Source organism: Pongo pygmaeus, chromosome 1, assembly GCF_028885625.2.
Source record: "Pongo pygmaeus isolate AG05252 chromosome 1, NHGRI_mPonPyg2-v2.0_pri, whole genome shotgun sequence".
Taxonomy (NCBI): Eukaryota; Metazoa; Chordata; class Mammalia; order Primates; family Hominidae; genus Pongo; species Pongo pygmaeus.
The window spans coordinates 97,351,060-97,422,717 of record NC_072373.2 but is presented as its reverse complement, the minus strand read 5'-3'; the positions used below and the strand labels follow the sequence as shown (position 1 = coordinate 97,422,717).

Here is a 71,658-nt window from a genome sequence, read left to right as displayed (position 1 = left end):
TGCTGCATAGTTTCCTTGTGGAGAGTTCATATCAGCAAGAGCACAGAGGACTGGGCGTATGTGGAAGTGAGGGCTGCAGGTGGAGATGGTGTTCTTCTTGGAGGTGGAATGCAGAACCGGAATCTGGAACCCAGAATATTACATTCTTAGTGTTGCTAGGCTTGGGAAGAGGAAGTGGGGGAGGTCTGGCCTGGAGGGGAAAATTAAGGGGCTGATTAAAGTGAGGCTGACCCTGAAAAATGAACAGTATTCCATCCACATAAGACAGAAAGCTCAGGAGACGTTATTAGTCATGGTCCCCACCCAATGACAGTGACTTGTCCACCATGGAGATGCTGGCCGCGGTGATGGAGTGGAAATGAACCCCAGGCCAGGCCCCCACCCAGCTCCACCCTGAGCAGCTGCATGTGGTTGAGCAGGTCCTTTAACTTCTTTGGGCCTGCCTCTTTAAACTATCAGTAAAATTGTCATGAGGATTAAATGAGGTGAGGGATTTGAAAAATGCTTTGGAAAGTACATTAAGGTATTCCTATCATTTCTCGGGCCATCCTACCCCTTCCTCCGGTAATGGCAGTGGTGAGCCCTTGCATGGCCTCTTGTTGGGCAGCGTCCTGAGGTCGATCTTTGGGGTAGAGGGCTAGAGGTGGACCAGCTTCCCAGAGGCCCTGCCTTTCCCCATCCCAGGGCCTAGGAGGCTAAATGGAGGACCAGGGTTCCTTCCTCCCACCTAGATAAGGCCCTGAGTAGGATTGCTGGATTTAGCAAATAAAAATAGAGCCTGCCCAGTGAAATTTGAATTTCATATAAACTACCAGTAATTTTTGAGTATGTTTCCTGCAATATTTGGAATATACTTATACTTTTAAAATATTCTGTTATCTGAGATTCAAATTTAACTGAATGTCCTGTATTTTATGTGGCCAGCCTACCACAGGGACCAATTCTATCCCACATTCTGTAACCACCACGAATACTCCTCAGCACCCCAACTCCCGATGGGCAGATGGGGACAGCACCGCTGTGTGCTGGGGCACCATTCACATCATCTTCTACCTGTGCCCCAGAGAAGCCTCACAGAACACTTCATGAACTGTCCCTCTGGAATAGGAAGGACACTTGCACTGTGTATTGAGGAAGGGGGATGAGTGGTACCTGGGGCTAGGCATTGAATCATCCAGATCTGAATTCAAATCCCATCTCTGCTGTTTACTACCTGTTTAATCTTTCTCAGCCTCACTTTTTTCATCTGCAAAATGGTAACAACGACATTTTCCCTAGAGGGGCTATGAAGATGAAATGAAATAATAAGCATGACGGGTGGTCCTGGTGCTAGCCTCACAGTGAGTGCTCAAGAAATGGCAGCAATTTGCAGCAAAAAGGATGTTCACATTTTTGTCAGAATTGCCCCGAACCCCATCCTCTCCCTCTTCCTCTTTTTTCTTCAGTATTTCTTATAACTGTCTGTCTGCAAACAGCTCCTTCAATTTGTACTATATTTAAAAGATCTTGAATCCCTGAGTTTGAGCAAACACCTTTGGTGGGTTAAATCAGCTCAGGTGCAGAGACTTGGAATGCTGAACATATATGGTGGGTGGCTTTCATCAAAACAGGTCAGCAAAGCAAGTCCCTGGAGGAAGTGCAGGTGGGAGAAGTGGGTGAGGAATTCCCTGGGAGGTGGTAATCAAGACCACACCAAGTGCCCGGGGCAGGTTGGGGGCCCTATAAAGGCTCCTGGAGTGGCTCTGCCTGTGGACTAGGGCTCAGCCTCCTCTCCTGGGGTCCAGCTGGCTGCCTCTGGTAAGTGGGAACTCATCTGTTCTCCTGGGATTTGTGGGGCGCTTTCCTTCTCCTTTAACTCTTTTGAGCCGTTAGGCCAAGATCCTCTTCCATCCTTGGGTAATCAGGGAAGTGACACAAGTCTTCTGACAATTGCAGAAATGACACACTAATCGGTACTTAGAAAGTTTATTTTTTTATCCTTTTCTTTTTTTTTAAGTTTTATTATTATTATACTTTAAGTTTTAGGGTGCATGTGCACAATGTGCAGGTTAGTTACATATGTATACATGTGCCATGCTGGTGTGCTACACCCATTAACTTGTCTTTTAGCATTAGGTATATCTCCTAATGCTATCCCTCCCTCCTCCCGCCACCCCGCAACAGTCCCCGGAGTGTGATGTTCCCCTTCCTGTGTCCATGTGTTCTCATTGTTCAATTCCCATCTATGAGTGAGAACATGCGGTGTTTGGTTTTTTGTCCTTGCGATAGTTTACTGAGAATGATGATTTCCAATTTCATCCATGTCCCTACAAAGGACATGAACTCATCATTTTTTATGGCTGCATAGTATTGCATGTGTATATGTGCCACATTTTCTTAATCCAGTCTATCATTGTTGGACATTTGGGTTGGTTCCAAGTCTTTGTTATTGTGAATAGTGCCGCCATAAACATACGTGTGCATGTGTCTTTATAGCAGCATGATTTATAGTCCTTTGGGTATATACCCAGTAATGGGATGGCTGGGTCAAATTCTGCACCATTGCTTAGTATGACTTATTTTCTGATCGTGGGTTTGACTCCCCAGCAAGAAGATTTTTATTGTTGAAGAAGGAGATATTTAGAGCTATAGAGTTTTGCAGCAATTCCGAGTCCTGTTTAAAGGTTTCTTACACCCTATTCTGCATTTTGCTTACCAGTAAGCTTTAAACTTTTCTTCCAGGTATATGCAAACAGGTATATTGAACATTTTATTCAATCCTATGCAGCTCCCATGCTTCCCTATTCTGATTGCCACCTCTTTACTTCCTGAGGCCTGCACTTCCCACCTATAATCATTAACTTAGACCATAAGGATCACTGCCTACAAAGATAGCCAGAGACACTCTTCAGAGCTGGGAAGGCTTCAGGGAACTTCCTGACCAGCATCCTTCTAATAAAGTTGCTGAGGCCCAGAGAAGGCAGGTTGCCCATGCAGTTAATGGCAGGATGGATGTAGAACCAATGCCTGAGCCTTCTTGGCTAGTGCTCTTTCCTTTGAACATCTTCCTGTCATCCTTTGGCTCCAGTGATCTATTTGGCTGGCCCTCAAGCTTCCCAGTTCTTTGTAGAGGGCTGGAACCATATCCTATAGCCACATAGGACTTGCCTTAGTCTCCCATGGTGAGTCAGGGGTGGAGCAGGGATTAGAGATCAGGCCTCTGCATTCTTGTACACCCCTTCTCCAGCCCCATCACACACACACACACTCACACACACACCATGATGCTTCCCTATAAGACAGAGACTGTTCTTGTTCTCTCCTCATGCCCCTACATCCTTGCCCATTCTCATTGTCTGCATTATCAAAGGGAGCCAGTTGACATTGTCCAGACATGTCAGCTAAGATGGCATGCTTTGACTGTGTAAAATGTCTGGGCTACTTTTTAACCATCAGACACCCTTCTCATGGTGTCCCTGCCCGGTTTCCTTTAGGCTCACCCGTTCCTAGAGCAATGTCTTCCCAGCAGCAGCAGCAGCAGCAGCAGCAGTGCCCACCCCAGAGGGCCCAGCAGCAGCAAGTGAAGCAGTCTTGTCAGCCGCCCCCTATTAAATGTCAAGAGACATGTGCACCCAAAACCAAGGATCCATGTGCTCCCCAGGTCAAGAAGCAATGCCCACCGAAGGGCACCATCATTCCAGCCCAGCAGAAGTGTCCCTCAACCCAGCAAGCCTCCAAGAGTAAACAGAAGTAAGGATGGACTGGATATTACCATCATCCACCATCCTGGCTACCAGATGGAACTTTCTCTTCTTCCTTCTCCTCTTCCCTCCAGCTCTTGAGCCTACCCTCCTCTCACATCTCCTCCTGCCCAAGATGTAAGGAAGCATTGTAAGGATTTCTTCCCATCATACCCTTCCCCACACATACCACCTTGGCTTCTTCTATATCCCACCCTGATGCTCTCCCAGATGGGTGTGAGAGAGACCTCATTCTCTGCAGGCTCCAGCATGGCCACAGCTAAGGCCCATCCATTTCCCAAAGTGAGGAAAGTGTCCTATCATTGTTGGACATTCGGGTTGGTTCCAAGTCTTTGTTGGGTTCTTCTGGGGTTCCACCCTGACAAGTAGGGTCACAGAGGCTGGTGCACAGTTTCTGCCTCATTCCTCTCCATGATGCCCCCTGCTCTGGGCTTCTCTCCTGTTTTCCCCAATAAATATGTGCTTCATGTAATAAATGTGTCTGCTTCCTGGGCTAATTGTCCGCTCCCAGTCCCATTCTGTGATTCATTCGTTCATTCAGAGGGAATATTTTAGGGAAGTGAAGGTGCAAGTACACACACTCCCAGGAGTTCAGGAAGTCACTCTTATGGACACAGTTACTCTCTGGTAACCAACAATGGGAAACATATCCAGACGTATCTCAGGTAAAGAAGGACAGAAAACAAGTCCAGCAACTCATTGGCAAAAGTCTAATAGAGTCTTGCATAACTAATCCCATCTAGGGAATATCAAAAGGGAGGAAAATTTAGCTCCTACCATTAGAAGCCCAGCCCACCTGATGAATGCAATTTTTTCCTCTTGGAAGTTGTCATTCTGAAAAAGCACACAAAGCATACATAAATGACCTGAGTCCTGCAAAACATTTCTACAAACATGTGCAACTGACTTTTTCATGTATTTGCTAATGTTTTTGTTCATTCATTAACTCATGCCCATTCACTTACTTATTCATACTCACTCATCTGATATTTGGCAAGTTCTAGAATTACCTTAGTTTTCCACTCTGCCATGCTGGATTTCCAGAGCTATCCAGAGTCAATTTATCCTGTGTCTCAGTGTACTGTTTGGAAGGCAGTCATTTTCTTACACAGGGAAATATTGTTCCAGGGATGGCCACATACAGAGAGTTTGTACAAAGTATACAGGGCCTGGTTTTGTCAGTTAGTACGACTTTACACAGCTTATGAAAGAAATCTGTTTTTACAACTGGCTTCCTGACCTCCTAACCCTCCTAACCTGTGTGAGACCAGCTGCCTATATTGGAAAGAAGCGGCAAACCTCCCAGATATAAAGAAAGATAAGTATTTGAAGAAGAGACCCTGAGTAGGAAGAAGCAGCTGAACAGAGTCCAATTTTCTCCCCTTGAGCTTTATTCTTTTCCTGGGATTTAGTCACTCAATTTCAGTTGCCATCATCAAGCATAAATTGCTTTCTCACTTAACACACTAGCCTAAAAGGGAACAAATAACCACATTTTCTACTTTGCCTTAAAACAGCAATCCATGGCTGATATTTCCAAGTTGTAGTTACTTAAAACTTAGTGGGTACCGACTTTAACCAGGAAAGCCAAAGTATTGTAAACACAATTAAGATTCATTCTAGCCCTAAGAATTCATTGACAGCCTTTCTGTGCCCCAATCCCTGCGTCCTAAAATAACTCCCCTCTGTCAAGTAGAAAGGCCAGTCTGTCTTATTCCCCTTCCTGGCTTCCTTCCATCTAAGCCCTATCCAGTTTCTTGGACACACTGTTTTTCAGAGTTTTCATGTCATTTTCATGTCTCCCAAGAAGGCCTTGGCAAGTCTTCCCACAGACTTTTGAGTACCAGGCTGATAGATTTGCATAGCCTTCAGCTAATTGGACAGATAGGGTTGATTGAAACAATGAATGCTTCTGCTGTGATATGTGTCTCAGGTTATTAACTCAGTGAGGAAGGGGAGACACCCATGTTTTCCACACCAATGGCCAAGGACAAAGTCCTGTCTCTGCATGAGTAGGTGGGCATCCATTCCCCCTTATGAAGAAATTCTTTTATGTAATTCTACCCTTCAGAAGTTCACAAAGCAACATTGGCTTATGTCAAAATCCCAGCCATAATTAAACACATAAAAGTTAAATTATGAGCCTTTAAAGCACAGGAGTCTTGTTTACCTCACTATCCCCAAATATGCAATGACTAGCTTTTCAAAAGTACAGAAGAAAGAACTGCTTCTGAGTGGAATAGGATGGCCTGTGGCAAGCCAGCAGCCTAGTGTACATCTAGACCAAATTACAAACTATCTGCACCCACCCACAAACTATCTGGACCCTAAAACTCCAGAGATAGGAGAGCCTCAGAGAGGTGAGCCAACAAATGTTTACCTGGGATAATCTGTGGATTCTGGGCAAGAGCAGAAGAATGAAAACCAAAGCTTTCTACTGTGGAGGACCATTGCTAGGGACAGAGAGACCAGAGAATTTATGAATGCTCTGGGGGGCGGTCTTTAAGCAAGTGGTTGATATTCCACCTGGAATATGTAATGAATTCTAGGAATGGTCAGGTCAGGATATTAAATACCTAAGCAGAAAGTCTTTGAAATGTAGAGTGGAGTTTTTAGTAGGTTTATGAAACAATGAATGGAGTTTGCAACCTGCCAGATGGAGGGCCTCTGGCAAACACACCAGATAGAGAGTTAAAAACTGAAAGGCCAGGGGTAATTCTAGTCTGTTGGATAGAAGTCAAAATCATGGCCATCGCTGGGGAGAGTACCGACTGGAAGGGGATATGACGAAGGTGTCTGAGATTCTGGAAAAGTTATCAGCCTAGTGGGTGGCAGTTACCTGGGTTCATACATATATCAAAACATACACTCAACTGATTTGTGCATTTTTCTTTTTGTTAGTTTAACCTCAATAAAATAGAAATATCATTACAATAGTATCAATTATCTTAAGTTTAATGAAAGATATAACGTTTATACTAAAAATATAAAACATTATTGAAATAAACAAAGAGAGAACTCACAAATTTGGAGATGTTTCATGTTCATGTATTAGAAGATTATTTTGTAGCGATGTCAATTATCCTTAATTTCATCTAAGATATGCAAATTAGAATGAAAATGTGATACTCCTACACAATGCAACATATTGGCTAAAACTAAAAAGACAATACCAGGTGTTGGTGAGAATATGGATAAGCAGGGACTCTTATAAACTGCTGATGGTAGTGTAAATTGGACAACTATTTCAGAGAACTATTGGGCAGTATTTCTAAAGTTGATCATATGCATCCCCATCCCAGCAATTTCACTCTTTATTGTATACACAACAGAAATGTGTACATAGAATTGCTAAAACACATATATGAAAACAGCTATAGTAGCAGTATTTGTAACAACCCCAATTAAAAATATTCCAAATATCCATTAAAAGTAGGATGGATAAATTAATTGTGAATTTTCATACAATGGCATACCACAACACAATGAGATTAGACAAGCTCTACACCATAACATGGATGAATCTTTCAAACACAGTCTTGAGAGAAAGAAAGCAGATATTAAAAGCACATATTGTATAATTCCATTTATTTTTATAAAGTCAGTATGACTGGACGGTTAGCTTTACAGGGATCTGGCAAAGTTTTGTGTCTTTATCTGGGAACTGATTAGACAGATGTGGTCACACAAATTCATTGAGCTGTGTACATTTTCCTGTATAATAATTATGTTTCCTTTTCTTAAAAAAGAGTTATATAAAGTTATATAAAGAGTTATAAAAAAGAGTTATATAAATTTAAAAAGTACTTAGGCAATATTTAAGCCTGATTGGCTTAAACAATTATTTTTCTCACTATTTGTGTGCATACTTTAACCTTTTTCTACCCCATTGTATCTTCAAAGCCCATCTGCAACATATCAACAAAATTAAAATGTATCTGTTCTTCTGAGGAAAGGAGAATATACTTACAAAACCTCCAAACACTGCCAGGGGAGAAGGGATCTCTCAATACACTATCCTCCCAGTATTCCTCCTTCTCACCATTTTATTACCTAGAAAATTCTCTCTACCCCAGAAACAGAACAATGCCACACCAGATCTATCTGTCACAAACACCCAGCGGCTCAAATTCCCTGCCACCTCCTGTTCTGGCCAGGAGGCCCTCAGAGACAAATTGAGCAGGCCTGGGCATCTGCATTGGAGTTGTTGTGACATTCCATTTCCTTTTGCAAAAGGGGCAGGGGCTCTCAGACTGAACAGAGTGAATCCCAGCTTCTCCATTTCCTGGTTGTGTGATTGCATCCTGTCACTTAGATCCAAAGCCTGTTTTCTCATATGTGAAAAGCTGTCAGGGTCTAACAATTATTTGCAGCATTTTGGGGAGGATTGGTGATAATATCTAGAAAGTGGCTGCATACAGCATATGGTCATTAAATGATTGATTTATTTTCGTCTACAACTGGGGAAGATGGCTATCAAAGCATGAGCTAAGGATACTCCTCTGCCTAGAAGTAGAAGGTGGCCATATGGAAGTCTTTTTACTCTAGCTCAGGAGTCTATGCTAATAAGTAAGTGTTATCTGTTTCCCAGCCTGGGAAGGCTCCAGGCTAGAAAAAAGGAGACTTAGATTCTAGTTTTGGATCTGCTATTGAATAAATCTGTGACCTAGAACAAGTTCCTTAAAGTCAGTCCTTTATCCATAAAATGAGAGGTTGCGTTGGATGACTTAAAATTAGGTCGATCTATGAATTCTTTTGAGTTTTTGCATATGTATGGGTCCTGTTCCCTACCCCACCCTCTCTAACCCCATCAGGGTGGATCCTGTGGTTTCCTAATAAGCAGAGTACATACATGTGTTTGGGGCATGAGCGGAGCTCAAAAAATAAGAGAGTAAGTAAATGAATGAATGAAGATCAGATTCCATGAACCATTTCACGCTATGGTAACTAGAACATTTAAAAACAAGTGGCAACTAATGAGTTTAAGGTAATATTGAAAATAAACAAAAGAATTTTCAACCCAGAATTTCATTCCAGCCAAACTAAGCTTCATAAGTCAAGGAGAAATAAAATACTTCACAGACAAGCAAATGCTGAGAGATTTTGTCACCACCAGGCCTGCCCTAAAAGAGCTCCTGAAGGAAGCACTAAACATGGAAAGGCACAACCGGTACCAGCGGCTGCAAAATCATGCTAAAATGTAAAGACCATCGAGACTAGGAAGAAACTGCATCAACTAATGAGCAAAATAACCAGCTAACATCATAATGACAGGATCAAATTCACACACAACAATATTAACTTTAAATGTAAATGGACTAAATGCTCCAATTAAAAGACACAGACTGGCAAATTGGATAGAGTCAAGACCCATCAGTGTGCTGTATTCAGGAAACCCATCTCATGTGCAGAGACACACATAGGCTCAAAATAAAAGGATGGAGGAAGATCTACCAAGCAAATGGAAAACAAAAAAAGGCAGGGGTTGCAATCCTAGTCTCTGATAAAACAGACTTTAAACCAACAAAGATCAAAAGAGACAAAGAGGGTCATTACATAATGGTAAAGGGATCAATTCAACAAGAAGAGCTAACTATCCTAAATATATATGCACCCAATACAGGAGCACCCAGATTCATAAAGCAAGTCCTTAGTGACCTACAAAGAGACTTAGACTCCCACACAATAATAATGGGAGATTTTCACACCCCACTGTCAACATTAGACAGATCAATGAGACAGAAAGTCAACAAGGATACCCAGGAATTGAACTCAGCTCTGCACCAAGCAGACCTAATAGACATCTACAGAACTCTCCACACCAAATCAACAGAATATACATTTTTTTCAGCACCACACCATACCTATTCCAAAATTGACCACATAGTTGGAAGTAAAGCTCTACTCAGCAAATGTAAAAGAACAGAAATTATAACAAACTTCTCTAAGACCACAGTGAAATCAAACTAGAAATCAGGATTAAGAAACTCACTCAAAACCGCTCAACTACATGGAAACTGTAGAACCTGCTCCTGAATGACTACTGGGTACATAACGAAGTGAAGGCAGAAATAAAGATGTTCTTTGAAACCAATGAGAACAAAGACACAACGTACCAGAATCTCTGGGACACATTCAAAGCAGTGTGTAGAGGGAAATTTATAGCACTAAATGCCCACAAGAGAAAGCAGGAAAGATCTAAAATTGACACCCTAACATCACAATTAAAAGAACTAGAAAAGCAAGAGCAAACACATTCAAAAGCTAGCAGAAGGCAAGAAATAACTAAAATCAGAGCAGAACTGAAGGAAATAGAGACACAAAAAACCCTTCAAAAAATTAATGAATCCACGAGCTGGTTTTTTGAAAGGATCAACAAAATTGATAGACCGCTAGCAAGACTAATAAAGAAAAAAAGAGAGAAGAATCAAATAGACGCAATAAAAAATGATAAAGGGGATATCACCACCAATCCCACAGAAATACAAACTACCATCAGAGAATACTACAAACACCTCTACGCAAATAAACTAGAAAATCTAAAAGAAATGGATAAATTCCTCGAAACATACACTCTCCCAAGACTAAATCAGGAAGAAGTTGAATCTCTGAATAGACCAAAAACAGGAGCTGAAATTGTGGCAATAATCAATAGCTTACCAACCAAAAAGAGTCCAGGACCAGATGGATTCACAGCCAAATTCTACCAGAGGCACAAGGAGGAACTGGTACCATTCCTTCTGAAACTATTCCAATCAATAGAAAAAGAAGGAATCCTCCCTAACTCATTCTATCAGGCCAGCATCATCCTGATACCAAAGCCGGGCAGAGACACAACCAAAAAGGAGAATTTTAGACCAATATCCTTGATGAACATTGATGCAAAAATCCTCAATAAAATACTGGCAAACTGAATCCAGCAGCACATCAAAAAGCTTATCCATCATGATCAAGTGGGCTGCATCCCTGGGATGCAAGGCAGGTTCAATATACACAAATCAATAAATGTAATCCAGCATATAAACAGAACCAAAGACAAAAACCACTTGATTATCTCAATAGATGCAGAAAAGGCCTTTGACAAAATTCAACAACACTTCATGCTAAAAACTCTCAATAAATTAGGTATTGATGGGATGTATCTCAAAATAATAAGAGCTATCTATGACAAACCCACAGCCAATATCATATTGAATGGGCAAAAACTGGAAGCATTCCCTTTGAAAACTGGCACAAGACAGGGATGCCCTCTCTCACCACTCCTATTCAACATAGTGCTGGAAGTTCTGGCCAGGGCAATTAGGCAGGAGAAGGAAATAAAGGGATTCAATTAGGAAAAGAGGAAATCAAATTGTCCCTGTTTGCAGACGACATGATTGTATATCTAGAAAACCCCATTGTCTCAGCCCAAAATCTCCTTAAGCTGATAAGCAACTTCAGCAAAGTCTCAGGATACAAAATCAATGTACAAAAATCACAAGCCTTCTTATATACCAATAACAGACAAACAGAGAGCCAAATCATGAGTGAACTCCCATTCACAATTGCTTCAAAGAGAATAAAATACTTAGGAATTCAACTTACAAGGGATGTGAAAGACCTCTTCAAGGAGAACTACAAACCACTGCTCAGTGAAATAAAAGAGGATACACACAAATGGAAGAACATTCCACGCTCATGGGTAGGAAGAATCAATATCATGAAAATGGTCATACTGCCCAAGGTAATTTATAGATTCAATGCCATCCCCATCAAGCTACCAATGACTTTCTTCACACAATTGGAAAAAACTACTTTAAAGTTCATATGGAACCAAAAAAGAGCCCGTATCGCCAAGTCAATCCTAAGCCAAAAGAACAAAGCTGGAGGCATCACACTACCTGACTTCAAACTATACTACAAGGCTACAGTAACCAAAACAGCTTGGTACTGGTACCAAAACAGAGATCTAGACCAATGGAACAGAACAGAGCCCTCAGAAATAATGCCACATATCTACAACTATCTGATCTTTGACAAACCTGACAAAAACAAGCAATGGGGAAAGGATTCCCTATTTAATAAATGGTGCTGGGAAAACTGGCTAGCCATATGTAGAAAGCTGAAACTGGATCCCTTCCTTACACCTTACACAAAAATTAATTCAAGATGGATTAAAGACTCAAACGTTAGACCTAAAACCATAAAAACCCTAGAAGAAAACCTAGGCATTACCATTCAGGACATAGGCATGGGCAAGGACTTCATGTCTAAAACACCAAAAGCAATGGCAACAAAAGCCAAAATTGACAAATGGGATCTAATTAAACTAAAGAGCTTGTGCACAGCAAAAGAAACTACCATCAGAGTGAACAGGCAACCTACAAAATGGGAGAAAATTTTCGCAACCTACTCATCTGACAAAGGGCTAATATCCAGACTCTACAATGAACTCAAACAAATTTACAAGAAAAAAGCAAACAACCCCATCAAAAAGTGGGCGAAGGATATGAACAGATACTTCTGAAAAGAAGACATTCATGCAGCCAAAAGACACATGAAAAAATGCTCATCATCACTGGCCATCAGAGAAATGCAAATCAAAACAACAATGAGATACCTTCTCACACCAGTTAGAATGGCGATCATTAAAAAGTCAGGAAACAACCCGTGCTGGAGAGGATGTGGAGAAATAGGAACACTTTTACACTGTTGGTGGAACTGTAAACTAGTTCAACCCTTGTGGAAGTCAGTGTGGCAATTCCTCAGGGATCTAGAACTAGAAATACCATTTGACCCAGCCATCCCATTACTGGGTATATACCCAAAGGATTATAAATCATGCTGCTATAAAGACACATGCACACGTATGTTTATTGTGGCACTATTCACAACAGCAAAGACTTGGAACCAACCCAAATGTCCAACAATGATAGACTGGATTAAGAAAATGTGGCACATATACACCATGGAATACTATGCAGCCATAAAAAAGGATGAGTTCATGTCCTTTGTAGGGACATGGATGAAATTGGAAATCATCATTCTCAGTAAACTATCGCAAGGACAAAAAACCAAACACCGCATGTTCTCACTCATAGATGGGAATTGAACAATGAGAACACATGGACACAGGAAGGGGAACATCACACTCCGGGGACTGTTGTGGGGTGAGGGTAGTGGGGAGGGATAGCATTAGGAGATATACCTAATGCTAAATGGCGAGTTAATGGGTGTAGCACACCAGCATGGCACATGTATACATATGTAACTAACCTGCACATTGTGCACATGTACCCTAAAACTTAAAGTATAGTAATAAAAAATAAATAAATAAATAAAAAATAAAAAATAAGATTTATCTGATATAGATTGGCAGAGGAGGATGGAAGGGCAGTGACGGAGATCAGGATATGCCACCCTAAAATGTCCCACTTGGCACAAGGATTATTTTGAGCTGAAGGCGGTTGAGGGTCAACAGGGACATCAACAGTTTTCTGCCTTCCGCTTATCTGCCTAAAGGCAGAGCACAAATTTATCCCCTCTCCTGTGCAGGATGAGAGGACCAATTCTTATTACTAGAGATGGAGAACCGACATTGAGATGAGTCTGCATGAACAAACCTTACTAAAGTAGCCCTTATATTCCAGAAGTTTCCCCATATAATCCCTAGTCATCTTCCACAATTTATTCTCTCTTGGAGCCCAAACTCTTTTTCTTTCATAGGAAGAATATACAGGCTCTCAAGCCTAACCACTTCTTTGGGTTTTCATTTCTTTTCTGTGAAGCACCTATGCATGTAAAAATATTGACATCAATATAAATCATATGCCTTTTCTCCTATTAATCTGTCTTTTGTCAGTCAAAATTGCAGGCCCCCATTACTGAACCTAAGAGGATAGACAAAAAGTTTTTTTCTTCTCAGCAGCAGTATACTTTTTTGGTACTTTGTGCCTCCAAAGGTCATAATTTGGCCCTGCCAGAAGGTTCTGGAGGTAGGAAGCATGAGCCTTTAACCCACCAAAAGGTCTCCATACCATGTGCATGATGATGTCCAAGAAGGTGGCAGGGGATCATCTCCTAGCCCCAGAACCAGCCTGCCATGCCAGCTTGAGTTAGCGCTTTGATGATTCCCTGCTTGGAAGGGTGACGTTCAAGGGTGTGTGTACTTTGCCTTCCTCAGATGGGACTTAATTACTTCCCAAGGCTCCCAGTATCCTCAGGCCAAACACCCACATTCATCAGCATCTAGTTGCATCAACATCAATATCTGCCCAGGTATCTTAGCACCCACCTGCACCTCCTTCCACCTATTCATAGGACTGGGACCCTCCAGTTGGATTCAGGTCCTAGAAGTTGAGATATTCTGGCAGAGTAGTGATTTTTCAATCCTGGTTTTATCTGATAATTAAAAAACAATCAACTGATTAAATGAAACTTTGGAATGGCACCTAGACATGAATATTTTTTTAAAGACACCAGATGATGTCAACTGCAATCAAGGTAGAAAAGCCCTTGTGTTTAGAGTCTACTGTTTGCCAACTTGTTTGATTTTAAAAACCACCTGATGCACTTTAGAAATACAGATCCCCTGGTCCTTCTCTTAGCTACTTCTATTTCACTGGAAGGAGCATCCTAAGTGATGCTTATGCTTAGGTCAGTTGAGGAAACCCTCCTCAGTGATGGGGTTTGGATCCCAGAAACTCAAAGAATGTTGTCTACTTCCCTACTAGACTTCATAAAGCTGGGATTTCATGCTTGATATTTGACTGTCATTCAGCAAATATGTGTTAAACGAATGACTGACTGGCTACTTCAAAAATGAAGGAAATGATTAGATTTTTCTAAGTCATGGAAGATTAATTTCTAATAACAGGTGTAGTTCAGACCCTAAGGAGAAGAAATGCACTTGACATCTATGATCCATCTACTATGTTCTAGTCACTACAGTAGTTGTTTTGCATATGTAATCTCATTTAATAATAGGTCTGAAAACAAATTTTACGGGTAAGATACACTGAGATTCATAAAGCCTTCACAGCTATGGTACTGGATTTACATCTTGGCTCTGCCACATTATTTGCCATGTAAACTTGAACAAGTGATTTATTCTTTGTGCTTCAGCTTCCACATCTATAGACTACGTTTAATGACCTGGTCCTTGCACTTCTATTGTAAGAATTAGTGTCAAGTACCTAGAACAAGGTCTGACACTTTGCAGAAGCTAATGAAATGGTAGATATTTTTATTATTAGAAAACTTTCCTGTTATCACACACATAGCTAGTAAGCAGTAGAGTCAGGATTGGAATCCAGGACTTCATGTTTCCAAACCTGTAATCTGTGGAGATCACTCTGCACTCTGCAAAAGGTGCTTTCAGAGGTGGACCAGGGACAAAGCAGGCATAGCTGAGCCAACAGAAGGGACCGGCAACTACACAAAGCAGCCACTTCCAATGGGGTTTAGATTCTCTGCAGAAAATTTTTAGCCATGAACTTGTTCCTTTGCCCCCCTCTACAGACCAGGAGGCAATGATTGATAGGAGGGATAGCACGTCAGTCTGAATCATCCCAGATTCCAATACTTTTCATTTTAAAATATGTCTGTGTCTTTTGATCATCCATACCCAGAGAAGCTCTACTTCTAGTGGAAGATAGGCAATCGATCAGCTCAGATGTGTGAGACTGTAGGGATCCAGTCAGTGTCTCTTCTAAGAGTCATCCTCTGATTTATAGAGTGTTCCACTAGTCTTGAGAAACAATGCAACAAAGTTCTCAAGGGACTGTACCCTGGCACATCAGACCTTCATGACATGTTGGGAGAGTCACTCAACATTTTTCTGCCTCAGTTTCCTTATCTAAGGTATGTCCAGGTTTTTGTATAATGTCCAATAATTTTAGCCACCTCCCATGCCCCAACTCCTATAAAACATGAACTGTGCAGTCATTGTCACTGTTCAATAGCTCAAGATATAATTTGGTAAACATGTAAACCTGAAATCGCATGTAAAAAAATGAGGGGAGATAAAGCAATCACAAAGGCCAAGAATGTTGCTCCACTGAAGAAGTATGCCCTGTCCTTGGGCGCTCTCTCCCTGTTCTCTCTCTCTCTCACACACACACACACACAAACACACACACACACACAAACACACACACACACACACAGAGTGAGAAGGAAAAAAGGAAACTCACAGTCAAAAGGAAAAAGTTTCAACTGATTTCAAGTGGAAGGAGAGGAAAGAATGAGACAAACTAGCAAGAATTATTACGTTAGACGTATTTAGTTCATTCATCTTAAAGTGTTAGAAGCATCATTACATTTAATCTTTATAGCAACTTTGTGAAGTAGAATTTAAAGTTCTCCTTTTAAAGATAAGGACAGTAGCATGCAGAAAGGTTAGGCAACTTGCTCAAGGTCATCCAACTGATAAGGGCATAGCAAGGCTTTGAAACAACTGGGCCAGACATTAAGCCTGGGTCCTTTTATTTCTATATCCCTCAAGCAAGAGAAGCCAGGTTTAATTTTTTAATCCATCCCTTCAAGGACCAGAAATAAAAAGAGTGAGGGTGAGGGGCATGCTCTGTTCTTACAGAGATGAGAAAGGAATGGGAATTGAGCATCCCAGGTTTGGGTCTGATTCTGTCACTTAAGAGGCTGTGAAGCCTGGAGCGAGTTCCTTCCCCCACCACAGCAGTTCATTCCCTCTCTATAGGATGAAGAGCTGAGTAGAGTTTCTTTGGTGCTATGATTTCATGTCCTCCCTCCACCTCTGCGCCCACATTTGCAAACTTAACTTTTCCTCCCTGCTGAGCCAAAGTGTTCAGGAGGCTCCTAACACCTGGGATCTGGTGTTTCTCCTTTTCCTGCCCTTTCTCAGATGAAGACCTTGTGTGTTATAGAGACTTTTTAAAAATTATCATGGCCTGAATTGAGCAGCTGACACTCTGGAGGTCTCCCTAGCTTCTCAAGGTGATCAGAGAAAGGGAGGGGGGTAAACCTGTTAATACTGCATGTTTCTAAATGTTACCATGCTTTAAATATGCAATCGCCACAGGGAAAGGCCTGGAGTTCAAATTCTGCATGACCTTCTTTGCAGGGTCTGGGCTTTAGGGAAGTGGGGTGGGGGGAGAGAGTAACTATGCTGGGAAAAGCCTGATCACTGATTAGACTTAGGGCCATCAATCTTCCTTGCTCTGGGAATGACTGATGAACCTGAGGCACTGCTCAGAGTCAATGGAAGTTCCAGGGACAAATGAGAGCCAGTTTTCGATGTCAGAAGAGCAGCAGCTCCTGTGTCCTAGGTGGGGCTTCTGTGCAAGGCCGAGAAATCTGGGGAGCTGTACTTACTGTCGGAAGCCACCCAGTTTCCCCTTGTCTTTATGTGGGAGTTTGTGGGGCCTGATTCAACAGCTAACCCAACCCCAGTGGCAGAGAAACAAAGTTTCTTCCAAGGGAAGATTAACGATTAACACAAGTCACTGTGGAAGCTTCAAATACACAGGGAGAAGAATGTCAGAGACCAAGAGAAAGTTCCAGAGTCTGGAGCCTAAGCAGGCTTGCGTGGGGTGAAGGAAGCACATGTTGAGGCAGGCAGGACTGTCCAGTAAGGAGCTGATAACCAGGGAGAAGGAAATTCCTTTGCATCTAGGGCTAAGGTCCAGGGAGGGCATGAGAACACACCAGCTTCAGAGGTGGCTTCAGATCATCCAGGGCCTGAGACAAGCTGGGTGACACCAGAGGACAGACAACCAGGCAGCAGTTTCCTGCAGGGCTGAGAATCCCACCAGACATAGCAACAGGTTCCAGCAGCCCCTGCTGTCAGGGCTCCTGGGTGGGGACTTGGTGAAGAAGGGGACCTGGGCACAAACCTAGAGGAGAGCTAAGTGAGGCAAGAGGCTTGGAGCTCAGGTGTCCTGGTGGGGCTGGCACCAGCCTGGAGCAAGGTGGTGCATTAAACTGTTTGACAATGAAGCAGGTGGGTGGGGAGGGCAGCAGGTACACTCTGTACCGGAGCTTCTAGGCAGGTTTCAAAGTAGACTCTGAGCCTGTCTTTACAAATAACACCATTCAGTCATTCATTCATTCAGTCAGCCAGCCACCCAGCCAGGCAGTCAGTCAGTCTATAAATGCTAGTCACCAAGCAGCTTCTGCACGCCAGGCACTGTGTGAGGATGGAGATGGTTAGGGACCAATGGCTGCGTGGACACAGTGGGAGGCTGACCTTGGCCTCAAGTTCACTGGCTGTGGAGCCAGCAGGTACTCCACAAACATTTAGTTGTGTGTTTGGGTAAAGGAGGGGTTAGATGAGGAGAAGGAACCATCTGCACACCTGAGTTTTAAGGATAATTTGGATTTTCCAAAGGCCACACCTAGTAACAGTTTGTGTTTTGAGTGTAGCTCTGAATCAGGGACCTCAGTTTTACAGGAATTGCCTATGGAAGGACTGAGGGAACCCCTGTTCTTGTGTTCCCAGGAAAGAGAAGTTACTTGGCAGGGCAGAATCTGACCATTGTGGAGTGAAGGCAAGCATGTGCAGGCGCTCAGGGGCTGATCACCTACTGCCTCCCCCAGGGCCTTCACCTCAGCTGTGTCACAATGTCACTCTGAGAGCTCCCCTAGAGTGAAAGCAACTCAGGATCGAAGCAGACATTTTAGTTTTGGCTTTTAGTTTTGGCTTTTCCCTTCCTCCCTCCGACCCTGGTGCCCTGAGTAATGATAAACTGAATCTTATTTCCACCTATTCTAATTCATGCCCTTCTTACTTTAGCAGAGCTAGAAACACCCACTGTTTAGAGCCACTCAAATATTAAGCATCTTTATTTCTACTTAAAGGGATTTATCTTAGCACCGATTAAGGCTTACCCACAAGGCAAGGCTCTTTCTGTGTCCTCACACTGCCACTCCTAAAACTTTCCGGAACTACAAGTGACCCAGGTCTCAGTCAGGAAGGGCTCCCCTTTCCACCTCTAATCAATTTTCTGCCTGGGCTTGATTTCCTCCATAGACATTAGGGAGTCACAAGGAATTAAAACAAAGGAGAACACAGGATTTCTGTGTAAAATTCCTTTCTTCCTAGGGTTTGTTTTTTTGACCTTGGTGAGTTATTTCACCTCTGGTGGCCTCAGATTCCCCAATCACCCCTTGAGGAGTGTGAACTAAAGGCTCTCTGAGATCCATAATCTCAGTGGCTCTCAACTGTGCTCTGTCTCTTACCCTGGGGAGTTCATGGTCTGTAGGGGGAAAGTGGGCTTCCTCATCAGAGAGCTCCTAGAATGACAGGCATGATGGGCATATGTTAGGCTCCCCACTGAGATTTGTTGAATAAATGAGGAAACAAACACTGTGGTGGGGACACCGTTGCTTTGAGCAGGAACAGCTCTGACCCTCAGAAAGCCCCCAGGAGATACAGACCCAGAAGGAGGAGGAAAATCTTGCAGCCAGCAGGATCTCTAGGTATTGGAGCTGGAGCTGGAAGTGGGCAAAAGTTGAGAAGGATTCAGCATTGAGGATCCCATGGATGGGCTGCGGGGAGGCAGGTAGAAAAGGCTTTTGGGTTTTCAGGAGGTGGGCAGTCTAGCCTGATTAGAAAGGAGGAAAAGGCCAGGGCCAGATATCTGGGTGGAGTGGAGGGAAAAAGTGATCCCAGAAGAGGGATTAGCCTCTGAAAGTCCCTGAAGTAGGAGAAGGGTAAAGGTGTGGTTGGTGAAGGAAAGCAGGTTTTCCCAGATTAGTAACCAGTCATGGGGAGGAAGATGAGGGTGGGGGAGTCATAAGTAAATTATACTGAATGTGTGTAGTTTAATGGAACTGGGAATAAGAGGGGGAAATGGATGGAAGGGTCTTGGACTCTGAGACAAGGGGTCTATAATCAGTCCATTTCATTATTTCTAGCTTCCACCTTCACCAAGGCAGACAAGGACTGCCCGCCTCAGCTCCTCTGTTCCCTCTCCCTTTCCCACCTATTCATGTGTGCAAAAGTGCCCTGTCCCACAGAACATGGGGAACAACCATCTCAATGACAAGGACAGCAGGTGGCAAGGCCTCAATAGGACTCAGATCTCCCCCCAGGGTTAACTCATGAAACCCTCCAGGAAGCCTGCTGCTCACCCATCCCTCAAGGCAAGCCCTGCACCTGGGTCTGAGGATGAGGGTGGCAGTGAAAATTAGGCCGGTGACATCATTTTCAGCCAGCCAGTGCCAAAAAATATCAGGTGGTGTTCATCAAAAAAGCTGAGCCAACCGGTGATGAGGATGGTAGTGTGAGTCATGTGTGACAGGTGAGGAATGAAAACAGAGCACCCGAGAGCTTCTATTTCCTTGAGGCAGGGCTCATTCATCTTATAAAAGCCAGCTGGCCATTGCCTTCACACCAAACCCAAGGGACCACACAGCCCATTCTGCTCCGTATACCAGGTAAGTCTCTGATCGCAACAAACTGGCAATTCTAGTTTACTCTTTCATTATTAGAAATTAGCTAAAGGCAAATATGTGTGAGAAGGTTAATCCAGGGTTTCAATGGGAGATAGAGAATAGTGGAATATCTTTATTTAAGTTAAATTACAGTCTGGATTTGAAAGGACCTTAGAGATGGTTAGGGCTCCCACCTCAGTAGATAGTCATTGAACTGGGAGTTCTGGAGAAGACTGTTCAAATGCCCATGGGAAGTTCATAGCAGAACTAGGGCTCAGGCCCAGAGCACTCTCAGTAACACTGCAATTTCCCCCTGACAAGATATTTATAGAAATTTTAATTTATTAGATGGATCTCTACTGAGCATTTATTCCATTTAAGGCAGTATGCTAGGCACTTTGGACAAATCAATGCCTAACGTACTTACTTAACAAACATAAAACCTAGCAGGAAGGTAATACATATATATAAATAAATAAAATGCAAAGTAGATAGTAATTGGCATGAGGGAGATGGACAGGGAAGGGCTGTGCACTTTTGGGAAACCTTGCTCAAGGAGACCCTCCTAGGGGTGTCAAGTGATGTGAGCTATGATGGAGGAGTATTTGGACAAGCAGAGATGGGAAGAAAAGCATTTGGAAGGGACTGTGTAAGCACAGACCAGAAGCAAAACCATAGGGGCTTAGATGAATATAAAGCCATCCTATAAGTCACAGGCTTTCTACATGGTACTAGGAGAGGATAGACTGCAGTGGTCTGATGCCACTTTCCAAAAGACCTAATATGCAGGCCTCATGTCCCTCAGAAGCCAGCTTTCGTAGGGCATTTTTCCAGAACAGATATAAGGTGCCTTGGGTAGGAAGGGAGCCAAGAAGGGAACTCCAATAAAATGGAGCAGAAGAAATTGCCTTTTAGCTCCTCCTCTTAAAAGGGCGTGAAAATTATCCAAGCTTATTTCATTTTTAAATCTAATGGGGGGGCTAGGGGAGATGAAAGGCTTTCTCTTCTAAAGGGTCCTGAAATAAAATCTGTTTGGCATTGAAGTTGTATCCATCTTTCTTTAATTGAATCACTGTGTCAGCTTTCTGTCTCTAGAAAAAAACACCTTTGAAGCATGAATTCTCAGCAGCAGAAGCAGCCCTGCACCCCACCCCCTCAGCCTCAGCAGCAGCAAGTGAAACAACCTTGCCAGCCTCCACCCCAGGAAATATGCATCCCCAAAACCAAGGAGCCCTGCCACCCCAAGGTGCCTGAGCCCTGCCACCCCAAAGTGCCTGAACCCTGCCAGCCCAAGGTTCCAGAGCCCTGCCAGCCCAAGGTGCCTGAGCCCTGCCCTTCAACGGTCACTCCAGCACCAGCCCAGCAGAAGACCAAGCAGAAGTAATGTGGTCCACAGCCATGCCCTTGAGGAGCTGGCCACTGGATACTGAACACCCTAATCCCTTCTGCTTATGAATCCCATTTGCCTATTGACCCTGCAGTTAGCATGCTGTCACTGTGAATCATAATCGCTCCTTTGCATCTCTAAAAAGATGTCCCTTACCCTCACTCTGGAGGGCTCCTGAGCCTCTGCGTAAGGCTGAACGTCTCACTAACTGAGCTAGTCTTCTTGTTGCTCAGGGTGTATTTGAGGATGGATTTGGGGAGGGATCAAGTGAACCATCCCTGGTCTTCCCTCAATAAATAACTTTTAACTCCACATCTGGCTGTGTGTCACTGGTTGATTCAACCTCTGTTGCTTTCTCAGCGTGAAGCAGGAACTAACACTGTGAAGGCTGGTTGTGAGGTCTGTAGTCAGAAGGTGCCCAATCCTGACACTGAGAATGTGTGTGAATGTGTATGGCTACTGTACACACAGGACACTCCTGGGCTGGCAATGGGAGTGTGTTCAGGGCCACCCACCCAATCTGTTACTTTGGGTAGGCAGAGCTAGAGCAAGGCTTTTTTCTTTCACCTTAATGTTTATATCTTAATGACTTGCAGTGAGTCACACGTGAGTGTAGATGGTGCCTGCTTCAAGCCATCATCATCTTTGTTTAGTTGATTCCTTTTTAAAAATTATTCCAAAGAAACAGTTCTTGTGCATAGTCTAGCCTAGTGATCTGTTCTGCACTCATCTTCCTTTTCTGATGCCCCCAACACATGGAGCGAAGCACTTGAACACTCACACCATACCCACAAACACATATTCACTCCCACACTCTCACACAAGGCTATACTCACATGCACAGACATTCAAACACACACAGACACACATACGTAGATCTCCAAAATCCCAACACTCACACACACACACTCCTTCACGCATTTGGATCTCCCAAACCACCCAACACTGACATACACACACACATGCACTTTCTCTCTCTCTCTCTCTCTCTGTCTCTGTCTCTCTCTTCCTCTCTCTAACTTAATCACCTTAGTCCTATGTTTTTTCATCAAGTGCCTGCTGTGAAGATACCTGATGCTGCAGCAGGAAGAAGGAGAGCTGAATCCACACCACCTGCCCTAGAAGAACCCTAAGAGAGGTGATCTTCAGTCTCCTTCCCATACAAACATAAGCTCTCAAAAAAGTACACACATGCTCCTCTCTCCACACACACATGCATGAGCACGCACACACTGTATTTCTGTAAGTAAGACATAAAAGTTGCATATTTTATCCAACTGCAGAATAGACACATTTGTCTCATCAGCACATAAAATATTACAGACCATATGTTACACCACAAACAAATCTCAACAAATTTTAAAAATCAGAACCATATCAAGGATATTTTCTTACAACAATAAAATAAAACTAGAAATCGATAAATAATAAGAAAAACTTTAGAATCTTTGCAAACATATGGAAATTAAACAATATGCTCCTGAATGATCAATGGGTCAATGAAGAAATGAAAAAAATTAAAATTTAAAAATTAAAATTTTTTTGAAACAAATAAAAATAGAAATACAAGATACTAAAACCTGTAGAACATAGCAAAAGCAATACTAAGAGGAAAGGGGTTTTTTTTTTTAGCAATAAATGCCTACATCAAAAAAGAAAAAAAAAGCTTTAAATGAAGAACTTAATAGGCATCCCAAAGAACTAGTAAGCAAGAACAAACCAAACCCCCCAAAAAAATAAAGATAGAGCAGAAATAAATAAAATAAAAACAAAAAAGCTTTACAAAAGATTAATGAAACAAAAAGTGGATTTTTTTGAGAGAAGACTCAAATAAATAAAATCAAAATTGATAAAAGAGACATTACAACTGATATCACAGAAATACAAAGCATCATAAGAGACTATTATAAACAGCAATACACAAACAAATGGAAAACCTAGAGGAAATGAATAAATTCCTGGGCACATACAACATACAAAGATTGAACCAAGATCAAACAGAAACCCTGAATAGACCAATAACGAGTAATGAGATTGAAGTAGTTCTAAAAAGTTTCCCAACTAAGAAAAGCCCAGTGCTAGATGGAATTACTGATGAATTCTACCAAATACTTAAAGAAGAACTAATACTAATTCTTCTCAAACTATTTCAGAAAATTGAAGAGAGAATTCTTCTAAAATCATTCTGTAAGGCTAGCATTATACTAATATGAAAATAAGACTACAACAAGAAAAAAAGAGAAAACTGCAGGCCAAAATCCCTAATGAACATAGATGCAAAAGTCCTTAAAAATGCTAGCAAACCAAATTCAGCAGCACACTAAAAAGATCATCTACTATGATCAAGTGAGATTCATTCCAGGGATGCAAGGATGGTTCAACATATGCAAAGCAATAGATGTAATGCATCACATTAACAGAAAGAAAGGCAAAAAACTTATGATCATTTCAATAGACACAGAAAAAAACATTTCACAAATTTCAGCATATTTTAATAGTGAAAATTCTCAATAAATTAGGTATAGAAAGTACATACCTCAATGCAATAAAGGCCATATGTGACAAACCCACAGCTAACATCATACAGAATGAGGAAAAGCTGAAAGCTTTTTCTCTAAGATCTGGAACAAGACAAGGATGCCCACCCTCACCACTTCTACTCAACATAATAGTGGAAGTCCTGGCTAGAGCACTGAGGTAAGAGAAAGAAATAAAAGCCATCCAAAATGGAAAGAAGTCAGGTTATCTCTGTTTGCAGATGACATGACCATACATAGTGAAAAACCTAAAGATTCCACCAAAATACTCTATGAACTGATAAATGAACAGTAAAGTCACAGGATACAAAATAAACATGCAAAAATAAGTAGCATTTCTATACATCAATACTGAGCTACCTGGAAAAGAAATCAAGGAAACAATCCCATTTAAAATAGCCATAACAATGCCTAGGAATAAATTTAACAAAGGAAGTGAAAGGTCTATAAAATGAAAATTGTATTGCTCTGATGAAAGAAATGAGAGGAGGGTACAGTAAAATGGAAAGATATCTTATGTTCATGGACTAGAAGAATTAATATTGTTACAATGACCATACCACCCAGAGCAATCGATAGATTCAATAAAATCCTTCTCAAAAGTCCGTGATATTTTCAAAGAAATAGAAAAAACAATCCTTAAATTCACATGGAATCACAGAAGACCCAAAATTGTCAAAGCAATATTGAACAAAAAGAACAAAACTTGAAACATCATACTACCTTACTTCAAAATATGCTACAAAGCTATAGCAACAAAAAAAGGCATGGTATTGGCAGAAAAAAACAAACACAAAAACCAATGTAACAGATAAAGCACTCATAAATAAATCCACATATTCACATCCAACTGGCTTTCAAAAATGGCCCCAAGAACATAAACTGGGGAAAAGACAACTCTTCAATAAATAGTCTGGGAAAACGCGGTATCCATACACAAAGGAATGAAAATAGGTTCCTGTCTTTCACCATATACAAAAATCAACTCAAGATGGATTAAAAACTTAAATGTAATATGAAACTACAAGAAGAAAACATTGGGGAAATGCTACAGGACATTGGTGTGGACAAAGATTTTTGGAGAAGAACTCAAAAGCATACGCAACAAAAGCAAAAATAGGCAAATGGAATTACATCAAGCTAAAAAGCTTTTGAGCAGCAAAGAAAGCAATCAACAAAATGAAGATTCAGCCTACAGAATGGGAGGAAATATTTGCAGACCATCCACCCAACAAGAGATTAATAACCAGAATACATAAGAAGCTCAAACTATTTGATAGCAAAAAAAATTGATCTGAGCAAGACATGAGCAGACATTTCACAAAGGAAGACATACAAATGGCCCAAAAGGTGTATTTAAAAATGCTCAGTATCACTAATCATCAGGAAAATGCAAATCAAAACCACAATGAGATATTATTTCAAACCAGTTAGAATGGCTATTATCAAAAAGACAAAAAAAAAATGCTTCTGATGATGAAAATAAAGAGGAGCACTTGTACACTGTTGGTGGAATGTAAATTAGTATAGCCACTATGGAAAACAGTATGGCAGGTCCTCAAAACACTAAAAATAAAACTATCAGACCCACTTCTTGGTATATATCCAAAAGAAAGGAAAACAGTATATTGAAGAGGTCTCTGCACTCCCTTGTTTATAGCAACACTACCCACAATAGCCAAGATATGGAATCAACCTGTGTCCATCAACAGATGAATCTATAAGGAAAATATTGCATATATACACAATGGAACATTATTCAACCACAAAAAATTACTTAAATCCTATCATTTGAAACAAAATAGTTGAGCCTGGAGGACATTACCTTTAGTGAATAAGCCAGGCACAGAAAGATGTATTTCACATGTTCTCACTCATAGGTGGAAGCTAAATAAGTTTATCTCATAGAAATAGAGTTTAGAATAGTGGTAACTAGAGGCTGGGAAGGGTAGGGGAGAGGGAGGATAGGGAGATGTTGGCTAATAGATTCAAAAATATAGCTAAATTGATGGAATAAGTTTGAATGTTCTATAGCACTGTAGGGTAAATATAGTTAACAATTATTTATTCTATATTTTCAAATAGCTAGAAGAGAGGATTTTGAATGTTCTCCACACAAAGAAATGATGTTTGAGGTGATGCATGTGCTAATTATTCTGATTTTATCATTATATATTGCATACATGTATCACAATATCACACTGTATCTAAAAAATATGTACATTTATATCAATTAAAAATAATTCTTTAAAAGGCAAACTATCTCTACTCCTATCTCCAATGCAACATGCCATAGTGAAACAGGGCTGAAAAGCTTCAATAAAAACTTCCATGTGAAAGATGAAGAATGGGAATCACGATCTGCGGTGAATGTGAAATCCTACCTAACAAGAATATCAAGCCCCTCCTCCCCTTGAGTCTGTTGTCTGGAAGGCACTCCCTGGTCTACTGTTCTCTGTGCCATATCAGTATCTTCTGTGCTCATTAATATCGATGGCCATGCTTGTAAATGCTTAGATATCTTAAGAGAACCCTTGGGCAGAATTTACTTTACAGAATTTGCAAAAATTTGAAAGTTTTTACCGAGTTTTTCCTGACCTTCTCTACTCTTGCATGTTGGGTAGGGGCTGTGGGTGAAGATAATTGGTCTTTTAATATCATAATTTTCTGGAACAGGAAGAGTTACATAGGACCTGATTGAGAAGATTGTATATCTTGAACAGGTGAAAATGAAGCTCTTTTGTGGGTGCTATAAAGCATATTAGCGAGTACTGTTTCCCAAACTTTAGCATCTGTAGTTGTGCATTGTCGCAATGCACATATGCCTCATAATTAGTTTGTATTTTGGTTTATCAAAACTGATAAGAACTGATGAAAAAATTAGACTGGCCTTAGGTTAAAAATTACCATGAAATAAAAGCATCAATATGCAAGTTGTAAATTATTTTAATATAGATTAAAATATGTATCATAACAGCAATTAAACATGTTATTATTTATCAAATAAGAATAGTCTTAGTTGTTTATAGCAACACTACCCACAGTAGCCAAGATATGGAATCAAATAAAGACTCAGACTACTCTTAGTTGATAAATAATAACATGTTAATTGCTACAGTCTACATAAGAACTGATGTCTGCTAATGGAAAATATTCTGGACAAATACTATTCCTATTCTCAAAAGACATTTATATATGACTTTAACCCTTATGTGGTAACTCTTCCTCTGTAGGGCAGAAGCTCTCAAAAATAGAAATATCTGAAGATTGCAGGAACATTTGGGCACTTGAAGAGACATTCTGTAGTGTACTTTACTTTGAGCTAATTGCTTCTGCAGACTACGGAGCTCAAAGTAGAATCCATAGGAGAGATATCATTGAATATTCCCTGTGCCAGGCAGATACTGCAGAACCCTCAGCCTCTAGAGTAAAACCCCAGAATTCTTCCCTATCCCTTTCACTCCTTCACTCATTCCTGTCTCTCCACTCCGGCCTCTGTACACGCTGGGCATGCTTCTGACTTCAGGTTGTTTTATTAGAAATTCTCTTTGCCTAAATATTTATTTTTCCAGACATCCATATGTCTCAACTCCCTCACCTCCTTCTTTCTCTGCCAAAATGTCAGCTTCTCAATGAGGCCTAACCTGGCAGTACATTCAAGTCATAACAACCCAGTCCACCCATTCTCATTCTCACAATTCCTCACACTACTTTGTTTTCCATAGCAGTAATATATATTTTTTGCTTTATAATTCTATGTATTATTTATTGCCGTTCAACCTCCAATCATTGCCACTAACATGTAAGCTCCAGGAGGAAAGGGAATGTCATTTTTCTTCACTCATGTGTTCCAATTAGTGGGACACTGTGGGTGTACAGAAAATTTTATGAATTAACACATTAAAGAGAGAGCTTCATTGACCTAAAATTAAAGAATTCTCTAAGTGTCCAGTTGCTACAATCATTCAAACTGCCAGGTGAAGTGGGACCTCCAATCCTGAGCCTTTGCCCCAGCGTAGCAACACGACTGCCTGATCCTTTTAGGAATTCCAGAGGGGTTTTTTGTCGGGTGGGAAATCACAGCCCAGCCTAGTATAGGCTATTCCACTTCTTTATGACTGGGGCTGCCTGACTGTATAACTGGATGTTCTTCATAGCTACCACTCTTAAAATCAGATTCCAGATCTGTATTAGAGAAACAAGTAAGTCAGAACTCTTGGTATTCATGTCTTTTTAAATTTTATTTTTATTATTTTTGTTTGTTTGTTTGTTTGCTTTTTGAGACCAAGTTTTGCTCTGTCATCCAGACTGGAGTGCAGTGGCACAATCTCTGCTCACTGCAACCTCCAACTCCAGGGCTCCCACCTCAGCCTGCCACGTAGCTGAGATTACAAGCATGTGCCACCACACAAAATATAAAAATTAAAAAAAATTTATATTTTTAGTAAAGATGCAGTTTCACCATGTTGCCCAGGCTGGTCTTGAACTCCTGGCCTCAAATGATTCACCCGCCTTGGCCACTGAAGTGCTGGGATTATAGGTGTGAGCCACCACACCCAGCCCATGTCTTTCTTTTTTCTCAAGAAAATATACAAAAAATGTCAGAATATGAGATAAGAAAGTTCTCCTGTGGCAGCATCTCGATCATTTTCTAGACCACTTCAGTTCCATGGTACATAATGATGATAATTCTTCTGAACACAATTCAGAATTTGAACCAACATTTATTGTTTCAGGAAAGCAGAATTTCCTTTGAATGATGGATAAGAATGGTGAAAAAAATGAAAATCGTGAAAAAAAGAAAAAAATGCCAAAGTCAGAAGCCATTTATTATCATAATTATAGATTTAGATGATTAGAGACTATTCTCTTAGATTAGAGAATTTCCCAGCATTATACGAGCATTGATTTATCTTACCTCTACTAACGCCTTCACCTATTTCCTTTAGACTCACCTGAATTTGAGTAAAAGCAAGGGCAGCGCAGCCTTTTCCACTGCCACCTGTAATTCTACCTACATGGTCCCCTCCAATGCTTAGAGACATGGACCCGAAGTGCCCAGCACCTTACACACCTCCACAGAGCTCACCTTGCCACTGTCAGGACTTGTTCATTCAGCATCCACCTATGGAGGGCCCAACTCTGAAAAGCCCACCTCCCCAAACTGTCCGCCGCACAGTGTTCACCCAGCAGTACCCACTACCCACCGCCACAGTGCCAGCCAGTGGGAAGATGCTTCTGTCTGCCTAGCAGCCCTCCAAAACACAAGAAAAGCCTCAAAAGCTTGCAGGACCAAAACACAACACACAGAAATGGTGCTTTCCTTTGGGGGAGTTCCAAATGAACACATTTTCTTCAAAGCCTGTTATGGTTTGAGGTGACATCATCCTTAGGTTACGATAGTTGGATTTTTATATCTTCCTCTGCATCCAATCTGTTGTATTATGTTATTTTGGCTGAAGTATACAAAGAAAATCTGGTCTCATAAAGATGTAAAATCTGGTCTCATAAAGTTTGATCTGGTCTCATAAAGTTTGCAAAATGGATTAATAACTTTTTACATAATTATGGATATTCTTTGACACCATGCCAAATTCAGCAAGTAGTACATACTTTCTTAAAGATTAGTTGCAACATGGAATCTCAAACCACATTAACTAATTGTTCATAGTCTGTTACATTAAAATCCATTTGTCAGAAAATAAAAAATAGAATATAAAAAATAAAATAATCTCTACAGAAAATGTGATTTTCTATGTAGACAATGCCAAGAGATTTTCTAACATCTTAGAACTAAGAAGTGAGTTCAGCATGTCACAGTATACAAGATTAACACAAAAAAAAATCAATTGCATTTCTACATGCATACGATGAAGTAAAAACTCAAAAAAATGCCTATTTAAAATTTCTCTATAGAAAGTTAAACACTATACATTTTAAAATATGTACAAGAGTTATATGGTGAATATAAACTAAATGGGTAAAAGAAAGTGAAGAACACCTAATTGGAGAGACACACTGTGCTTATCTGTTAGATGATTCAACATGGTAAAGATGTCAATGCTTTTAAAATTGATCTATAGCTTTAATACAATTCTTATGAAAAATTAAAATGGCCTAGAATAGCCAAAACATTAAAAGCAAGAATAGAATAGATTCATTCTTTCCAATATTAAGGATTACTCTATACCTCCATTAATCAAGGTGGCACAGCACTAGGGAAAGGACAGACACACAGATCAATGGAGCAGAAAATATACACTCTGAAATTCACACAAATATTCAAATTATTTTTTTAATACAAGGTTAAAGCAATACAATGAAGGAGAGGCCACTTTTTCAATAAATAAATGGTGTTAGAACAATTGGACTGCCATAGGTAAAATATTTAACTTCAATCTAAACATTACTCCTTACACAAAAATTAACTCAAAATGGACAATGGGCTTAATTAAAAACATAAAACTATATTTTTTACAAATAGGAAAAATCTTTGAGACTTAGGACTAAGTAAAGAGTTTTTAGACTTGGCACCAAAAGCATAATTCCAAAAAGAAAAAAAAAATGATAAGTTGGAATCCATCAAAATTAAATAACTTTTGCTTTGTAAAAGACCCTGTTAAGACAATAGAAAGACAAATTATAGACAGGTAGAAAATATTTCCAGATCACATATTCAACAAAGGACTTATATACAGAATACATAAAATGCCCTCAAAACTTAACAATAAAAAATCCCATTAGAAAATGTATGAATGTCATGAGCAGACATTTCATGGAAGACATACAGATGCCATATAAACACACAGAAAGACATTCAACATCCTCAGCCATTAAAAATCATACATTACAACCACATAATTATGGTGAGGACATGAAAAACTGAATCTTTCAGACATTGCTTGTGGGACGTAAAATAGTGCAACCTCTCTGGAAAATAATTTTGCAGTTTCTTTTAAAATTATGGTGGACTTAGTATAGGACCCATTAATTATACTCTTGGGCAATATCTCAAAGCAATAAAATTTATTTATTTCCAGATACAAGATTGCACAACAATGTCTAAAGCAGCTTTATTAGAAATAACCCAAAGCCAGGCCAGGCATAATGGTTCATGCCTATAAATCCAGCAATTTAGGAGGCCTAGGTGGGAGGATCATTTGAGCCCAGGAGTTTGAGACCAGCCTGGGCAACATAATGAGACCTCATCTCTATGAAAAATAAAAAAATTAGCTGGGCTTAGTGGTACACACATGTGGTCCCAGCTACTCAGGAGTCTGTGACAAGAATGGCGTCTCCAGCCTGGGTGACAGAGTGAGACCCTGTCAAAAGAAAAGAAAAAGAAAGAAATAATTGGAAATTGGAACTTTGCCAAACGTTCTTCAAAGAAGAAATGGTTAAACAAACTGTGGTACATCCATACCATGGAATACTATTTAGCAACAAAAAAAGAACAAACTATTGATAGAAATGATTGCCTGAATAAACCTTAAGAAAATTATACTGAGTGGAGAAAAACACCAATTTCAAAAAGATACAAACTGCAAGATTCCATGTATGTAATATTCATGAAATAACATAATTATAGAAATGACAAACAGATTATTAGTTACTAGTGGTTCGAGACACAGGGGGAGAAGGGAGCATGTGGCTGTAAAAGGGTAAATGAGGGAGTCTAGAGGTGAGATAAGGTCTTGTCTCTTGAAGGTGGTGGTTACACAAAGCTATATATGTGATAAAATTTCACAGCACACACACACACACACAAATGAGTGCACATATAACTGGTGAAATCTGAGTTAGCTCAATGGATTGTACCAATACTAATTTTCTGTGTTTGATGTTGTTCTACACTTATGCAAGACGTTAACATTGGCGTAGGCTGGGTGAAGGTGTACGTTTCTTGTATGTTCTTGTGAATCTACAATTACTTCAAAATTAAAAGTAAATACTTATAGCAACAGATTGAATGCAGAAACTAACATGAGAATCTAGCAAAATATTGATGAGATCTGCAAAAATGGAAAACAATTGAATAAACTGATTACAAAGTATTAGAGGAAGTATTACATGTGGAAATGATATAAAATTTCAAAATAAAATTTTTACAGTTTTTTTTTAAATTAATTGCTCATATTGCACTCTTACCTATCATCTGTACCTAATTTGGTAGCATCACAAATTGGTCATTTTGAAAATATTGGTTCACTGAGTTATATAGATCTTACAAATGTTGACACATTTCTTTATACAATAGAAAAAGATTGCATTCATTAATCCACCACCAATCTCATGAGAAAATTAATTCCGTATTGGGAAGCTGTGAAACTGGTAATGAACTAATTGATACATTGCAATGAACTAATTGAGTTTTTCAATATTATAACTTTTGTTTAAAAGTTCACATTTTCTCACTGGCAATAAATATTGTACCAGTTTTCTACTGTTGTATAATGAATTACCACAAATTTAGCATCTTAACACATATTTCATAGTTTCCATGGTCAGGGGCTCAGGTTTCACAACAAGGCTGCAATAAAGGTGTCAGCCTGGCTGCATTCTCATCTGGAGACTTCACTGGGGAAGAATCCACTTCCAAGCTCATTCAAGCTGTCGGCTGAATTCATTCTCTTGCAGCTCAATGACCAAGGGCTCCAACTTTTTGCAGGCTTCCCACTAAAGTCCTCCCTCAGGTTTCAAATGCACCTGTGGTGCCTAGAGGCAGCCCACAATGAAGCAAAGATCCCCCCTCTATGGGCCCTTATATCATCAAGCCTGCAAGGAGAGTCCCTTCCTCTAGCCCGCCTGCTGTCAGTCTTGCCTAGGTCACATAATCATGGAGTGATACCCTGTCACGTTTGTTACAGCCTGTTGATTAGAAGGAGGCCAACCTCAGTGGCTCATGCCTATAATCCTAGTGCTTTGGGAGCCTGAGGCTAGAGGATAGTCTGAGCCCAGAAGTTTGAGGCTGCAGTGAGCTGTGTTTGTGCCATGGCACTCTAGCCTGGGTCACAGAGCAAGACCCTGTCTGGAAAAATAAAAATAAAAACAAGACAGCAGGTCACACACAGGATTATATAAAGGCATAAATGCCAGGAAGGAGGCCACTGGGGCTCCCTTAGGGTCTTACTGCCACAAATACTGTCTGTTGTTTTCCTTGAAGTGAAAGACTCATTCAGTTCTTTTTCAAGGAAATGTCTGCCAAATACCCAAGTCTGAGTAAACAGTTTGCCTGGCATTTGTTCTTTCAAGTAAAATTTTGTTTTATAAAAAACAGCTAGTTCAGATCAAAATTCAGTCTCACAAATACTTTTTCTAGAGACAGCCATTTACTTTGAAATGCAGCAAAATAACTTTACGTGTGTTTCCCATTTGATAACAAATAATTTCTAAAGGGTGAAGATTTTTTTAATGACTCTTATTCAAACAGGAAGATTGAACAGGGCAAGTGATCTGCACAGTGAGGGTCTCTATGGTTCTCAGATTCAATATTTTTTTGAAGCTGCCGTGCCTATTTGAGGATATGGGCTTTTTTGTAAATATCAGATTTCTGTATTCAAAAATGATAGACAAATAACCGGTTCTTAATATCTGTGAGGACAGGGCATGCAAGTAGATAAGATGAACTTTTTTCTCTTTGTAATTTGGTCTTATTTCTCAAATCCTCAGTAGTCATTTTAGTCCTCCTTCCAACTAATCCTTCTCTAGAGTAATACACCCTGGCAGGATACTTTATTGAGACAGTAATTGTATAGTTTCTAGGTGTTCCCCATCTCAAGATTTTGTATGTTACCTTGCCTCAGGGTCCAGTGTGGCTGGGCCAACAATGTGAATTGCCTCCATTCTACAAATCTAGGCACACTGATACTGTTATGCTAGATCAGTGTTTCTCAAAGTGTGGTCTGCAGGCTTTCAGGGATCCTTAAGATCCTATCAGGGAGGCTGTGATGTCAAGACTGATAACAAGATAACAATAAGACCGTCTGTCTTTTTACTTAGCTCATATAACACACATGGCGCCATAAAAATGGGGGAAAGGAGTCAAATATCTGGCACTTTAGCAAGAACCAAAGTGGTAACACGAAACTGTACTAGTAAACAATGCAGGGCGTTATTTTATCTACATCTGATTTACAAGTCCTATGGAGCAAGCAGTGCAGGAAGCATTCAAGTTATTGGTACAGGCCAGGCGCGGTGGCTCACACCTGTAATCCCAGCAGTTTGGGAGCCTGAGGCAGGTAGATCAGTTGAGGTCAGGAGTTCAAGATCAGCCTGGCAAACATGGCAAAACCCCATCTCTACTAAAAATACAAAAATTAGCTGGGCATGGTGGCAGACGCATGTAATCCCAGCTACTTGAGAGGCTGAGGCACAAGAATCACTAGAACCCAGAAGGCAGAGGCTGCAGTGAACCAAGATCATGCCACTGTACTCCAGTGAGACTCTGCCTCAAAAAAAAAAAGTTATTTGTATAATCCACTTTGTTATCAGATGCTGTTCAATTTCCACTGACATCTGAAACATGGGATCCTGGTGGACACATCACCTTGTGACAGCTGTGCATCCACCATTGCGGGGCAGCCATGCGCTGGTGATCAGAATCCTGCTGGGTGGTGGGAGCCGTTTTCACTAAGAAGAGTAGGAAGATTCTGATGGTAACAGAGATAGTGATATTAGACTGCAGAGCATGCTTCGGAGACAGAGAACCAAGGCCTAGCTCCCTGAGCCAGCCTCATGCCTGGGGCATCTGCACATAACCCAGACCTAAAGTTGCCAGTGCACTTACCTCCTTTAAATCATGATGTTAACGTGCACTTTTACCAGGCCAGCTCCAGGGTTTTAAACTCCACAAAAATAAATCAGGATCAGAAAATCTTGTTCACAGGAATATACATAAATATCTGATAACAGGATCTATACCAGAGTTCCAATTGCTCAGAGTGGCCACACTGTTCTTCCACAATCCAGATCCCAAATATCTATTAATACATTTACACTTAAATATTTACATATGACTAGTGCCTACTTTATTGGACAGCTCAGTTCCACGGTCTCCAAAGACAGGCCTTACATCAGTTCCCAATTTCTTATATTTACCCACCAGATGATTCCTCTGACCTTGGCCTAGGCACTGATTTCCATCACTGGGCAATGTTTTTCTCTTTCTGTATCTTAAATGGGGCATGTATTTCATTATATACCCTAGCTTGGGTTCCCCCAAAACTGAGCCTAAGACAATATCTTATGTGGAGCTAGTTTCTTTGAGAATGTAATCATAGAAAAGAGGAATATGAAATAAACAGGGGTGAAGCAAGGCAAAAGGAAAAATCAATATATACAAAGAATATGTTACTAAGTAGGCAACCAGTAAGGGTAACTGGAACTTGATCCCCAGGATCTCAGCTGACAGAGAACTATGTCACAGAAGGGTTTCCCCTAGAAATGAAAGAGGAAAGCATTATCTACCAGCTCATGTCCTCCATTGGTGGAGTGTGGCCACCGGATGCTAACACTGAACTTCAAGCTTGCATATCTACAAGTGCATTACAGATTCCTACAGACAGCTCATGCTGGGGCATCAGAGGCCCTCAGGTGAGGAAACAAAAGGCAGAACTCTAGGCAATGTGTGTGAGTGGTCCACACAGCCATGGTAGAAAACAAGAGCAAGATCCAGCAGATTTGGAGAGTGCCTAAGAGGCACCCAGTACCATCCACACACAAGTCCCAAGAAAGTCCCAGGACAGTGCAGTTGGATGACTCACAGCCTCCTGCCACCAGAGAAGGGAGCCAGTGGGAAAGACTAAGGTACCTGGGGAAGTGGGACTCGCCTTCAGAAGCCACTCAATGTACCCTCTCTGAAACTGAGGCCAGACTTATCAGCACACCCAACATTGCTCATGAAAAAATAAAGCTTCTCTGAAAGAGGCTTAACGTTCAGGCACTGAGTGTGTTTGACTAAACAGGAATAACAGGGTTGGGGTAAAACGAGAACTTCAATAAGCTGATGGCAGAGAAGGTTTGTTGGGGTGAATGAGGCAAGAGTTAGAGAAGGGCAGGAGAGAGCCCACCCAGGGAAGGGACACAGGAAATCAGAAAGGAATTTCCTCTAGAACCAAGGTACAGAATCGAGGAAGAATATGAGGGAGACCAGGATTCATAGAGGAGCTGCCTTCTTCTGGGGAGGAAAATCAGGTGGAGCAGCAGGGTCTGGCCGAAGCCCCCTGGGTGTGTGGCTCCTGAGAGGTGGATTTGCTGAGGAGAGAAACTTGGACCCAACCCTGAAAAAGAGCTGATGTGATGACAGAGCCCAGAGTTTAGGCATGGCAGCTGCCCTGGCCCCATCCCAGAGGGAGGTGGCTGGTCAAACAAATGCTAACAGAGAGGGAAGGACATGGGTGTGGAAGGGAGGGTAAGCCTCTTCTCCTTCATGAATTCTCAGCTCACACCTCTTCTCAGCTCACACCAGGAGGCCTGGCACAGGACAGTGAATCATGCCCAAGAAGCTGCCTTGTGGCTTCCTGACTTCCTCCCTCCCTCCCTATCTTTCCTCTTTTCTTTTCTCTTTTCTTTTCTTTTCTTTTCCTTTCCTTCCCCTTCCCCTCCCCTCTTTCTTTCTTTCTCTCTTTCTCTCTCCCTCTTTCTTTCTTTCTCACTTCCTTTCTCCCTTCCATGAACCTACATCTCTATTCAGGAGAACAATGACTGTCCATTGACTTAACACCCATGATAACCAGGCACTGTGTGACGCTGAAGTAGAACAAGGGGCTTTCAGAACCTGGTGGAAGGAGCTGATGGTGGAGACACTGCCTGGGCATCAGGTTCAAGGGAGTAACACAGTTGTGGAGTATTGGGAAAGGAGGAGCTATTCACATGCCTGAGATGTAAGGATGTCTGGATTTCCCAAGGGCCACATCTAGTAAGAGAGTGTGTATTGAGGGCAGCTCTGAGTTAGTGACTTGAGGTTCATCCTGTAGTGATCAGAGGAAATGGCTGGTATATGAACCCAGGGAATCAGCACTCTCCTGTTCCTATGTCACCCCTGGAGAAGAAAGATGCCACAAGAGGCAGGGTCTTCAGGGCTGAGCCACAATGTCACACAGATCCAGTCAATCCTTCCTGTCCATCTCAATGACATCTGCTATCCCTGATCAACACGGCACCTTAAGGCTCCCTTCACAGTGAAAGCAACTATTTCCAAAGCAGGCATTTTGCCTTCCATTGCCCCTCCCAGGTCCGAATCCACCAAGAGATTGAAAATCAGATGATTCACTTATTCCGCAACATCCCCATGGCCTCGCAGAACCAGAAATGCCTATTGTTATTTCCATGTCCACTTCAACCATGAAGAAGCCCAGTAGGACTAATCTGGCTAAAGATTAGGGCCCAGGCCAAGAGGCGTGGCTCTTTCTGGTCCTAGCAGCATGGAACTTCCTCCTAATTTAATCCATTGCCATTCAAGAAGACCATTGCCCACAGCAACCACACCAAAAAGGGTGGACAGTGAGTCAGGCCCAGGTGACATCACTGTCAGAGCTTAAGTGACAAAAAATGTTAAGCCAGAGATATTTATCACAAAAGCTGGAATGAAGGTAGAGCAGTCTTTTAAAAAATCCAATTTTCTTAAGGCAGGGCTCATTTTCTATATAAATACCAGCTAACAAGAGACTCTTCACCAGATCTCAGAGGCTGAAAAGCTTGACCTTCTCTGCACAGCAGGTGAGTCTCCCCATTGGGAATATCTTAATATTCTCCAATAGCTTCTTTATTTTGATTGAGATCTCTTTGCTATGCAATGAATATATTTATTTTAAATGCAATAACAACTTTTGTTTAAGGTGACCTTATACATATTTTGACTTTCCACTCAGATTACAGCTATGGAACTTGGGATCAGAAAAGGGGAGTGATTTCTGTAAAGGCTTGCTAAGTTAGCAAGACAATATACCCACTTCAATAACACTCTCCTGTCAATATGTATTGAAAATTTTTAATATAGAAGGCACTACATTGGCAATTTTGATGATCAAAAGATAAGTTTTTCTTTATTGCATGAATGTATAATCCATTAGAAAACATATACTTGACTAAAATTTGCAAACATACAGCGTGGGGAGTGATTAGTAGAGAGGGAAAGCAGGTACCATGCTGTGGCAAAATGAGGAAGGTGAGAGCATCAGGGAGGACAGCCATGAGAGGTAGGCATGTGTGGGGAGGCAGCGATGATGTGGAAAGCCTGCCAGAGAGCATGTGCAGCAGGCACAGTGTGAACGGAGGCTCCCAGGTGGATTGTGGGAGCCTTAGGGGGAAGTTTAGATAAGAGTTTTCCTGGGAGAACTATTGCACTCTATAAGGAGGACATGAGTGAGTAGATTCTAGACTGCTGACCTTAAAATCTTTCCAACTTATTGAAAAACTGAGGTGTCACATCAATCTTCAGCCAATGACACACAGCCAAGAGTGGTATTAAAAGTGATTTAATCAGGGCAGAGCAAGAAACATGCATTTCTTTTCACTCGATTCCTCAGATGAACCCTGAGCAGCTGAAGACCAGAAAAGCCACTAAGACTTTCTGCTTAATTCAGGGGCTTACAGGATTCTTCAAAGAGTGTGTAAGCGAAAGCTTCAGAGTATATATTTGCATATTTGTATGTGTTTTCATGTTGTACGTAGGTTTTTAAATGTACCAGGAAGAAAAGAAGCATAGAGAAAGGCTCCATTTACAGGATGTGGAAGAAATCAACTTTACCTTATTCCCTGGAAGATAAGTGGGGATCACCAAAGTATCCCATGATCTCAAATTCAGGGAAAAAGAAAGAAAAGAGAGCCCCTCAGTTCTGAAGGAGAATGAAATGACAGATATTTGTCATTAAACTGGGCTTCATTCCTATTTAATCAAAGCACTGAATTAGCTGTTTTGTCTCTAGGTCCAGCATCCTTTGAAGCATGAGTTCTTACCAGCAGAAGCAGACCTTTACCCCACCACCTCAGCTTCAACAGCAGCAGGTGAAACAACCCAGCCAGCCTCCACCTCAGGAAACATTTGTTCCCATAACCAAGGAGCCATGCCACTCAAAGCTTCCACAACCTGGAAACACAAAGATTCCAGAGCCAGGCTGCACCAAGTTCCCTGAGCCAGGCTGTACCAAGGTCCCTGAGCCAGGCTGTACCAAGGTCCCTGAGCCAGGCTGTACCAAGGTCCCTGAGCCAGGCAGCATCAAGGTCCCTGACCAAGGCTGCATCAAGTTTCCTGAGCCAGGCACCATCAAAGTCCCTGAGCAAGGATACAACAAAGTTCCTGCGCCAGGCTACACAAAGGTACCAGAGCCACATCCTTCAATGATCACTCCAGGCCCAGCTCAGCAGAAGACCAAGCAGAAGTAATTTGGTGCACAGACAAGCCCTGAGAAGCCGACCACCAGATGCTGGACACCCTCTTCCCATCTGCTTCTGTGTATAAATTGTCTGTAGACCTTGTAATCAGTACATTGTCACCCCAAGTCATAGTCTCTCTCTTATTTTTATCCTAAAAATATGTACTATGAAGCTTTTGTTCACACACACGCTGAAGAATCCTGTAAGCCCTGAATTAAGCAGAAAGTCTTCATGGCTTTTCTGGTCTTCAGCTGCTCAGGGTTCATCTGAAGATTCGAATGAAAAGAAATGCATGTTTCCTGCTCTGCCCTCATTAAATCGCTTTTAATTCCAGTCTTGGCTGTGTGTGTCATTGGCGGAATCTTCCTCCTTCCTTGTTTCCCCATTGTGAGTCAGGACCTATAGACAGAGAGGAGTTGATGTAGAAGTCATCTATCTAACTCCAGTACTGTTTGTTTCTATGGGTGTATGGGGGTACACTTGAGGTGTTCCTGGAATGGCAATGGGCATGGTGTGATGGTGAATAGAGATTGTCACTTTGGGCAGCCACAGGCTCTCCTCTTGCACTGGACTGAGTCATGCCTGACTCCAGGCCACCTGTTCCAAGACGCCTCTAATCCTCAGTATCCTGACAACAAATCTGTTTGTTCCAAGAAAACTTTACTCCTACATATTTTGACTTGATAGTCTATTTTTCTTCATTTGTTTTACCTTCTAGATACCCCACCACACACATACACACACACACACACACACACAGTCATTCACAGAGAAACATTCATTGTAAATAGCCACACACTCACATAATCACTCACACAAGCTCTACCCTCTCTAGCTCAGACAATGTTATTTTTTCTAAGTAACTCTAACGTGCAGAGAGCCTAAAGACGGACCAGCAAGAGAGAGAGAGAGGAGGATACACAGTGCCTCCTTTGTAGAATTTGCAGTCTTGTTTACGAGTTAGGATATTCATGCCCTTCTAATACAAATGAGTACACAACCATACATACACACACACACACACACACTCCCAGTGGTGTTCCAAAATAACCCTCAGAAATCTATTAAGTGATTTTTAAAAGGCGATCAGTTTAAATAAGGATTGCAAGGAGAAGGAGTGCTTGATCCAATTTAGGTGAATTATTAGCAACAAATTTGTTAGAAAGCAGGTCATTAAGCTACAGAATGTCAGGCAGGAGTAAAAAGAGAGTTAAACAGTACATAATAGAGTTCCTGCATTTCAAGATCAAAAACTGATTTCCGGAAAGGCAGAGAAAAGTAATTAAGATCAATCAAAAATTATTTCTGAATCACACCTGGAGTCCAGTTCCCTAGGTTCCCAGCCAGCCCTCTACTCTTTCTCCTGAAGCCTAGTCTTGATTTCAGGAGTGACTGAGAAAGTTTGTGGTCTCTGTTGAGCTGGTCTGGAATACTAGGGAGCTGTTTCCAGAAGCAGTGAAGCCAACATAAAATTTCAGAAGGGTCATTGCAGTCACTTGGGGGTGAACCCTATTTTTCGAGAAGGTGGGTGGGCCATAATATCAAACAGGTGTGAGGTAGGTGATAGGTAGCACCTGCACAGTATAGCATTGGCAAGAACTCAGAGACACCTGGAAACTGTAGACTGTAGAAATTTTCCAACAAGGTAATGAGTGGTTGCCAAACTGGCAGGAGAGAGTAAAGTCACTCAGGTCTGCTAGACATGTATGTGTTAAGATGGCATCATATTATTGCTGATTTCAATGATGGAAAAGTCTAGAGACAACTCCAGGACTAACTACAATTAAACAGGCTGATCCAGAATGGAGAAATGTGTTCTATAGTAGGCAGCTATTATGCACATAAAGTAGTTCAAACATTTTAAAGGGGAGTTTGGACGGGAAGTACAAAAAGACTTAAAGATCTGCCTGACCGTTGAGCCATGAATTCTATTCTAGAAATTCATTAAGAATTATTCATGCATGTACACAAAGATTTACACATCAAAATATTCATTTCAGCATTGTATCTAATAGTAAAAAGCTGGTAACAACCTAAATGCATACTAGTGAATAATGGCATCCATAATTGATAGAGTGTCCATGTATAAAATTACAAAGCAGCTATTAAAGGAAATATTACAGAAGAATTATTAATCATATTGAAAAATGATCAGGTTATATTTAAAAAGCAAGCCCCAAACAATATAAGCAAAAAAGAATCTTGTGAATAATACATGCATGAAAGTGGATTTATATAAAAAAAATCAGCAAAATATAACTGGTTATTTCTTCCTGTTCACATGATATTGTTCATTTGCTTTTTTGAATGGCTGTTTTTCTTACTACATAATATGTAAAGTTATTTCATTTTTAAAACATTTTATCACGATATTAGAAATACAGAAGTCAGTGAAGATGCTGCTGAGCTAAGGAAAAATGTGTGTCCTGCTTATCCAGAACATTCCTCAGGCTCTACACAGATCCCACATGAACAGTAAAATGGTGGGGGCCTCCCTTCCATGTTGAAGTAGGGTCCATGGAGATAAATGCTTCAACATGCCTGGCAGAAGGCTGATGCCAAGGAACCCTAAACCTCTAGAGTAAATGGAGAGGACAAAACTACTCTCCTATCTTCTTACCCTTCCTCCCTTTAGTCATTGTTTCCTCTCTACAAAGGTTAGTTGTAATGCCTTACCGAAAAGTGCTTTGTAAGCACAGACTCCATAAAATCAACATTAGATTCTTAAAAACTGTCTGGTCACAACTGGGTCTATGTCTCATTTTCAAATATGACATTTCAGTCAAAGCCTTGGTTATATAACCAAGATTTTCAGCTATATCCCGTTACAAGAAGGATAAATTCCTATTGGACATATGCAAATAATTATGTTTTCATGAAAATAAGAATCCTCAATGAGTGCCAAATTCTAGACGGATTAGGCAAGGAAAAAACGATAAATGTTCTATTTCTGTTTATAAAAGTATAATCTAATTATTGTTGCAAGTTATGCATACTATAAAAGAGAAAGAAGTGTCTTATAATTCATTCAGAAAATAGAACATAAAAGAATCAACAATGTTTCAAGTAAAAATCCATAAATATTATAATTGTGCTTCATCAGTTCATCTGGTACCTGTAACTAATTTTTGTTCTGGTTGATCTTGGGTTAGCAGTTTTATCAACCCATCACCTTCTCCAATATAGTTCTGGAAATCCTTACTCACTCTAGTGGAATGGTCTTAAAGTCATTTAAGCAATGCCATCAGAAGCCTGTACCCTAGTGTCTGTTATAGATTTTTTTCTATGTGTCCCTGCGACTTTTTCTTTTTATTTAAGCATTTTGGCTTGTAGCTTATTAAAAACATTTTCATACAGGAATCAGAGTAAAACAAAAACTATCTGTGCATGACAAGACTTAAAATGGCTATGGTTAAAGATATGATAATGTGCCCAGAATTTAGTCCTTCCGGTGGGTTCTTGGACTTGCTGACTTCAAGAATAAAGCCACGGACCCTCGCGGTGAGTGTTGCAGTTCTTAAAGATGGTGTGTCCGGAGTTTGTTCCTTCAGATGTTCAGATGTGTCCGGAGTTTCTTCCTTCTGGTGGGTTCGTGGTCTCACTGACTTCAGGAGTGAAGCTGCAGGCCTTTGAGGTGAGTGTTACAGCTCTTAAAGGTGGGGCGTCCAGAGTTGGTTGGTTGTTCTTCCCAGTGGGTCTGTGGTCTCGCTGACTTCAGGAATGAAGCCGCAGACCCTGGCAGTGTTACAGCTCATAAAGGTAGTACAGATCCTAAGAGTGAGCAGCAGCAACATTTATTGTGAAGAGGGAAAAGACAAGCCTTCACAGCAAAAGCCTCCACAGCATAGCAGGGGATACCACCTGGTTGCGCCCCTGGCTCGGGTGGCCAGCTTTTATTTCCTTATTTTTCCCCGCCCACATCCTGCTAATTGGTCCATTTTACAGAGCGCTGATTGGTCCATTTTACAGAGTGCTGATTGGTCCATCTTTGCAGAGTGCTGATTGGTGCATTTACAAACCTTTAGCTAGACACAGAGTGCTGACTGGTGCGTTTTTACAGAGTGCTGATTGGTGCGTTTACAAACCTTTGGCTAGACACAGAGCGCTGATTGGTGTGTTTCTACAGAGTGCTGATTGGTGCATTTACAATCCTCTAGCTAGACAGAAAAGTTCTCCAAGTACCCACTCTACCCAGGAAGTCCAGCTGGCTTCACCTGTCAATAAGAGTTTATTATTAAGTAATTGACAAGGAAATTTGGTTGTCTCTGTCATAGATATTTAAAACTACAACCAGATTTATGACTAAAATTATCCCAAGGCATATCCTGAGCAGTGGAGGTATTGACAAATTCCCATGAATGTCATACAATTTCTGAAATAGTCATATTAATAACATCTATCCATGCAAATATCACATAGAGAAGGTTAAGCATCTCTTCTCATTTGACAACACATATAATGCAATTAACTATCAAAAGCCATTACTTTGTTTAAAATTTCTCTTTTTACAAGGTGAAAGAAAAATCTATTTTAAGATTTTCCAGGGGCCCTCTGGGAAATATCAAGGTCAATTTGACATCAAGATTTCATTTCAGGTTTTATTTTGGGAAGGCAAAACTGCCAAAAATGTTAAAAGGTTTGAACACTTGACTAAATAAGATTATTAATCACTATGAAACCATACTTGCCTACCAGTTAACCAAAGTGACTGTAAAAAACTACAAAAGTAACTATAGGAAGGAATTTTATTGTAAAACACCTTAGTTTTTTTTTTTCAAAGAGAGAAGACTTGGTTGTTTTAAATAGGCAGTACATGGCAAAGGTCAACATAAAGCATAGGACATCATTCTGATAAGACACAGAACCTTTGTTTCCCAGGCAGTTACATACAAGGAAAACTAAACAAAACATTTTATAGTCTCTTATTTTTTTTCTTTTTTTCCCTCTGCATTCCTCTAGTCAATCTTGGCTGCCACAATCACAGACAAAAAGCATGAGGACATTTTTTTTCTTGCATCTGTGGTGGAAACTTTAGCAGCAGACAGCACCTGCTCCAGGCATGTCAGATAGATGCATTTCAATCTCGTAAGAAGCAGGACATCCAACCATGGGGTTACAACTCCTGGCTAACTGACCACTGTGCGACTGTAAACCTTGATGATCAAATGAAGGAAAGTCCTTGGTTATAATAGACACAATATGGCAGTAAGATGCTCAACATGCCACCGTGTGCTGTGGACAAATGTATATCACCCTTTTTGTTGTAGAAGGAAAATTATTAAACAGAATCTAAAATTACAACCAGTTTCTGTTGGGGTTAAAGAAGTAGGCATTCCATGGTGGATTCAAATTATCCTGGAGAACGCCCCACCCAAAAACAAGGGAGACTCTGAGAGGCCTTATGGAATACTTAGACTAAACCACATCTGGATGTGACCACCACTCCTTTAACCCCAATATAGGCGTCCAACATTTTGGGTACAAAACATGGCTAAATGCTCTCAGGCCATTAATACACAATGGCAACAATAAGCATGGTGGATTAAACAATATTGGCCCACCTGACAGAAAAGGGCTTTAGGGAACATAGGTGCTGATATAAGCATTGTGAGACAATCTAAATTCCTCATCCTTTCTTAAACAGTTTTATGAAGCTATAATTCACACATTGTACAATTCACCAATTTGAAGTATACAATTAAATTAACTTTAGTATATTCACATATATGTGTAACCATCACAACAGTGAATTTCAGCACAATTTCATCACTGAAAAAAGAAAATGCCACCTTCAGCTATCATCCTCCTATTTTTTTACCCTCTCCCCCAACCCTAAGCAACCACTAATCTACTTTCTGTCTCTGTAGATTTTCCTACCCTGGACATTTCAAATGAATGACATTATATAATACATGGTCTTTTGTGACTGCTTTCTTTCACTTAGAATAAAGTTTTCAAGGCTCATTTATGTTCTGGTATTAATCAGTTCTTCATGTCTTTTTAAAAATTTTTTGTTGTAATAAAATATACATAACATTCATCATTTTAACCATTTTAAATATATAGTTCAGTGATATTAATTACACTCATATTGCTATGTAATCATCACCACCATCCATCTCCACAACTCTTTTCATCTTGTAAAACTGAAATGCTATACGCATAAAAATAACAACCCATTTTCTCCTTTCCCCAGGCCCTGGCAACCACTACTCTATTTTATGTCTCCAGGATTTTGACTATTCTATGCACCTCATGTAAGTGGAATAATAGAGTATTTGTCTTTTAATGACAAGCTTATTTCACTTAGAATAATATCCTCAAGATTCATCTATGTCATAGCATATGTAAGAATTTCCTTCCTTTTTAAGGCCAAATGATATTCCACCATAGGTATATGCCACATTTGTCTTATTCATACTTCCATTGATGAATACCTGCGTTGCTTCCACATTTAAGCTATTATGAATCATGCTGCTATGAACATGGGTATATAAATATCTTTTCATGTCCCTGCTTTCAATTCATTGAAGTATATACCCAGATATGGAGTTTATAGTTCATATTGTAACTCTAGTTTTAATTTTTTAAGAAAAGGTCACACTGTTTTCCAGAGCAGCTGTACCATTTTAAACTACTAGCAACAGTGCACAAAGTTTCCAAATTTTCCACATCCTCACCAACACTTCTTATTTTCTGGCATTTTGATGGTAGCCATCCTAATGGGTATGAGGTGGTATCTCATTGTAGTTTTGATTTACATTTCTCTAATGGTTAGTGATGTTCAGTATCTTTTCATGTTCTTATTGGCCATGGTATACCTTGGCCAGTGTTTTCTGAACTTATTTAAATAAATGCTTAGGCAAGTTATTTACCTAGTTTTCCTATTTTTTAATTGGGACATTGGTTTTTTTGGTTGTTGAGTTTCAGGACTTCTCTATGCCTTTTGGATATTAATCCCATACGATATATATGACTTGCAAATATATTTTCCCATTCAGTGAGTTCCCTTTTTCACTGTTGAAGACATTCTTTTAGTATACATTATTTTTTAATTTACTAAGTCCAATTTATCTGTTATTTGTTGTTGTCTCTACCTTTGGAGTCATATCCAAAAAAAATCATTGCTAAATTCAGTGTTGTAAAGTTTTCACCCTATGGTTTCTTCGAAGAGCTTTATAGTTTCAGGTCTTACATTTAGATCATGAATCCACCTTGAGTTTAATTTTTGTATGCAGTCTTAGGCAAGAATCCAACCTTATTCTTTTGCATGTGGATATCCGGTTTTCCCAGCACCATTTGTTGAAAAGGCTGTCCTTCCAAAAATAACTTTATCATGTTTTTGATGGTTTATCTCTGGGCTCTCAGTTGTATTCTACTGGTTTAAATGTCTGTATTCATGCCAATACCACACTGTTTTGATTATTAGAGATTCATAGTAAGTTTTGAAATTAACAGGTGTGAGACTCTTTCTGCTTTGCTCCTCTTTTTCAAGATTCTTTTGGCTATTCAGGATCCCTTGAGATTCCAGATGGATTTTAGGATGGGTTTTCATATTTCTACATAAACATCATTGGGATTTTGATAGAGATTACACTGAATCTGTAGATCGCTTTAGGTAGCATTGACATCTTAACAATATTAAGTCTTCCAGGCTATGAACACAGATGTCTTTCCATTTATTTTATGTCTTCTTTAATTTCTTTCAACAATGTTTTATAGTTTATTGTAAAGTCCATAACTCCCTCTGTTAATTCCTAAGTATGTTATTCTTTTTCATTCCATTATAAATAAAATTTTTTCTTAATTTCCTTTCAGATTGTTTATTATTAGTACATAGAGACAAAATTGATTTCTGTGCATTGACTTTGTATCTTTCTATAATGTGTTATTAGTTCTAGCAACTTTTTATAGAGTCTTCAGGTCATATCATCTATTAACAGATAATTCTACTTCTTTTCCAATTTGGATACCTTTTATTTTTTCTCCTGTCTAATTACTCTGGCTAAAATATCCAGAACTACGTTGAATAGAAATGGCAAAAGAAGACATCCTTGCCTTTTCTTCATCTTAAGGAAAAAGCTTTCAGTCTTTCACCATTGAGTGTGATGTTGGCTGTGGTTTTTTCACATGGCTTTTAGAATGTTGAAAGTTTTCTTCTATTCTTAGTTTGTTGAGTGTTTTTATAATAAAAGAATGTCAAATTTTGTCCAATGCTTTCTTTGCATCAGTTGAGATGATTATGTGATGTTTTTCTTTGTTATTTTAATGTGATATATTATAATGGTGAATTTTCATATGCTGAACCATTCTTGCATTCAGGAATAAATCCCACTTGGTCATGGCATATAGTCCTTTTAATATACTGCTGAATTCAGCTTGTTAATATTTGTTAAAGATATTTGCATCAATGTTCTTAAGAGATATTGCTCTGTAGTTTTCTTTTCTGTCAGTGTCTATATCTGCGCTTGGCATCGAGATAATGGTGACTTCATAAAATGAGTTAGAAAGTGTTCCCTCCTCTTTAATTTTTTGAAAAGTTTGAAAGAGATCGCTGTGAATTCTTCCTAAAGTTTTTGATAGAATTCCCCAGTGAAGCATCAAGTCCAGAACTTTTCTTTATGGGGATATTTTCAATTACTGATTCAATATTTTTACTACTTATAGATCTATTTGAATTTCCTGTTTCTTTGTGATTTGGTCTCAGTAGGTTTTGTGTTTCTAGGAATTTATCCATTTCATCTAGGTTACCCAATTTGTGGGTGTACAATTGTTCATAACACTCCCTTATAATCCTTTCATTTATGGAGAATAACTATAATGTCCCCATTTTCATTTCTTATTTTAGTGGTTTGAGTCTCTTATCTTTTTTCCTATTCCATTTAACTAAAAGTTTGTCAATGGTGTTAATCTTTTCAAATAACTATTGTTTTTATTGATTTTCTCTATTGTTTATCTCTGTTTTGCTTATCTCTGCTCTAATCGTTATTATTTCTTTCCTTCTGCTAGCTCTGTGTTTAGTTTGTTCCTTTTCTAGTATCTTAAGTTGTAAAGTTAGGCTGTTGATTTGAGATCTTACTTGTTTTTATAAGGTAAGCATTTATAGCTATAAATTTCGGCCATGGCACTGCTTTCATGCTTTAGGTTTTGGTATGTTGTGTTTTTGTTTTCATTCATTTCTAAATATTTTCTAATTTACATTGTTATTTCTTCTTTGATCCACTGTTTGCTTAAAATTGTGTTACCTTCCATAAATTGGTACATTTTCCAGTTTTTCTTGTTATTGACATCTAACTTCATTCTGCTCATTGAAAAAGATACCTTGTGTGATATATATTTTTTAAATCTACTGAGACTTAATTTTTGCCCTAACATATATTTTATCCTAGGAAATGTCCCACATACACCTGAGAAGAATGTGCATTCTGTTGTTGGATAGAGTGTTCTGTGTATATCTGTTAGATCTAGTTGGTTTACTGTGTTGTTCAAGTCCTCTATTTCCTTACTTATCTTCTGTCTGCTAGCTCTATTCATATTGAGAGTGATATGCTGAAGTCTCTGGCTATTGTTGTAGAATTGTCTATTTCTCCCATAAGTTCTGTCAATTTTTGCTTTGTATATTTGATGATGTGATATTAAGTGCATAAAAGTTTGTAATTGTTGTATCTTCTAGCTGTATTAAACCTTTGTGTATATATATACATATGTATATATATGTATCCTCTTTTTCTCTTATAAGTTTTTTCATTTAAAGTCTGTTTTATCTGATGGTAATATAACTGCCTCTGTTCTCTTTTAGTTACTATTTGCATAAAATATCTATTTTCATCCTTTTACTTTCAACCAATTTGTATCATTGAATCTAAAGAGAATTTTTTCTAGACAGCATATAATTGGATCATGTTTTTAAAATCATTTTGCCCATCTCCGTCTTTTGATTGGAGAATTTAATGCACAGACATTTAAAGCAATTACTGGAGGGGAGGGGCCAAAATGGCCAAATAGGAATAGCTCCGGTCTGCAGCTCCCAGCAAGACAAACACAAAAAGTGAGTGATTTCTGCATTTCCAACTGAGGTACCCAGTGCATCTCATAGGGACTGACTAGGTGTCTGGCATGATCCACAGACAGCAAGGAAAAGCAGGCTGGGGTGATGGTTCACCTGGGAGGTACACGGGACAAAGGGACCACCCTCCCCCAGCCAAGGGAAGTGGTGAGGGACTGTTACCCACCCGGGGTACCATGCTTTTCCCACAGATTTCTGTAGTCCAAGAATCAGGAGATCCCCTCATGAGCCTACACCATCAGGGCCTTGGGTCTCAAGCACAAAACTGGGCAGACCCACCGCAGCTGCTCCCACTGGCGGCTGTTTGGGCAGGCACTGAGCTGCAGGAGTTTTTACCTACACCGGCGGCACCTGGAACTCCAGTGAGGCAGGAGAACCATCCACTCCCATGGAAAGGGGGCTGAAACCAGGGAGCCAAATAGCCTCACTCAGCAGGTCCCACTCCCAAGGAACCCTGCAAGCTAAGACCCACTGGCTTGAAATCCCCGCTGGCCAGCACAGCAGCCTAGAGTCTGCCTAAGACGACTGAGTTCCTGGGAGGAGGGGTGGCTGCCATTACTGTAGCTCTAGTTGGCAGTTTTCCCCTGTCAGTACTAGGGAAACTGGGAGGTTTGGACTGGGCAGTACTCCCCACAGCACAGCACAGCAGCAATGGCAGATCATGGCCAGACTGCTTCTTTAGGTGGAACCTGGATCCATCCCCCTTCACCAGGCAGGGTCTCACTGCAGGAATTCCAGCAACTCCAGCCAGGGGCTTACAGACAGAATTCTCATCTCCCTGGAACAGAGAACCTGCGGGAAGTGGCAGCCATGGCCTCAGGTTCAGCAGATTTAATCTTTCCTACCTGCTAGCTCTGAAGAGTCCAACTCATCTGAACGAGAAGGATTCTCCCAGCACAGCGCACCAGCTCTGCTAAGGGACAATTAGACTGCTTCCTTAAGCAGGTCCTTGATCCCATGCCTCATGACTGGGTGAGACTTCACAAGAGGGGTTGCCAGACATCTCATACAGGAGAGTTCCAGCTGGCATCAAGTCGGTGCCCCTCTGGGACGAAGCTTCCAGAGGAAGAAGCAGGCTGCCATCTTTGCTGTTCTGCAGCCTCCACTGGTGATACTCAGGCAAACAGGGTCTGGAGTGGACTCCCAGCAAACTGTAGCAGACCTGCAGAATAGGAATCTGACTGTTAGACGAAAAACAAACAAACAGAAAGCAACAACATCAACAAAAAAGAGCCCACAAAAACCCCATCCAATGGTCAACAGCCTCAAACATCAAAGGTAGATAAATCCACAAAGATGAGGAAAAAGCAATGCAAAAAGGCTGAAAATTCCAAAAGCCAGAATGTCTCTTCTCCTCCAAATGATCGCAACACCTCTCCATCAAGGGCACAGAATGGGGCTAAAGCTGAAATGGATGAACTGACAGAAGTAGGATTCAGAAAGTGTGTACTAACAAGCTTCACTGAGCTAAAGGATTATGTGCTAAACCAATGCAAAGAAGCTAAGAACCATGACAAAAGATTACAGGAGCTGTTAACTAGAATAACCAGTTTAGAGTGCAAAATAAATTACCTGATAGAGCTTAAAAACACAGCACCAGAATTTCATGATGCAAACACAAGTATCAATAGCTGAATTGACCAAGAAGAAGAGAGAATATCAGAGCTTGAAGACTACCTTGCTGAAATAAGGCGGGCAGACAAGATTAGAGAAAAAAGAATGAAAAGGAATGAATAAAACCTCCAAGAACTATGGGACATGTAAAAGACAGAACCTATGATTGATTGGAGTACCTGAAAGAGACTGGGAGAATGGAACCAAGTTGGAAAATGCACTTTAAGATATCATCCAGGAGAACCTCCCCAACCTAGCAAGACAGGTCAACATTCAAATTCAGGAAATCCAGAGAACCCCAATAAGATAATCCACAAGAAGATCTGCCCCAAGACAGATAATCTTCAGATTCTCCAAGGTCAAAATGAAGGAAAAAATGTTAAGGGCAGTCAGAGAGAAAGGCCAGGTCTCCTACAAAGGGAAGCTCATCAGACTAACAGCAGACATCTCAGGAGAAACCCTAAAAGCCAGAAGAGATTGGGAGCCAATATTCAATAGTCTTAAAGAAAATAATTTTCAGCCCAGAATTTCATATCCAGCCAAACTAAGCTTTATAAGCAAAAGGAAAATAAAATCCTTTTCAAACAAGCAAATGCTGAGGGATTTCATCACTACCAGAACTGCCTTGCAAGAGCTCCTGAAGGAAGTACTAAACATGGAAATGAAAAACCATTACCAGCCACTACAAAAACACTGAAGTACACAGACCAATGACACTATGAAGCAACTACATTAACAAGTCCACAAAATTAACCAGCCAGCATCATGATGACAGGATCAAATTCACACATAACAATATTAACCTTAAATGTAAATGGGCTAAATATCCCAATTAAAAGACACAGAATGGCAAGCTGGATAAAAAGGAAAAGGCATTAACCGACTCCTTAATAAATGTCATTAAGGTGATAAAAGGCTTCTGGAAGTTATATCTTATGGTCAAGATTAAAATTTTATAGATTGTAGAATTTTGAAAAACAAATTTAATTGACTTCTTGCTGTTTTTATTAGGGCTTATTGTTTGGAAAATTAAGTATCCTTATTATGCTTCAAAAACTACAGTACACCTGTTGTTAGATTCCAGTCTTGCCTAATGTTTTTCAACTGTTATTATTTTCTACAGTTTGGACCAAATTCTAATTTTCTTGGCTACAAGTCTTCAAAATAATGTTTTCAATTCTTTTCCTTCTTTTTCCCCCCATTTTTCCTAATTGAGAGTCACTAAAAACTAAGCTGTGCTTTCTTAAAGCCCTATGAACTGAAGCTGGACAGCTTAAATTTTGGAAGAAAATAATAGCAACCTATTTACATACATAAGCCACTTTCATACCTGCCTACTAATATATGGACTTCAGAGTAATGTGTCCTACATCAATTTTCCAGGGTTTTCCTTTTGTTTGTTTTTCTCCCTTCCTCCCCCTATTTTCTCTTCATACAACATGAGACTTCACAATCTGCTAAAATGAGCTTTCCTAATAACTCAGGACCTACCCATCTAGGAATAAACCATCCTAGCCATGAGAGATCAGATGAAACCTGGGAAAAGAGACTCAATTTCTTCTAAAATGCTCTCTCCAAAAGATTTTTTTAAAAGAAAAGGGGGGGAAGAATGATAAGAAAATAAATCTTGGGGCCCCCAAATCACTAAGCTAAAGGGAAAAGTCAAGCTGGGGACTGCTCAGGGCAAAACTGCCTCCCATTCTACTTAAAGTCACACCTCTGCTCACCAAGATAAATGCATATCTGATTGCCACCTTTGGAGAGACTAATCAGAAACTCAAAAGAATGCAACTATGTGTCTCTTATCTACCTATGATCTGGAAGCCCCCTCTCTGCTTCCTGCTGTCCCACCTTTCTGGACCGAACCAATATTCATCTTACATGTGTTGATTGATGTCTCATGTATAAAACCAAGCTGTGCTCTGACCACCTTGGGCACATGTCGTCAGGACTTCCTGAGGCTGTGTCATGGGCATGCGTCCTCAACCTTGGCAAAACAAACTTTCTAAATTAACTGAGACCTGTCTGGTTTCACAGCTGGAATGAAGGTAAAACAGCCCTCCCCAAATCCACTTCCTTATAGCAGGGCTCATTTTGCATATAAAAGCCCAGTTGGCCAGAGACTCCTAACCAGACCTGAGAGGCCAGGGAGCTCAATCTTCTGAAGTAAGAGTTCCAACCTGAAACTGTTTAATATTCACCTAATTGTATCTTATTTTGATTGGGGTCTCCTTGCAATGCTAAGGCTATAGTTATTTGAAATGGATTTGCAGTTTGTACTTAAGGGTACTGTAATGCCCAACCTTGTTTTTTCTTTTTCACCTAGCCTTATTTCCACCTGAATAGACTCTCCCTTAGCTAAGAGAACCAGACAAACTCCATCTTGGCTCTTTCACTGGTAGCCCCTTCCTCAAGGACTTAACTTGTGCAAGCTGACTCCCAGCACATCCAAGAATGCAATTAACTGATAAGATACTGTGGCAAGCTATATCTGCAGTCCCCAAGAATTCATCTGATTGATAATGCCCAAAGCCCCACGTCTATCACCTTGTAATAGTCTTAAAGCCCCTGCACCTGGAACTGTTTACTTTCCTGTAACCATTTATCCTTTTAACTTTTTGACTACTTAACTTCTGTAAAATTGTTTTAACTAGATCCCCCTCCCCTTTCTAAACCAAGATATAAAATTTAATCAAGCCCCTTCCTCGGGGCCAAGAGAATTTTGAGCGTTAGCCATCTCTCGGTCACCGGCTAATAAAGGACTCTTAATTCATCTCAAAGTGTGGAGTTTTTCTAACTCACTCAGGTACAACAGTACTAAAGCAGTTCTTTTTGACTTCCCACTCAGATTACAGCTGTGGGACTGAGACTCAGAAAAGGGAAGTGACTTATTTTAGAGTGCTACTCCTTGAGCAGGAGGAATGAACTAGACTCCATGCCCAGGACACTTTTAGTGATATTTTAATCATTTGTATGATTTTGAGAATTGTCAGCATCAAAGGCACTTCATTAGACAATTTGGATGTTCAAAACTTAAATCTAGGTGCAGTGGCACATTCTGTAGTCCCAGCAACATTGGAGGCTGAGGCTGGAGGATCACTTGAGCCCAGGAGTTTGAGGCTGGCCTAGGCGAAATAGCGAGACCCCATTTTTTAAAAAGAAAAAAAAAGTTAAATTCTTCCTTGCTACACAAACTTATGATCTATCAGAGAACATAACACATGCATAAACTTTGCAAACATACAGCATGGGGAGTGATCAGTAGAGAGGACAAATCATGTACCATGCTGTGGCTAAATAAGGAAGATGAGTGTAAGGTTCTTGTATCAGTTCAAACCCCAAGAACGTGCCAACAGACAACACGTGCTGTTTTAATGAGTGCCTGGGTACAGGCAAGCTGAGGCCTAAAATGGCGTCAGCCCCAAGTGAGGACGGGGCAAAGGTTTTATAGTCTCCTGTAAACAGGAAGTGTCCTAGTCTGACGCAACTGCTATGTTGTACCTGGATGGCCTCTTTCAGGATCTTCAGGGGTACGTGTCTTCCAGCCAGGGTAGGTGTCCTCCAGCCAGCTCTCTTCCTGCTTCTGCTATCTTGCTGACACATGCTGCTGATGCAGATGGCCTTGCACCTTGGGACTGAGCCTGAGAAGGGAGGAATTATTCATCTCCTTAAGTTTTCAGGCCCGTGGGAGAATCTTACAATGACACCATCAGGGAGGACAGCCAGGAGGGGTAGGCAGGTGTGGACAAGTAGTGTTGGCATGGAGAGCCTTCCAGAAAACATGTGCAGTGGGCAACATGTGAAAACAGGGTCACAGCTGGATCATATGGGCCTAAGGAGGAGGTTTAGATGGAGTTTTCCTATGAGAACTATGGCACTGTATAAGGTAGGCATGAGTGAGTAGACTTTAGACTATTGACCTTTCCAAATTATTGCAAATCTGGGGCCTCCCATCAGTCCTTGGAGTCTTGTTAGGCTCCCTTACTAGTGTATGCTCTTAGATACACCAAGAAAAATGGAAGCTAAGAGGACATGACTTATATGGAGCAGAACAAATCAACTTTAACTCTCTCCCTTTGAAACTGCTTGGGGATTATCAAAGTTTCCTTTGATATTACATTAAGAAAACAGGAAGAAAGAGAAGAGCCCAGGAGTTCAAGGTTCTCATTCCTCTGGGGACATGCAATAAGATGTTTGGCATTGCATTTGGCTTCATTCCTATTTAATCAAAGCACTGAATCTGCTTTTTTGTCTCTAGGTCCAGCATCCTTTCAAGCATGAGTTCCCACAAGCAGAAGCAGCCCTTTACCTCACCCCCTCAGCTTCAACAGCAGCAGGTGAAACAACACAGCCAGCCTCCCCCTCAGGAACCATTTGTTCCCATAACCAAGGAGCCATGCTACCCAAAACCTGGAACCTGGAACCTGGAAACACCAAGATTCCAGAGTTAGGCTGCACCAAGGTCCCTGAGCCAGGCTGCACCAAGGTACCAATGTACACCAAGGTGAGCAATCTACACCAAGGTACCAGAGCCACATCCTTCAACAGTCACTTCCGGCCCAGCTCAGCAGAAGTCCAAGCAGAAGTAACATGGTGCACAGACAAGCCCTTGAGAAGCTGACCACCAGATGCTGGACACCCTCTTCCCATCTGCTTCTGTATCTTAATTGTCTGTAGACCTTGTAACCAATACATTGTCACCCCAAGTCATAGTCTTTCTCTTATTTGTATTCTAAAAATATGTACTATGAAGCTCCTTTTGCTTGCACACACTCTGAAGAATTCTGTAAGCCCCTGAGTTAAGCAGAAAGTCTTCATGGCTTTTCTGGTCTTCAGCTGCTCAGGGTTCATCTGAACATTCAAATGAAAAAATTGCATGTTTCCTGCTCTGCCCTCATTAAATCGCTTTTAATTCCAGTCTCGGCTGTGTGTGTCATTGGCTGAATCTTCCTCCTTCCTTGTTTCTCCATTGTGAGTCAGGACCTATAGACAAAAAGGAGTTGGTGTAGAATTCATCTATCTAAACCCAATACTATATGTTTCTATGTGTGTACGGGGGTACACTTGGGGGTGTTCCTGGAATGACAATGGGTATTCTGTGATGGTGCATAGAGATTGCCACTTTGGGCAGCCACAGGCTCTCCTTTTGCACTGAACTGAGTCATGCCTGAGTTCCATGGTGCCTGCTCCAGGCCACCTCTAATTCTTAGTATCCTCCCCACTAACTTCCTGTCTGTTCCTAGAAAACTTTACTCCTACATATTTGAACTTGATATTCTGTTTTGCTTTATTTGTTTTACCTTCCAGATACCCCAACACATATAGACATACACACACACTCACTAAAAGGCAGATTCATTTTAAATAGTCACACACTTACATAATCACTCACACAGCTCTACTCTCATTGGCTCAGGCAATGTTACCTTTTGCTGGGTATTTGCCATGTACAGGGAGGCCTGAAGTTGGAGGAGCAAGAGGGAGTGGAGGATACACAGTGCCTCCCTTGCATAATTTTGCAGTCTTGTCTAGAAGTTAGGACATTCACATCTTTTTCACACAAGTACTCACTATACAGTCTCTCTCTCTTTCTCTCCCCCATCCCTTTTTCTTTCTCTCCCTCAGAATAACCCACAGAAACAGATTTATCCGGTAATTCCAAACAAGATGTGGGTTTTAAACAGGGATTAGGATTACACAATTTAGGTGAGGTGAATAACTGGCCACCAAGTTAGGAAAGAGTATGTAATTAAGGTATAAAACCTCAGGAGTGAAAGGAGACTTAAAGAGCACCTAGTAGAATTGCTCCATTTCTTAAATGTCCTTTGTAGGGACATGGATGAAATTGGAAATCATCATTCTCAGTAAACTATCGCAAGAACAAAAAACCAAACACCGCATATTCTCACTCATAGGTGGGAATTGAACAATGAGAACACATGGACACAGGAAGGGGAACATCACACTCTGGGGACTGTTGTGGGGTTGGGGGGAGAGGGGAGGGATAGCTTTAGGAGATATACCTAATGCTAAATGACGAGTTAATGGGTGCAGCACACCAGCATGGCACATGTATACATATGTCATTAACCTGCACATTGTGCACATGTACCCTAAAACTTAAAGTATAATAATAATAAAATAAAAATAAAAACAAATAAAAAAAGAAATTGATACCCAAAAAATTAATTAAGGTAACCCTGAAATTATGTTTCTGCATCACCCTGGAGCATAATTCCTCAGACTCCCAGCTCCCAACTCTCTCCTGCAGCCTTGTTTTTTTTATTTCAGGGGTGACCAACAGGTTTGCAGGTCTGTGTTGAGTGGCTCTGGGATATTGTAGAATGGTCTCTAACAGTAGAAAGGATGACAAAACTTCTGAAGGGCTACAGTAATCACCAGGGAACAAACTCCATTTCTTGATAGGTTGCATGGTTCATAATATCAAAGTGTGAAGCCAGTGACAGGTTACACCTGCATGATACACAGGTACTCCAAATAGATTTTACAAGACCTCAGAGATATTTGGAAATGATAAGACAAAAATTGTCCAAAGAATCATTACAAGATGATGAGTAGTTGTCAAACTGGCAAGAGAGAATGATGTCACTTGGGCCTGTTAGGTATGCGCATGATGAGGTGGTTTCAAATTACTGCTGATTCTATGATAGAAACTCTAGAGATAATTTCAGGACCAATCACAATTAAGTAGGCTGATTCTGGGTGGGGAAGTGGACTCTATGATACAGAGCTATTACAAATGTAAAGTCATGCACTTACTTGTTCCCATTGTTTGAGGCTGCTTTTTAAAAATACGTATTTATTGTGGAAAATATATCTCTCACATAAAAATTGTGATTTAAAGCATTTTTATGTGGGCTTTTTTGGCATTCATTCCATTTACAGTGTTGTGTGTCTTTGTTTATATATATATGTATGTGTGTGTGTATGCATGTGGGTTGGTGGAAGATTAAAAAAATCCCAATACTTACTATAGCAAAATATAAACAGTGGTTATTTCTGGCTGTTTAATGTTAGTGTTTATTTAATAGCTATCTGTTTTTTACATTATGAATTATATAATAATTTTTTTTTCTTTTTTTTATTTTTTGAGATGGAGTCTCTCTCTATCACCCAGTCTGGAGTGCAAGCGCTCAATCTTGGCTCGCTGCAACCTTTGCCTCCCTTTCTTTCAGATATTGCTAAGTAACAAGAATAATGTTCTTCTAGCAGTAGCCTTGCCAGCCAGCTCCTGTAATCTTACCTGCATATCCTGTTACATATTCTTCCTGGGGTCGAGAGACATAGTCTTCAAGTGTCCAGCACTTTTCACGTTTCCACAAAGCCCACCTCACCACTGTCCACCACTACATTGTCTCTCCTCAGTGTCTGCCTCTCCAGTAACCACCTAGACAGTGTCTGCCCGAGTCTACTTTGAAGCCTCCTTCATCTGGCCAGCAGCAACACATTTCCCAAAGCAGTCTCAGAAGCTGGCAGGGGGAAAACATGACAAAGACAAATGGATCCTCCCTCTCATGACTCTCCATCAAATGTTCTTCAAAGCCTGAAATGGTGAAGAAGACCTCTTCACGAAGCTTCAGTCTCTGATCTCCCTGGGATGAGGCTAAATTAAGAGAAGGATTCTTTCCTAAATTTATCGTCATGCAGCATTCCAGGGTAAGCGAGGAAAGGACAAGCCCCAGCAACATCAACTTTTCCAGAGTCTCCAAAGAAGGAACTTAAATCAAGTTCAACTTTCTTACAGTGATCTGTCCAACTTTCTGTGCTCTGGGCATTGATTTCCATCCTTATGATGATTGTGTTTACATATCCACTTCCTGAATTATGTGCCTCTTTCACGATTGTCTTAACCTGATTCCTACAGTAAGTTGTGCCTGACACTAATGCCTCATAGGCAGGAAGTTTATTTGGGAATGCAATCCCAAGGAAGAGGAATAATGGACAAAGGGAAATACAAGAAGGAAGGAATGTCCATTCAAGAAGGCATTACAATTTTGCACATCACCCAGAACAGCTGACAGTCAAGTCCATGGGACGTTTTTTAATAGCAACTCAGTAAATTTATTGACTTATTTTAGGACTGTAACAATAGAATTGTTTTCATTTTAGCACTCAGTCATTTATAATTGCAAAGACATTGCCTTATAGGTCCTTGAATAATGGGAAAAGGGAGAGAAAGTGACTTTGTAACTTAATTAGCATATATGATGTCAGTTAATGATTGTTGAACAATCCCTGTACCAGTTACTGTTGTAAACACTCTACTGTTATTAACCTATTTAGTCCTCCCAGCAACACTGTGAGATACCTACTACTATCTTCATTTTATGTACAAAGAAACTGAAACACAGGTTAGGGTAATAACTTGCCCAGAGTCACCAATATTTCAGCTGGGACCAGAACTCAGTAAGTCTGGCTGCAGAGTTCACATTTGTAACCATTATTTTACAGTCACTTCTCAAACATAAAGTACCTAATACAGGTGCTGTACTGATAGCTCAATAATGGTTAGTTCCTCCCAACTATGTACTTTCTTCCTGAAATATTTTATTATAATTACGACAAAGCCATTCAAAACTGAATGCTGAAACTTGTGTCTTACCTCTTTTTTTATTGGGTCATATAGTAGTCTCCTTCCTCCCTCCCCCTCCCCCTCCCTCTCCCTCTCCCTCCTCCTCTCCCTCTCCCTCTCCTTCTCCTTCTCCTTCCTCTTCTTGTTTGTTCCAGAGGTACACATGCAGGCTCATACATGAGTAAATAACGTCTTGCTCAGGGTTGGTGTACAAATGATTCCATCACCCAAGTTGTGAGCACAGTACCTGACAGGTAGCCTTCCAACTCATTCCCATCTTCCACCTTCCCCCCAAGCACTCCTGAGTGTCTATTGTTCCCACTTTTGTGTCCATGTGTATTCAATGCTTCGCTCCCACTTATAAGTAAGAATATGCAGTATTTGGTTAATTCTGGCATTAGTTCACTTAGGATAATGGCCTTCAGCTTCATCTATATTGTACAAAGAACATATTTTAGCAAAGACATGAAATCAGTGAAGATGCCCAGCAACAGTGAACTGAATAAAGAAAATGTGGTACATATACATACATCATAGAATACTAAGCAACCATAAAAAAGGTCCATGGATGGGACTTTCTGATGATCTTTAAGAAGTAGTCTCAGAACTCTCTGTCCTGGAGATGAAGGCAGGAAATATTTATCCATTGTCTTATTTCCCTCACTATCATCATTTGTCAAATCTGGGCCCATAGGTATTGACTCCCCCACATTTCCCAGTTGTACACACAAAAGCATTCCATGAGTGCTCTGCACTGCAGTATCATAGGAGCCCCAGATCAAGAAGAAAGAGGTATGTAGTATGGTCTGCAGAGCAACTTTATCAGGTATCTTCCACACAAAGCCCATCCAAGCCTATGTGAAAAGAGCCACATGACTGTGTATGGATAAAAGGCAGGGCAGAGAGAATTTGTACGGATATCCACGAGGTGTCAAGTACAGTTAATCAGAAAGGTCAGGCTTTGATGTTAATAAAAACAATTAGCAGCATTCTTTCATCCTGAGAAGGACAGACATAAAAGTCAGAGACATATGGGGAGATGTTAGTTGCAATCAGCAGCCATATGGCTTCCCAGTAAATCCATGGCTGATCCAGCACTGCTGATGAGGAAATTGAGCTTTCTTGTATAGTGAAAAAAAAAAGCAGCGGGGGGATTTTTACACCTAGCTATTCAATGTAATTTAGAAAAAACAGCAGAAGAGTAAAATGAGAAAGTCTAGAAGCTAGAATGAGAACAGTGCTGACTGAGGGAGAGGAGATATGTCAAGTGAGTGCATCAGGACAACACCTAAACAGCATATTGAATGAAAGTTCCCCCAAGACATGTGGGTCTAGGAAAGACATGGGAGGCAGGGGCCCAGCCTCAGAGCTGAGGTTCAGGTCAGCCAGGTCCCGGGCCTGGCAGCATGGAGGACCGAGAAGCAGGAAGCAGGTTGCCTTGGGCTTGATAATCCCACCATATTGCAAACAAAGTGTGCTTATAATTTCCTTCATAGGGTCTACAGGGAGCAGGTTTGAGGAGAGGCTTGTGTCCAAGTCTAGAAAAGAGCTCAACTGATGCAAGAGGCATGGTGATGACAGTGGCCACAGACCAAAGTGAGGTGACTACTTAAACAAGGAGAGAGAGAAATAGATAAGTGGATGTATTCATCCATTTTCATGCTGCTGACAAAGACATAACAGGGACTGGGCAATTTACAACAGAAGAGGTTTAATGGACTTACAGTTCCACATGGCTGGAGAGGCCTCACAATCATGGCAGAAGGCAAGGAGAAGCACATCACATGTTATATGGATGGCAGTAGGCAAAGAGAGAGCTTGTACAGGAGAACTGCTCCTTTTCCAAAACCATCAGATAGCTTGAGACGTATTCACCACCACGAGAACAGCACTGGAAAGACCTCCCACCATGATTCAATTACTTCCCACCAGGTCCCTCCCACAACACGTGGGAATTCAAAATGAGAGTTGGGTGGGGACACAGCCAAATCATAGTGGATAAAATGACAGAAATATCTGTCTCTTGCTAAGCTCTTACAGCTTTTCTCAGCTTATACCATGAGGCCTGCCGCAACAAAGGGTTTCCCCTGTAAAAAAATTTCCTGATAGTTCTCAAAACAGCCTCTGGTGTCTCTTCACAAATAACATCATCCATCCATCTCTCCATCCTTCCATTCATTCATTTATTCTATAATTGTCAATTCTCTGAGCAGCTACTACACACCAGGCATCATGTGAAGATGGAAGGTAGAACAATGGCTAAGCAGAGGAACCTCTGGTGGTAGCTGGCTGGTCCTGGGCTCAAGTTCATGAGAGGTGACACAGCTGTGCAGCCAGCAGGTGCTCTATAAACATTTAGATGAGTGAAAATAATGAGGGAGGGACCATCCAACACCTGGATTTGAAGGATAGTTTGGATTTTCCAAAAACCACATTTGCAACAGGTTGTGTACTGCAGGTAGGCTTGGATTAGTGACCTAAGTTTCATCTTATCTTGAGGAGAGTGAACTTTGATATAAGGGCTCAGGGAATCCCAGCTCCTTTGTTCCTTCCCATGTTGGCTGCAGAGAAGGGATTCCCCATGATAGCCAGGGTCTTCAGGGCCTGCTGTCACAATGTACAGAATAAATGGATGGACTAAAAGGGCCAGGTTGCTCCAGAGCTTCCAAATGTGACCGTTCTTCCCAGAGTTTCACTGCTCAGAACTCTCCTTCATAGACTGAGGTCAGCCTGCCCCTATGCTGTTTACCCTGAGTTCCTCCTTGGAGAAAAGGCTTTTTAGAACCAAAATAATCATTTTAGTTTTTCCTTTCCCCTGCCAGGCAGGAGTATACTGAGTGATGGATTAACAGAATATTACTATTTTTTACCTAGCCACCATGCCCTTGGCCTTCCAGAATAACCAGAAATACCTATTGTTTATCTCTACATCCACTTCATATATTAAACAGCTCTGCAAGTGTCACCTGTGCTGAAGATTAGACTCTTCCAGAAGATAGGACTGTTTCTGGTTCCAGCAGCCCCAGAATGTCTTCCTTCTCTCTCTTTCAGCCCACACCACCCTTCCTATAAACACTACACCTGGGAGCAAAGGGTGCTCAGGGGGATAAAGCCCAGGTGACATCCTTGTCAGACAGCAAGTGCCACAAGTTTCATCACAAAAGTTGAGTCAACAGGTGGATGAAGGAAGAGGGGTGAATCACATCTGACAGGTAAGGAATGTAGGCACAGCAGCCCAGATAGATCCTGTTTCCTTGAGGCAGGGCTTGTTCCATGCATAAAAAGCCAGTTGGCTGGGAACACTACACCAGTTCTAAGGGACCATACGGAGTATTCCTCTCTTCACACCAGGTGAGTCTCTTTACTTGGAACCCTTTAGCATCCATTCTAGGTATTTAATTTTTATTAGAGTCTCTTTGGCATTCTTGGTATCTTTTTTCCTCATTATTGAATTTGATCATAGCCATGCAGACTGTTCAATTGAATTATAACCTCTAGGAATACCTTCATTTTAAAAGTAATCATGCTGTGGGCTTGAAGAGACTTTAGACATTATCAGTTCTTCTTCATTCACTCTTTCTGTGTCAGCAAGAAGGGGGTTGGTATATTCAAGGATCCATAGTAAGTTTGTAATAGGATAACGACTAGAACCCAGGTCCACAGCACTTACCCTGACATTATAATTCCTTCTTATTTATAATTTTAATACAGAGAATTTTATTCTTTCAACAGATACTTTTGTGAGAGCTTACTATATTTGGCAATTTGTTTGCAAAGAAATAATTTAAGCAGCAGAAAATGTACTCTATGATACTACAATTTAATCAGGAAATAAGAGCTAAAATGCATTGCATAATAGTAACTTATCAGTGCCAGGTGATTAGGGCAAGTTCTGTAACAGTTTGGGAATACAGAGATTTCTGGAAGGTTTTCTCTAGAGAAGCCACTAAAAGTCCCATATGAAGCGATCTGTGGTGTTTGGTTAGTGCTTGAATGAGTTGGAACAAGGAAAACATTTAAGACAGAGGAGAGCTTGGGCCAGGCCACAGGTGGGATTGTTTGGGGTTCTAGAGAGGTCAGAGTTATACAATAGATGATAAGCCATGCTATTTATCAGAAATGAGTGGGTAGATTTAATTTATTAGGCTTTTTTTTTCCAAATAACCTCACATTTCCAATGGTCCAGTATTATGAGTCTCATATTCCTGCTAGAAGCCTGTTATTGTACTGTGTAGGAAGAAAGAGAGCACCAGGAGAGGCCCTGCTCCAGTGGGGCAAGAGCAAATCATCTTTAAGTTCCTCTTCTTCAAAGGCTCAGAAATTAATCAAGTATTCTTTGTGGTCAAGAAGGGGAAAGAACATTTGCTTTTTAAGAGACCAGAAGTGGTATTCACCATGGCTTCTTCCCTATTATTCTCTGTTTAAATCATCTGTTCTGTCTCTAGGACCAGCCACTGTTGCAGCATGAGTTCCCAGCAGCAGAAGCAGCCCTGCACCCCACCCCCTCAGCTTCAGCAGCAGCAGGTGAAACAGCCTTGCCAGCCTCCGCCCCAGGAACCATGCATCCCCAAAACCAAGGAGCCCTGCCACCCCAAGGTGCCTGAGCCCTGCCACCCCAAAGTGCCTGAGCCCTGCCAGCCCAAGGTTCCAGAGCCATGCCACCCCAAGGTGCCTGAGCCCTGCCCTTCAATAGTCACTCCAGCACCAGCCCAGCAGAAGACCAAGCAGAAGTAATGTGGTCCACAGCCATGCCCTTGAGGAGCCAGCCACCAGATGCTGAATCCCCTATCCCATTCTGCGTATGAGTCCCATTTGCCTTGCAATTAGCATTCTGTCTCCCCCAAAAAAGAATGTGCTATGAAGCTTTCTTTCCTACACACTCTGAATCTCTGAATGAAGCTGAAGGTCTTAGTACCAGAGCTAGTTTTCAGCTGGTCAGAATTCATCTGAAGAGAGACTTAATATGAAAGCAAATGTTTCAGCTCCCTTATACCCCCATTAAATTCACTTTCAATTCCACTCTTGACTGTGTGTCATTGACTCTACAACTTCATTCCTTTCCCTCACGAAGCAGGAGCTGTACACAGAAATGAGTTGGTGAAGAAGGGCTTTGTCCAGAAGGCATCTGATACTCGCACTAGGAGGGTGAAGGGCTGCCCCTCCAAGCATTCCTGGGTTGCCTATGGGAGGTTGTGTAATGCCACCTAGAGGCTGTTGCTTTGGGCATCCAGGGCTGGAGCAGGGCTCTCCTCTTGCAACTCAGTGAGTCATGCCAGAGTTTAGTTAGCACTTGTCTAAGCTGACTCTGACTCACTAATCCTGATTGCCTTCTTTCCAAATCTGGCTTTTAGACTGCTAACTTACGAGCCAATTCCTGTTTATTTCAAGTAATGTTGTTCCTACGTATGCTAACCTGCTCCTTCTCACTCATTTCTCTCTGATATCTACATTCTAGATTTCCAAACACCTCCAAAGATGCACAGACTCCGTTCTTTATCTCAGTTAGTGATTTCTAGTCTCTGAGTGCCAACTCTGGACCTGAAACAGAATAAAGGGGATTTAAGGTGCTTGTCAGCGGCATTTACAGTGCCCTGGAGGGATGTACTTCACTCCCTATCCCACCCCTCATTCAAACACACATACACACATATACAACCACACACACAAGATCTGGAGTCCTCACAGAGTAATGCACAAAAGCTGATCCAGTTTGGAGAATGTTTCTTTCACATAGGTGGTAACCACGGAAGTGAGAACTATAAAACCCACCCTCACCCATCTCCCTGTAGTATCAACATGTTTCAAGTCAAATTAAACAAGATAGAATTATCAACAGTGTATTCATATATATGTGCATATATTTTTATATTGATGGAAAAATAGGTTACTTTTGTATGTAACTGGGAGACAAAGCAAGTTGTTCTGCAGTAGTATAAAAGAGATTCTTTTTCTTAGGATGCAAAATGAAATAATAAAAAAATTACATGCCATTGGTATAACTCAAGAAATTGTGATATTTTTGATCACGGCATTTTTACTTGATTGCATTATTTAAAATTACAAAGCCTATATGAAAAATATTTACCCTAAAAGTTGTATTGCCCTAAGGGTTTTCTTGTTTAATTAGTAGGTAAAAGCTACCATCATATCCAAATATAAGTGCCTCCTAGCACCAAACCAATTAACCAAGCAGAAAAAAAAGTGTTGTAATCATGCTATTATTAGTCAGCATAGGTTAGCTGCTATAACAACACCCCCTATATTGTTGGGGCTCCATCAAGTAAAAGTTACTTTCCACTCATATAAAAGTCCAATATGGGTTTGTAAAGTCTTTGTTCCACATAGTCACGAAGAGACACAGTCCTTTCTTCATATGGTCTCACCATCTCTGAGTGCTGTGCCTTATAAATCCAAGCACAAGAACAGGTAAATAGACTGAATATAGAGAAGGTGCCCCTGCACTTATCCACTTGGAACAAGAAATGGCATGCATCCTCTCAGTTCTTATTGACTTGGCTAGAACTTGGTCACATAGCCCTGTCAACCTCACAAAGTTAAGAAATGTAGTTTACTGGTGTGCTTAGAAATAAGAGGAAGACAGAGATTTGGGTGAGCTCCTCAAGCTTCAGCCACAGAATAGCCTTCTTGTTCTCAAATATCCATCTGCTCCTTTTGTCTCATAAGCAGAACACAATCCCCTAAGGAAAAAAACCCTTATGGTCCCCACCAGCTCAAAATCCAGGATCTCTAGATGACATGAAATTCTCTCCATCACATTTTCCTATGGCTCCTTTTGTTAAACAAATTATGAAACAAACAAATGAGCCATTTCTTCCTGTTACCCAGCATCCAATGGCAATGCAGGTACAGGAGAGCTAAATCAAAACTACCATGTTCAAAGGAACATAATGGTGACACATGGCAGCCACTAGGCCTTAGTACTCTGAAATCCAACTGGGCAGGCATTGTGAAGCCACACTCTTCCCACTCTAATATACCAGAAGTGGTAGAAGTTCCTTTTAAGGTGTTGATTCTGTTCTCTGAGAGGAACTCCTTTTAACTTTCCTATTTATTGTTCTTCCATCTGTAGAATTGTCCTTTTCTTAATACTATTCTCTATAATCAAACCTCAAGTATGCATTGTGGATTGTGCCTTTCTTGGTTAGGTAAGCTTTGCAGCTCACTTTTCTTTTTTAAATTTTTTGTTATTTTTTCTTTTTTATAATTTCAACTTTTATTTTAGATTCAGGAGTTGATATGGTTTGGTTCCGTGTCCCCATCCAAATCTCCTGTGGAATTATAATCCTCAATGTTGGAGGAGGGGCCTGGTGGGAGGAGATTGAATTATGGCAGCAGACTTTGCCCTTGCTGTTCTCATGATAGTGAGTGAGTTCTCACAAGATCTGGTTTTTTAAAAGTGTGTAGCACTTCCACCTTCGCTCTCTCTCCTGCTCTGCCATGTGAAGATGTGCCTGCTTCCTTTTTGCCTTCTGCCATAATCATAAGTTTCCAGAGGCCTTCCCAGACATGCTTCCTGTACAGCGTATGGAATTGTGAGTCATTGAAACCTCTTTTCTTTATAAATTACCCAGTCTCAGGTAGTTCTTTATAGCAATGCAAGAACGGACTAATACAGGGGTATACACTTGTAGGTTTGTTACATGGGTGTATTGTGTGATGCTGAGGCTTGGAATACAAATGAGTCCATTACCCAGATAGTGACCATAATAACCAACAGGCAGTTTTTCAACCCTTAACCCCCTCTGTCTCTTCTCCCTCTGTTACTCACCTGTGTCTATTGTTGCCATCTTTATGTCCATGAGTACCCAATGTTCAGCTCCCATTTGTAAGTGAGAACGTGTGGTATGTAGTTTTCTGTTCTCACATTAATTTGCTTAGGATAGCGGCCTCCAGCTCCATCCATGTTACTGCAAAGAACATGATTTCATTCTTTTTTATGGCTGTGTAGCATTCCATGGTGTATATGTACCATATTTTCTTTATCTAGTCCACTGTTGATGGGCACCTAGTTTGATTCCATGACTTTGCTATTGTGAATAGCACAGCAATGAACATACAAGCGGATGTGTCTTTTTGGTAGAATAATCTATTTACTTTTGTATATATACTCAGTAATGGGATTGCTGGGTGAAATGGTAGCTCCATTTTAAGTTCTTTGAGAAATCTCCAAATTGCTTTCCACAATGGCTGAACTAATTTACATTCCTATCAACTGTGTATAAATGTTCTCTTTTCTCCACAGCCTTGCCAGCAACTGTTGTTTTTTGACTTTCTAAATAATAGCCATTCTAACTGGTGTGAGATGGTATCTCATTGTGGTTTTGATTTACATTTCTGTGGTTATTAGTGATGTTGAACATTTTTTCATGTTTTTTGGCCACTTCTATGTCTTCTTTTGAGAAGTGTCTGTTCATATCTTTTGCCCACTTTTCAATGTGATTATTTGGTTTTTGCTTGTTATGTTGCTTAAGTTCCTTTTAGATTCAGGATATTAGACCTTTGTCAGATGATTTACAGATATCTTCTCCCATTGAGTAAGTTGTCTGTTTGCTCTGTTGATAGTTCCTTTTGCTATGAAGAGGCTCTTTAGTTTAACTAAGTCCCACTTGTCAATTTTTAGTTTTGTTGCTATTCTTGTTAAGAACTTGCTCATAAACTCTTTCCCAAGACCAATGTCTAGAATGGTGTTTCCTATGTTTTTTTCTAGGATTCTTATATTTGAGGCCTTACATTTAAATCTTTAATCCATCTTGAGTTAATTTTTGCAGATGGTGAAAGATAGAGGTCCAGTTTCATTCTTCTGCACATGGCTAGCCAGCTATACCAGCACAATTTATTTAATAGAGAGCTCTTTACACATTCCTCATTTCTGTTGACATTGTCAACAATTAAATGGCTGTAGGTGTACAGCTTTATTTCTGGGTTCTCTATACTGTTCCGTTGGTCTATGTGTCTGTTTTTGTATCAGTATCATGCTGTTTTGGTTACTGTGGCATTATAATATAGCTTAAAGTCAGGTAATGTGATTCCTCCAGCTTTGTTCTTTTTGTTTAGGATTGCTTTATCTATTTGAGCTCTCTTTTGGTTTTATATGAATTTTAGAATAGGTTTTTCTAATTCTGTGAGAAACAGCATTCATAGTTTGAAAGGAATAGTGTTGAATCTGTAGATTGTTTTGGGCAGTATGGCCATTTAACAATGTACAAATCAGTAGCATTTGCATACATCAATAATGTTCAAGCTGAGAGTCAAATCAAAAATGGAATCCCATTTACAATAGCCACCGAAAAAAAAAAAACAACTAGGAATACATATAATCAAGGAGGCGAAAGGGAGAATATACAACATCTCTACAGGGAGAACTATAAAGCACTTCTGAAAGAAATCATAGATAACACAAACAAATGAAAAATTCCATGTCTGTGGATTGGAAGAATCAGCTCACTTTCTAACCAAGTGTGGTTTAAGGCTCTTGGAAAGCTGTTTTGCTTCATTTCTTTTTGATTTGTTTTAAGATCTAGCTTGTGATTACTTTGGGAATATGATTCCTCAAAAATTTAGTAGATTTCTAATCTATTTTCTTCTAGCCAGTTCTATATGCTAATAACTATACCCACATTTCTTTTACAGATGAAATTCTTGCGCTTATTTATTCCTTCCTTTTTCCATGTCTGTCTTCCTCAACTGTGGCTTCTTTGACACTATTTGGAAAAATAAACTTAGGTGGGATAACATTAAAACTTAATCTAATCTTAAGTGCAAACCTGAGTTTTAATGAACTTTTGTCTCTCAAAATTATTCTCGATTTTATCTCTTTCTATTTAAAAGTGATTGAGTTTCCCAACTCTGCAGATTTTTGGTTTCCCTTTATTCTCTTGCATTTATGTTTACAAAAGAGCCCATTTTCTTTGTTTTTAAAATACCTTTATTGACACAGAATTTACATACCATAAAATTCACCCTTTTGAAGTGTACATTCAATAGTCCTTAGTAGGTTCACAGTTATACAATTTTCACCACTGTCTAATTTCAGAATCCTTTAATCACTCCTCCAAATAACTCCGTAGTGACAAGTTGTCAATCCTCATTCCCCTGCCCCTAGACCCCTAGAAATCACTAGTCTACTTTCTGGTTCTATAAATTTGCCTATTCTGGACATTTCATATAAATAATGGTATACAATATGTGGTCCTTTGTGTCTGGCTTCTTTAACTTAGCATAATATTTTAAATACTGATTTTTGTTGTAGCGTGTATCAGTATTTAATTCCTTTTAATTGCCATCTTTATGTCCATGAGTACCCAATGTTTAGCTTCCGTTCATAAGTGAGAACATCCGGTATTTGGTTTTCTGTTCTCATATTAATTTGTTTAGGATAATGGCCTCCAGCTTCGTTCATTTTGCTACGAAGGACATGATTTCTTTCTTTTTCATGGCTGTGTAGCATTCCATGATGTGTATGTAATTGTATGTATTCAATTGTAACTTTTTAATTTACTTGTAACTTTGTACCCATTTAATTATTATTTAATCATAATTAAATTGTATTACTTGTATTATTATTATTATACAATTAATTGTATTATAATACAATTAATTGTATTATTTAATTATAAATAAAAATTATAATTCATTATTATATTTATTTAATTGTAACTTTATACCCATTTAATTGTAACTTTGTAGCCACTAACTAACCTCTCCCCATCCTTCCCTCCCTCCCCTACACACTCCCCAATCCCTGGTAACCACTGTTCTACCCTCTACCTTCATGAATGCAACTTTTTTAGCTCCATCATATGAAGGAGAACATACAATATTTGTCTTTCTGTGTCTTACTTATTTCATTTAACATAATGTTCTGTAGATTCATCCGTGTTGTCACAAATAAGATTTTATTCTTTTCATTGCTGAATAGTGTTCTACTGTGTATATAAACCATATATTCCTTAACCATTCGTCCGTTACTGGACACTTAGGTGGATTCCATATCTTGGCTATTGTGCAAAATGCTATGATAAACAGGGGAGTGCAAATATCTTTTTGATATACTAATTTCATCTCTTTTGGGTATACACCCTGTAGTGGGTTTGCAAGATCATATATTACTTCTATTTCTAACTTTTGAGGACCCTTCATACTGTTTTCCATAATGGCTGTACACGTGGTATTAGGTTTTCCATTTCTGATTTTTTTGGCTTAGCATAATGGCCTCCAGTTCGATCCACTTTGCTACAACAGACATGATCTAATTTTTTTATAGCTGTGTAGAATTCATGGCATATATTTATCACATGTTTAAAATCCACTCTACTATTGATGGGCTTTTGGGTTGATCCTATGTCTTTGCTATAGTGAACATGGCTGCGATAAATATACACATGCGTGTGTCTTTATGGTAAAACGATTTATACTCCTTTGGGTATATACCCAATAGTGAGACTGCTGGGTCAAATAGTAGTTCTGTTTTAATGATGATGTACTGCTGCTAATAGACTACTATCAAATGAGTAGTAATGATACGTCAGGAATTGTGTCAACTGAATTCCTGATATTAATTCCATTTTATGCCTAAGATAAGTTAGTGATATAAATATTATTTTCCACACTTTGCAATGAAGAGATTAAAATTCTGATTGATTTGTTCTTCAAATCAATCAAGCACTAATTAAGGAAAATAAAAGGGGTTTAAAATGATATAAAAATAATCATAGATATGGCCCAAAATTCAGATAACAATAATTGTGAAATCCTGGTCCTGGGGATCAGAGAAAGGTAGAACAAAATCCAAATAATCATATAATATTACTAATAAAGCAGATTCTAAAAGAAACAAAAGATCCATTCACAAATATATATGCATAGATACTTTATTCAGGGAGTGAAAGATAAGTGACAATTGCAAAGTTGGTAGAAGCTCATGACCAGGTGACAGA

General features: G+C 40.3%; 5 protein-coding genes, 1 non-coding gene and 1 pseudogene across 10 annotated transcripts in view; 5 read left to right on the top strand and 2 right to left on the bottom strand.

The window, feature by feature from the left end:
* The first annotated feature begins 163 nt into the window (after positions 1 to 163).
* Positions 164 to 4,220, top strand: SPRR4 (small proline rich protein 4). 3 transcript variants are annotated; one of them, XR_008492422.1, is made up of 3 exons: positions 164 to 485; positions 1,611 to 1,797; positions 3,474 to 4,220. XR_008492422.1 is itself a non-coding variant. In XM_054439363.1 (2 exons), the coding sequence occupies exon 2, from the start codon at positions 3,494 to 3,496 to the stop codon at positions 3,731 to 3,733; it is 240 nt and encodes a 79-aa protein (XP_054295338.1). In that variant the 5' UTR covers positions 194 to 485; positions 3,474 to 3,493; the 3' UTR covers positions 3,734 to 4,220. The 3 variants fall into 3 exon arrangements, 2 of the variants coding, with proteins under 2 accessions (XP_054295338.1, XP_054295331.1); XM_054439363.1 differs by lacking the exon at positions 1,611 to 1,797 and having other exon boundaries at positions 194 to 485; XM_054439356.1 differs by lacking the exon at positions 164 to 485 and having other exon boundaries at positions 1,759 to 1,797.
* Positions 4,221 to 20,051: 15,831 nt separating this feature from the next.
* LOC129007278 (cornifin-A) lies at positions 20,052 to 21,831 on the top strand. Of its 2 annotated transcripts, none has more exons than XM_054437900.1 (2): positions 20,052 to 20,135; positions 21,214 to 21,831. In XM_054437900.1, exon 2 carries the CDS (start codon positions 21,247 to 21,249, stop codon positions 21,514 to 21,516), a length of 270 nt encoding a protein of 89 aa, XP_054293875.1. In that variant the 5' UTR covers positions 20,052 to 20,135; positions 21,214 to 21,246; the 3' UTR covers positions 21,517 to 21,831. The 2 variants fall into 2 exon arrangements, with proteins under 2 accessions (XP_054293875.1, XP_054293884.1); XM_054437909.1 differs by having other exon boundaries at positions 20,075 to 20,135; positions 21,228 to 21,831.
* Positions 21,832 to 38,999: 17,168 nt separating this feature from the next.
* LOC129011866 (small proline-rich protein 3) lies at positions 39,000 to 39,437 on the top strand. 2 transcript variants are annotated; one of them, XM_054447207.1, is made up of 2 exons: positions 39,000 to 39,195; positions 39,361 to 39,437. In XM_054447207.1, exons 1-2 carry the CDS (start codon positions 39,000 to 39,002, stop codon positions 39,435 to 39,437), a joined length of 273 nt encoding a protein of 90 aa, XP_054303182.1. The 2 variants fall into 2 exon arrangements, with proteins under 2 accessions (XP_054303182.1, XP_054303179.1); XM_054447204.1 differs by having other exon boundaries at positions 39,000 to 39,437.
* A 4,934-nt stretch (positions 39,438 to 44,371) lies between these two features.
* LOC129023813 (small nucleolar RNA SNORA31) lies at positions 44,372 to 44,504 on the bottom strand. The gene has a single exon (XR_008496936.1). It is a non-coding gene; the product is annotated as a small nucleolar RNA SNORA31 (small nucleolar RNA).
* A 10,881-nt stretch (positions 44,505 to 55,385) lies between these two features.
* Positions 55,386 to 55,697, top strand: LOC129043956 (cornifin-like; annotated as a pseudogene).
* Positions 55,698 to 62,966: 7,269 nt separating this feature from the next.
* On the top strand, positions 62,967 to 64,720 carry SPRR1B (small proline rich protein 1B). Its single transcript, XM_054501367.1, has 2 exons — positions 62,967 to 63,052; positions 64,147 to 64,720. Exon 2 carries the CDS (start codon positions 64,166 to 64,168, stop codon positions 64,433 to 64,435), a length of 270 nt encoding a protein of 89 aa, XP_054357342.1. The 5' UTR covers positions 62,967 to 63,052; positions 64,147 to 64,165; the 3' UTR covers positions 64,436 to 64,720.
* A 6,856-nt stretch (positions 64,721 to 71,576) lies between these two features.
* The window catches only part of LOC129014521 (small proline-rich protein 2D), a 1,388-nt gene continuing 1,306 nt past the window's right edge, over positions 71,577 to 71,658 (bottom strand). Inside the window, exon 2 of the mRNA XM_054451993.1 lies at positions 71,577 to 71,658. This exon is cut by the window's right edge and continues 552 nt beyond it. The gene's annotated coding sequence lies outside the window, so the exon portion shown is untranslated.

What these genes read in the sequence shown, in the direction of transcription:
- SPRR4 (XM_054439363.1), top strand. Translation starts at nt 3,494, where the DNA reads ATGTCTTCCCAGCAGCAGCAGCAGCAGCAGCAGCAGTGCCCACCCCAG.
- LOC129007278 (XM_054437900.1), top strand. Translation starts at nt 21,247, where the DNA reads ATGAATTCTCAGCAGCAGAAGCAGCCCTGCACCCCACCCCCTCAGCCT.
- LOC129011866 (XM_054447204.1), top strand. Translation starts at nt 39,000, where the DNA reads ATGAGTTCTTACCAGCAGAAGCAGACCTTTACCCCACCACCTCAGCTT.
- SPRR1B (XM_054501367.1), top strand. Translation starts at nt 64,166, where the DNA reads ATGAGTTCCCAGCAGCAGAAGCAGCCCTGCACCCCACCCCCTCAGCTT.